Genomic DNA, 69612 nt, shown 5'->3' on the forward strand with positions numbered 1-69612 from the left:
CAGCGGGGGGGCTACAGATCAAAACGAAAAACGATGGTTCCATGCTATCCATATGGGGTTACATGCCCACCAAGTTTCGTCTACCCCGGTCTTTCAGTGTCCCGGGAATCATTGACGGAAATTTGGACATGCGAAAAAGAAAAAAAATCTGACTAAACCTATATGACCGCCGCTTCGCTGCGCGGCGGTCATAATAAATGATAATAAAGAGGTTGAAGATTTATCCGACGTCTGATTTTGTTTATTTGTCAGTATGTTATGTCAGTAATGTTAGGCTAGCGTGTAGGCTTACTTGTTTACTATTAGCCGCTATTGTAGCTAGTAGTTCTAATGGGTGACTTACCAGCCAGTTTTAAGGAAAGCAGTGCGCTCTTTATGTTTTTTCCCCCCTAGCCTTAATGTCTTTCCCAAGATACATATAAAACGTCATTCCCTGATAGTATGTCTGTAATTAGTGGGTAAACAAGTGGCATTCTATTCTAAAACAGGCTCTGATTTAGCCTAGTCTACTGTATGACTTCAACGAGGTGATCTTAAGTTTCGTTCTGCTTACAGTATCTCACTAGTATCTCACTGCCACTGCAACACCTTTGAATGCAATCCGCTGCCCTGTTTACAAATGCTACAGCGGTCTTAAACTGCCACCTTGTGGCGATAAGTTGTAATTCATTTCACGCAGCTGCATGAATCACGGAAAGCGCAAATGAAGTGGCCACTTCTAAATGGGACCCACTGTATGTGGTAACAGTCAATACATTTTTTCAAATGTGCTTCATAAACATACAATACTGCACTACAAAAACAGTTTTAAGTATGTCTGTGATTAGTGGGTAAACAAGTGGCATTCTATTCTAAATGCCGGTATGGATAGGCCTAGCCTACTACTGTCAAGCAGATTGCTGTCAAGATTGATACCAGGAACAATCGAATCTTATAAATCAGTGTTTCTCAACCTTTTTTGTGCCACGGCACACTTTTGACACTTAAAATGTCCCACGGCACACTAACATCCTGTGTGAAGAAAAAATAAACATAGCATAGCCTAATAAAAATAATACACAGATATGGCTTTATTATGGCTTCTATGCAAGACTGACCTGCTCAATAAAACAAGCGCCCTCTGTTTCATTTATAGGTGACTATATCTAATTTAATTGATGAACTGGATATGTGATGATTCTGTGAATACTGGATATGGGGCCCCCATTGTACAATGCCTGCATACCACAAATAGTGCAATCACACAATCAATGAGAGCATGTGGTTATAAATTCTTTGATGCAACAGTTGCTTTTCTGGACCATTTGGGTGTGACATTTGGGTAATTTTCTGCGGCACACCTGATGATCTCTCATGGCACACTAGTGTGCCCCGGCACAGTGGTTAAAAAAACACTGTTGTAAATGATATGATGGGTTATTTTAATGATGTCATCAGCGATTCACGATAACTTTAGGTAACTTGTACTGTCAAATTGTCAGTCTGAGGTAAGTTGGTAACCTAGAAGTGGAGACCGCAGTGACGACCCCAAATTGCCAAAGGTAAGTGGCATCTATTAAATGGAAATAATCTACAGATAGTGGTGGAATAGTTTACCGCTGTAATTGACATTGATTAAAGGTTCACACCAAGAACGATAACTATAAATAAATATTGTTCTCGTTAATATGAATGACGGCGTTCACATAAACTATAACGATAACGACATCAAGAACGATATCGTTGGGGATCACTTTCAGAGCGATTTTCACAACGATAAAAACACTGACAGCCAATCAGAATCCTATAGAATTTAAAGGACGTCATAGATACAAACGTCATGCTGTGTTTACTCTGCTCACGAGAGTTAAAGTTAGCATTTCAACATGGCAAATGCAGCAGATCTTGTGGAGAAATTAATCGAGGAGGTTAAGAAAAACGCACCATTATTCGACAAAACAAGTAGTCTTTATAAAGACGCATTAAAGAAGAGGGACATCTGGAACACCATTGGGAGCCGCCTCGGAATCTCTGGTAAGTGCTCCGAAATGGATTATAATTGATCTAGTCTATCGGAGATGAATGAAGAGACGGTCATGAATAATGTTAGCTAACTTTAACATTAATGCTAAATGGCAGTAGGTTAAATGGTTAGACAACAGGCCTACTTCTCAGTATGTCAGTATGAACGAGGCTACAGTACAACATAAAAACAGTCTTAATATAAGCAAGCCTACTAACGGTACCTCACGATGTGACTTCATTGACTGGATCTGTCAAGCTAGCCATGGTCATGTAGTAAGTTCGATGCTACATGCCTATCATTAAAAGGATCTGATTCTTATCTTACCTCAAGTAGTTCAATTTATGTTTTTTCAAAATCCCCCAAAAAACAGTGCTTTAGAAGTTTGCTATCCTTGACATTACATGTTTTCTGAATATTATTTTGTAACCTTAGGTGACAATGCCAGAAAAAAATGGATGAATGTGAGAGATGCCTATCAGCTCAGCAGGAAGAAAAACATCAGCAAGAGTGGTGACCCAGCAAAAAACATAAATCCATATAAGTATGCTGGGATACTGGAGTTTATGATCCCACACCTCCAGTACAGAGAGTGAGTTTATGATCAACATTTTGTAGTCTACAGATTAAACTTTTAGCCCAAGCTAAACCTAGCTACACTAATGACTAAAACTCAATTATGTTTATAGAACATCAGGTAACCTGCCAGAGGAAGGTGAGGAGGCAGATGAGGGAGTGTCAGAACAGATGCTACAGGGGAAAGAAAGGGCAGTGCCAGAAATGTCCACTCCTGCCCCATACTCCAGAAAAAGATCCAGCAGTGGACAATCTGCTGTTGATAAAGCTATAGTGGATTACTTGGAGGGTAGGAAAAAGGAGGATGACCTTGATTTGTTTTTTAAGTCAATGGCAACCAGCATGCGAAAGATGCCAGAGCACATCAGGTGTAAACTTAAATTCAGAATACATGAGATTGTACACAGAGCTGAAATGGAAACTATGTTCACCTCTTCTCAGGCAACTGTCTGGGACAGTAGCATGGAATACAACTGTCTCTAATGAGAATGCTTTGGTAACATGTTCTTTGTTAATTATGCCAATAAAGCTTACTTAATGTAACTACAAGTATTTATTACGATGAGTTCCTACAGTCCAAGTTTCATTATATTTCTAATCAACAAACAGTATGAACTACAAAACAAACATAAATACATACATAAAACATATGTTGTGACGTCACTCTACTGAGCTACTCCAAAGCAAGATGTACGTTGCCAGCTGACTGTTCCAGAAGTGGACACAAAATAGTCTTTGTAGGCCTCCCTGATTTCAAACGCTTCCCTTGATGGATGGTTTCCACACTGGGGTAGGTTCACCACTGCTGCATGTGGAACTGTTGCAGTATTGGTTGGACGATGCTGGGTTGCTGGGTTTGATGTCTTGATTATGTAATTGTGAAGGACACAAGTGGCCTTAATGACTTTATCAACATTCCGAGGTTGCAACCTGATCCGCCGTTGGTAAATTTCCCATTTAGTTGAAAGGATGCCGAATGTATTTTCTACCACTCTCCTAGCACTTGACAACCTGTAGTTGTACAGTCGCCTGGCTTCATCCAGCTCCCTACCTGGGAAGGGGCGCATTATGTTCTTTGACAGGGGAAAGGCTTCATCAGCTATAACAACACAGGGAACTGGCTGTGAGGTACCAGGAAGTGGTCTTGGTGGAGGGATAGCCAGTGTGCCATTTCTCATGGCTTTGCCTAAGGCACTTTGTGCAAAAATGCCTCCATCACTGCTGGAACCGTGACCACCGACATCAATGATGGTAAAACAGTATTTGGAATCCACCAGGGCCATCAAAACAATAGAAAAACTACCTTTGTAGTTAAAAAAAAGACTGCCTGGATGACCACATGCTTGCCATCCAAGGCACCTATGCAATTGGGGAACGGACCATTTTTCTCAAACCCAGCAATAATTTCCAGCCAATGACTCTCTGTCGGGCATGGCATGTACAGAGGTTGTAATTTATCCCATATGTCACCACACACCTCTGGTAGTATTGATGCAACAGTAGATTTTCCAACTCTGTAATTCATGTAAATTGTCTTGTATGAGTCCCCTGTGGCCAAATACCTGAACAACAGCAAAAAAAAGTAATGACAATCTATTAGTATAAGTTACTGTTATGCACTCAGATTTATTTTAGTTAATTAACCATCAATTTAATATTATTTGTAGTACTCGTATTCATTCTACAGTAGGCTACAGCATGCTCAGACACAAGTGCAACTGTAAGCCTACAAGAGTGATGCCTTAATGTTGCTTGCTATACTTCAATCCAAAAGAGGGCGCTAACTACAATTGAAATCATGCCAAATTAATTAAACCTTGCTCTTGTTTACTACCTCTGCCGAAGGGAAAAGTTTAGCGATAGCACAGCACTTGCAATGTAAACAATCGGCGAAATGTAAATGGATACGGCGAATAAGTAAGTGTTAACTTATTTCACACCTTATTGACTATGTTGGTTAATTCATAGACCTGAAGTTCGCCTACAAAAAAGCGGCCATCTTTGACGTCCGGTATCTGGCGATTTTTCCTATGGGAAAATAACATGGGGATTTTGAATAATCGCACCTGTTAAAGTCTCGTGGGGATGAAAAAGTCTGAAATGCAGACGTTTTCCTGAACACACTTTTGTCCTCTGCCTTCGAGTGGATACTGTGATCTCCGGTAAGTGAAGGCGGCACACTTAGATTTTTGCTACTCCAGAGCTAACTTGCAATGCAATTTGCCATAGGTAGTTAGCTTCAATTAACAACCGGATCTCCTTATATGGGCAAAGATGGCCGTTTTGGATCTTTTTTGTAGGCGAACTTCAGAGGTCTATTAAGCATAGCCTAGCTTGCACATAGACGTTATGGTGTGGTGGTGTCATTGGCTAAAGTTAGTTCCTTAAAACTGGCTGGTAAGTCACCCATTAGAACTACTAGCTACAATAGCGGCTAATAGTAAACAAGTAAGCCTACACGCTAGCCTAACATTACTGACATAACATACTGACAAATAAACAAAATCAGACGTCGGATAAATCTTCAACCTCTTTATTATCATTTATTATCTTCATTATGAACTTACATCTGTATAATTTGTACAAGAGATGTGAGTAGCTCCTCCAAGCTGGTAGTCCAAAAACCAATCTTTTACTGTCTATGCCAAAAACACATTTTAAAAGGCGCGGCCATCGACTACTTCCTGTTTTCTTCTTTTTTCTTTCGCGGTTGGCAAACAGCTTTTAGGTGCTTTACCGCCACCTACTTCCGGTTTTGTTAATGTCATTGTGGTTTGTGATTTGCCGTTGTGTTTTTTAATTTGCCGTTGTGGTTTTTAATTTGCCATTGTGGTTTTCGATTTGTGTTTGTGGTTTTCGATTTGCGGTTGTGGTTATCGATTTGTGTTTGTGGTTTTCGATTTGTGTTTGTGGTTTTCGATTTGCGGTTGTGGTTTGCACCTTAGGGCCACCGTAGAATTCTCCTTTAAGTGATTAAATCTCCCCACCAACATTAACCCAGCAGCTTTCCATCCACTATTGTAATTCCTCTGGCATTACATTTCTAGTTTTTATAGTGAATATTATTCTGCACGTGGATATTGTGGACTATTCTCACCTTAACTCATTGAGTGCGTTGAGTGCCAAAAACGTAATATTACGTTTTTAGCTTTTTTTTTTTATTACGAAACTAGACACTCTAACACACCTTATATGTGATTTTGGGAACTCTGTGATGAGTGGAAATGAAATGTATGACGATCGAAAAACTCATGAAAACGCACAATCTGGACATTTTATCATAACTTGGTTGCAGCTTTGGGTCAAATCAGTGACGCATGCACGTCATCTCAAAACCAGGCCATTTTTGTGGGTCTATCACTAGGTGGTAGTCTCGCCAGGTCTCGCTGATCACTTCCCGGAAAGTTTACAGGCAACACTTCATATTTCATGAAAGACGTTATATCTCCATTTCTAGAAAAAAACAGCGATTTTGATGAAAACTAGCCACTGTTTAGCTTGGGATTTCTCAGGAACAGAGGCATGAAGAAATACACGGTTTCGCTGATCACTTCCCGGAAAGTTTACAGGCAACACTTCATATTTCATGAAAGACGTTATATCTCCATTTCTAGAAAAAAAACAGCGATTTTGATGAAAACTAGCCACTGTTTAGCTTGGGATTTCTCAGGAACAGAGGCATGTAGAAATACACGGTTTGCACCCACTGAGAGCTTAAAGTCTCACCTTTTAAACGAGCCATTGTATGTGTTCATAGCTATAACACAGAATATGCTGTGGCTGTACAAAAATAATCAACAATGGTCTAGATTGCTGGCACTCTAGGACAAAGCTTCCGAAAACAGCTTGGCATTCAATGAGTTAACAGTGGCACTGTTTTGCACGGGCTAAAATAAAAAAACCTTTGCACTTAAGTGCTATTGTGGTTGAGCCATAATTTTTGGAACGTTTACTGGACCCGGAAGGAGCCTTTCCGACAGCATCCGACAAAAGTTCTGCTCTAAACGTTGCGCCACATTGCGCTGCACAGCACTGTTGTGTTGTATTCTGTTAGGACATTCTAATTGAAAACAAAGTAATCAAATTAATTTTGTTGCTAACATACGCTTGCGACACATGCAGTTAGGACACATTGTAAGCATAGAATATCATAGACAAGATAGCATACAGTAATTTCTTGTGTATTAGCTGCACGACAGTGTTTTATGCAAGTTAAATAAAAAAATAAAAAACATATTACACTTTTTCCCCCATTGCTTGAACACTATAGACACATGCTTAGACCAAAGTAACAAAACTTGAAGCTTGTGTTACTATATCGCGGTGTAACTTAAACAAAAGCCCTGCTTTGCACTTTTGTTGCAATTCTGCAACACACTTGCTCCTTTCTGCAACACACTTGCTCCTGCACACTACACACTATTTCATACACAAGACACTTTGTTCATAAATTAGAAATGTAATGCCAGAGGAATTACAATAGTGGATTTGATGGAAAGCTGCTGGCTTAATGTGGGGAGATTCCTGAAAAAAACATTGAATCACTTAATCTTTGAGTTCATACAAACCCTCTTGCCAAAAAACTTTGTGTGTCTGGCGTTCTTGAGATATCACACTCAAGGTGGGTTTGACCTTGACATTTGACTTCATCATTGAGTCCATACAAATGTTTACACCAAATTTGAAGCATGTACGTCAAGCTGTAACACAAGCACGAAAGCTGGCCTTTGGAAAATGTAGTTCAGAGAAAGCCTAATTGTATGCAATGCAATAGGCTGCAAAACGGGGCTTTCAGTTGGTGTTGATGACTGCTCATTTTGCACACAAATAACAATTAGTCATAGCCTGGGTTTTCCCATGCTGCCTTACGTGCGCGATTTTATTCACGCTGCTAGGCAGCCTGGAATCTATGGACTTCGTTTTCACCTCAACGAAGGAACCAATCACAGAACGGAGGGCAGCAAGACGATGACGACACACCGAAGCCGTTATGAGCTACCTACAGACGCATTTGATAGACATTCGTAGCGCCCAATCAGCGGCTCTGGGCATTCGTAAACCACGTTTCAAATATGAGAAAATGAATGTCTAGTTCCCAGACCCCATCTCAATGAGATGAGGTCTGACGTTAGCCAGGCTAAATTAGTCATTGAATCTATGTTAAATCAACATTGCTTTGTCAAGGTTTGTTTTTCGTGCTGGTTTGCTAAAGAGGCTATGTCGCTAACAATAACAATGACTAGCCTGCCCCTTGTGGCCCCGAGGTCTAGCTAACATAATATAACTTACCTACTGAATCATCGGTTATCGCTTAATCAAGTTATGAACTTACTCGACGTAATACCAATATGATCAAACTAGCTAGAGTTAAACTTAACATTCTCTCTATACGTAGCAGCTACGAGTTTGTTGCTAATCGATGACAGGCAACGCCAGCTTGCTTGCTTGCTTGTCTGGCCGAGTGGTTAAAAACAGACTTCACATACTCCATTCGAATAAAAAAACACAAATTAATTGTAACTTACATTGGGTGTGGTAGGAAAACGACCGTTTCGTCATAGTTTGACACCAAGAACGTAAACTTTCTTGAAGAGAATTGAGAAGTGTGTTTCAAAAGTGATTAATTACAGGATGTGTAAGACTAGTTTTGGGAGCATCAGGTGGACCGCTCTTTATTACTTTACGACCCTTCTAAATGAGCCCCCTTTGTGATGTCATAGAGATAAAAATATGTTTTTGTACATTTTTAATCCCCTATTTCTCAAAAAGTATAAACTTTTCAAAAAATCTAACTCATGTCCAATTCCAGACCTACACAATGGTTATTTCAACATGTCTGTACGTTAAGCAGTTAGAACCACATTCATTTTTGAAAAGGTAAAAAGAAGGTTATAATATGAACAAGAGAAATTAAGCCAGGATATTTCAATTAAATCTCATGGGTACCATTGGGAAAACACATCTATTCGAAATTCAAAACACATTGAGTGATTGAAAACACTTAGACACACACCTGAAAATACTCACAAAACTTAACAACAATCAACAAGACACAAAGGCCTCAGTTGAGCCATTTTCAGAACTGTGCAAGCACGGAGACAGGTAGAGGTAGAGAAAGAGGAAGACAAAGAGAGAGGAGTAGGACGTGGTCGAAGAGGCTATGTACGAACAATATTTTCGATGACATTAGAGCAACTTTGGTGGATCATGTAATAAATCATGGCCTGACAATGAGGGAAGCTGGGCAGAGAGTCCACCCACATCTAAGCCGGTTCACAGTTACATCCATCATAAGGACCTTCAGACTGGAAAACAAGTACTGTATGTCTTCAACTCTCTACTCCAGACTGTATCTACAGTATTTACAGTATACTATACCGTATCACATGTACTGTATTGCAAGTTGGCTAGTGCTCCTTTTGAAACAAAAATGGTAGTTTTGTGAAACATACAGTACAGTATATAGTACATAGTACTTTACCATTGAGATGTCACGGTACTGTGTACAGTATACAGTACTGCAAAAAAGAACTAAACCAATAATTTGTGGTTGCATTTTTCTACAGAATGACTAGAAGACCTTCTGGAGGTTGTCGGCAACGCCTGATCACCCAACAGCAGGGACTTGCCATTGTGGAAATAGTCAGAGCAAACAATGCAATCTGTGTCCACAGGCTACGGCAACAAATACTTGCAAATAGGCAAGTATTTATCAACATCAATCGAGTAAGCATTACCATCAGACGCGTCTTGGTAAATCATCAAATCACAATGAAGCAATTGTACAGGGTCCCGTTTGAGAGGAACAGTATCAGGGTCAAGCTGAAAGCCGCGGCTAATAGTTGGGAAATTATGCAGAGGTTTAGCCGTTAGCTAGACATGGTGATGTTGGTCAACTTGTCAGATAACTCATTCTGTAATCATTAGGGTAAATTTGTAGCCTAGAAATCTAGACGCACCCTAGTGGCAGCAAATGTAATTTGCAGTCAGGGTAGATTAGCAACTCTCTGTTGGCTTGCAAGCTGGAAAAACCAAACTTCAGTCAGGCCAATCACATCAAGTATAGAGTCGGTGGACGGGCTTAACATAATGATGGCAGAGTTGCTACGGTTCTGCGTGAATTCCCTGCTACTTGAAAACAAAGAAGATGGATGCTGCTGCTGGCGAACAGCAAACTGGAGTTAAGCTTTTTTTTAAGTAGGCAAAAGTTTGATCAACTAGCCAACTAGCTCCGCTGGTGGGAAAACGCATGGGAGTTGTAGCGCTATCCTATTACGTGCATAGGGAATTTGAGAGCCAACCATTTATCCCGCCCCTCGGATTGAGCACTGCCAATGGTGAGTTTCCAGACTCTACCCCTTGATGTGGGTCTGGCTCGTCAGGCCAGTAAATTAATGCTCTTGTGTCATTCCTGTCAGCTACATTGGTTGCAGGCCATCCAGGTTTCACTTCATGCCAGAGGAGTCCATCCAATGATGAAAAAATGTATGACAATGTTTTTGCCTATATTGCCTAGCCTTACTCCTCACAATCCCAGTTTTTAATCAATGATTACTGTTTTAGTGACTCGAGTTTTAATGAATAGCAAAGAACATCTGTAGGTGACTGTATGTTGTATGAAACATGTATGTTAGAGCCTATGTAACCATACGTGACAAATTATATACTACCTAACTTCCCCTGTTTGCCTGTGTTTCCACTTTCAATAGCAACAAAACATAATATGTGCAGTTTTACAAACAACATTAATTATCAATGCGCCCTCATGTATTGTAATCCCCTTTCCCCCCTTACCGAGAGGAGCAGCATGGCTCATTTGAAGGATGACAAATCGCATGGATCCGCCAGGGAGACCATAGCGAGGAGAGCACAGGAAGTGATGTATTATTCACAGCCCAGCACACCAGGTCACTGCCACTGTTTAAGAGGGGTTCCCTCCCCATCCGAGGCTCTGATCAACACACACACACACACACACACACACACTCATCGAGCACCCTGCATGCATATGTATATCTGTAAAGTTAGTAGTTTAAAAACAGGGCCAGGGATTATATAAATGATGTTCATTAATCATCGTTTGTAACCCCGGGGTTTTTGCGGGCCGCTTGGGTGACACGGCTGAAGTGGACGGGGCTCATCAGCATTCTGCTCACTCGTGCACCGGCGGTAGGCAAAGAGTGCTGTTTGATGAACCAATTACTCTCATGCGTAGCGGTCACTACACGTCCACCGCTAATCATGCCTGTGAGATCGGCGACAAGGAGCAGGAGATAGGAAAGGAAACCTCGTCTATAACTCTTTCCCATACAACTGATGACACACAGAAACACACACACACACATATACCAAATGAGAGCACTTGGTGCTGAGTGCTCATGTTCATATGGAGCGTGACATATCACAGTGTAATAAAGTAAATCTTGAAAACGATGTCTCATTGAGGTTGCACCGAGGGGTCAGAGGCATAATGAGTACAGAGGCGGCGAAGCAGCCTCATCAATTGAAATGGATTTACTTATCAGTTCTGTGACTGCTGAATATTGGCTGATTGAAGGGTGGTGGTGAGGGGGGGGGGGGGGGTATCGTTGGCATACAGTAGGATGTAACAGCAAAGCGGAGGAAGTAAAGCACATCGCTGATACACACCGGCCCTGTCCTAATCACCTCCAGAGACCAGTGAACAAAGTCACTTCCCCACTCAGCTTGAGTGTTACTGCCAGCTGGCCACCTTTAGAAAATTGAGTGTGTGTGTGTGTATATATATATATACAGTAAGTGTATATGTGATGTGTGTGTGTGTGTGTGTGTAAATCTAGGTCTATTAGTGTGTGTGTTGTGTGTAGGCCCTGTGTGTTAGTATGAGTGTTTGTGTGTGTATGTGTGTAAATATACTGTAGGTGTATTAGTGTGAGCATGTATATGTGTGTTTATGTGTAGGTGTGTTAGAGTGAGTGTTTGTGCACAAGTATCTGTGTGTGTATGCGTGTGTGTGTAAAGCCTTGAGCTCTATTTTTGGGCACACAACCTCGGCAGGAGAAAATGCCCTCCAGTTTAGCGCAGGCTCTCTGGCAGAGCTGAAAGGCCTGAGAAATGTGCTGGAGTAATAGCCCTCTGCCTCTGCTCGACTCCCTCTGGCCGGCTTAGTGGACTTTAGGCCGCATTACCTCCAGCCTCCCCTCTCATGGCCGCAGGAGGAGCCTGTAGGAACGAGTGGAGTGGGTGACTGAAGAGTCATCAGTGTTTCTGCACCGCGCTCACTTGTTCATTTTTGTGTACTTGGCATAGAGTGAGAGAGAGAGGAAGGGAAAAAAAGAAGAGAGAGTGTGTGGGTGTGAGAGAGAGGAAGAGGGAGGGAGCCGTGAAGGGCGGTGCGGGCAATTCTGTATTTCTTTTTTTCTTTTTTTTTTTTAATTCAAATTGATAAGTGTACTCCTGTGACAAACTTCCAAAGGGGGCTGTTTTTTTCTGGCGTTCCCTCTGTCCCTGTTCCCTCCTCTATCTCCTCTCTGTCTCATAGGGGGGTTACATAAGCCAGGGAATAGAGTCACTCTGCTCTCTCTCAGCAAGTAAATGTCAACCGGCAAAAAGGGCAGGGGATGATGGGGGGAAAGAGTGAGAGAGAGATAGAGATAAAAAAGAGAGAGGGACTCCGAGAGAGAGAAAGAGAGAGATTGACAGAAAGAACACAGGAAAGAGAGAGAGGGAGGACAGGTACAGGGATGTAAGAGAGTACATTTCCCCCTCCCTTTCGGATTTGTAGGACAATGACATCATTACCTTTAGCTGATACCAACCTGCTACACACCTGATCTTACAAGAGGACAAGGGCGTGCTGGGACTGTGGATGACTAAGCAGAAACAGGCCTGAGTGATTTCTGCAGTGCTGGGACGCAATGAGATGGCAGGAGACAAATAAATCAATCCAAATAATCAATTAGTCCATCTCTCAATTTCCTTCTCAGGAAATTCTATTAGCTTGGTGTTAAAGATAATCGCCTGCCAATGCAATTTATTTTTCTCCGGATATCAACGGGAGCTGAATTTGGAACTGAATGTCTCCTGATATGGACGGCCTCCTTCATCCAAACTCTTGTGGTATCAACAGACGTTGTGTTAAGGCAAGAGTTCAACAATGAGAAATGGAATCAAAACAATGTCTCCAATAAGCACAACAGTCGTCTGGAGTTCACTCCCCAGACGCTGAGAAGAAAGACAAGCTGAGCTCCCCGGCTGGTTGAGGCGGAGGCTCGGTGGGTTTAACTTCAAAAGGCGCAGCGCTAGTTCAATCTTCGCCGAGATGTTCCGCCACTCACTCCTTTTATTCCCACTGTCAGCCCACCGCCTCCTTAAAACAAATTTACTATGTCAATAAAGACAGTTTCTAATGATTTGCAAGGCAGTTCAATTTGCAGCTCCTGGGGTGCCACGGGAGAATAAACTTCTCCAACTACCTAAAAAAGATGTCTAGTCGAGGGAGCAAGGGGGCCAGCATGAAAGAGGAGGAGAGGGAGTGAGTGAAGGAGGGAAAGAGAGTGTGAGAGAGAGAGAGCATAAAACACACACACACAATGTGCTAAAGTGCTCAAACATTCCCCACCACTCTCTGCCTGGCTGTGTTTTTATAAAGTGCTTGTACAAATGCATTGTGAGGAGAGGCATTCCTTTTTGTTCTAACAGGATCTCAAGGCCTTAGCCACGGCGAGGCTTTAAAGCTGGCTCGATTTTTAATGGAAACCGTACTTTTAGACATGAGGCTGAGAGCCTCATGAGCGGCAAGGAGATTTCCTCCTGTGCTTCACATCTTTGAGGAGGCACTTCTTTTCTCCTTTTCCCCTCATATTTGCAATTTGCAGAGGAGGATCAGAAGCACCTTCTTTTCGATGAGATTGCGTCTAAGACGAACCCATGGCCTCCCATCAAATGACTAACGATTTAAAAAAAAAAAGAGCAGCACTCTAATTGGTTCAATTAAGGCAATACTCATTTGGATCAAGTAGTTAAATACTTGGCTGGATATAAAGTAGTCTGGAGAACTGTAGTCATTTACAATGGAGAAGAGGGTGGGTCCTGACAGTATAATGGAAGGGGAAAGGATAGCGAGAGGTGAAGAGCAGAGAGAGAGAGAGGAAGTGGAGAGGAAAGAAAGAAATGGACAGAGAGAAAGCGACAGGAAGCGGATTTGGGCAGTAGCACACACTCTTACTCTAACCGCAGTACGAAGCCCCAACCTCAGTCTGCTGCTCTTCTATGCCATTTCACACCCCAGGGCCTGAAAGAACCATATTGATTCCAAATGCAAAACAACTCTCTCCCTCTTCCATGCCTCTGTCTCTCTCCCTCCCACGAACCCTCCCGCTTTATCTCCCTGCACCCCGGCGAGTTAGTGCCGCAGACACAATGCCCTAATTAAACTGCCCACTTTTTGTGTCCTTTTTTGCTATCATTATTCTAACAGCCTGTCTTTTGAAAATGAGTTTCAACTAATTAACACTTAACACTATCCAACCCTGCACTCAGGCTGCAGTGGAAGTGCTTCAGTTGTTTTGGGGACTTTGTGATGCACACTGCGTGGACACACACAGGTAAACACATACACACACACACACACACACATGCACGCACACCTGCATACACACACACACACACATTCTTTGCTTATCGGACCAGCCATGACAATGACCATGTTGACTACGACTATATGTAAATACAAAAACAATGGCTTTGTTTTTTGCCGCAAGTGTAAACGCTAATTAATAAGCGCATAATGGATTCAGGTTTTTTTTTTCTTCCCTGCTTCAGTATTCATACAAGAGAGAGAGCCTAACTATAATTATTGAGAATTATATGTGGCACACAAGGGCAGCCTTCAAGGGAACAAGTTCAGCTGTCAGCATAGATGGACAACCATTGCCAAATAAAGAAAATAAATAAATAAATGAAGCAGGTACCATTTTAAATAAACCACTAATTAAACAAAACATAGACGAGGCATTAGTTTTGTTATAGCCTAGAGTTGGTGTCTGTATTGGGCTGTGTCTTGGAATTATTTGTTGTGTGAGTGATTGTGCAAGGGATAGGCATGCTTTTATGTGCAGTATGCCAGTTACAGGCCCACATGGAGTCCAGGATTGTTTACCTTAACTCCCCCCCCCCTCATTTACTGCAAGTCCCACTAGTGTTCTGTACCCTTGAAGTGACCTCCACTTCATCTCCTAAGCATTGCCTGCCTGTGGTGTCTATTCCACCCCATCATTTGGTTCTATGTGAACAACCCTGTTTCTGTAGCTGTAGCTATACGGATGCAAAGCGGAGAGATCTGGAATATGTGTGCCCCCCCCCACACACACACACACATATCTAATCGTGACACAAGTGTAACATCGTTTCTTGTGGATAATTACATGAAATAGCTCATCTTGGCAGTACTAACAAAGCACTGGATTTGTTTGCCACCATTTAGTACCTTTTTACCATTGAAAAACCCAGCCGTTATGACTGGACATCCATAGACTGTTTTTTTTTTTCTGACAATCTGCAAAACTGTTTTTTTATGCATATCCCTTAGTTTATTCACATGGTATCACACTGGCTTCTTTTCATCTCAAACCCAAGATATTTACTCAAAAAGATCCTCTGTGCAGAGACCCACAGCCCATTAGAATTACCGTGCACACACACACACGCACACACATACACACACACGTATGCAAACACATACACAGACACAGAGACACACACACACATACACACAGAGGTTTTCAAATACCCCCTGACAGTTATTTTATGCAATCCTATATTGATTTTCCCTCTCTCACTCCTCAGGGAGGCAGCCTCGCATTATCACGACTTGTGCTGTGGTATCTTCTGCACACCGTTCACGCCGACTAAGCAAAACAGAGATAGCGAATAAGAGTGAAAGAGAGACAGACAGTGTGTGTGTGAGAGAGGGAGAGAGAGTGAGAGAGAGAAGGAGAGATAGAGATGGGGAGAGAGAGAGTTATTCCATTCCCGCCTCCTGCCACGGTGCAGTCACAAATCTAGCAATTGAAGAGGGGAAGAGGCGCATGTTTGAACAGTCCTCTGGCAGCCAGAGACCCACTATCCAAGCATAACACAGCACACTCTCTTTCCCTGACTAGAACAATCTCATCTCGAGTCGTGCGCAACCACGTGCACACACACACACACACACACACACACAAATGTACACGGACACAAACGCATACTCACACACATTTTCACATACTCACGCGTGTACACTCGCCCATATGCAAAAACGTTGATACACAATTGCACACACACACATACACACACACACACGGCTGCAGATGGAGGGGAACAGAGGATTCTGGCAGAGCAGAGTCGTCCTGCTCATCAGGGGGAATTAGGTCCTGTCAAACCACAGCCATGCTCAAATTAAAGAGGATGAGCAACTCTCGCGCTCCCCCTTTCCCTTCTCTTCCTTCCTCTCCCTCGCTCTCTGTCTCTTTCTCTCTGCTGCACTACCACCCTCCTTTTTTATTTGTTTGTGTGTGTGTGTGTGTCTCGCTCTGTCTGTCTGTCTGTCTCTCTCTCTCTCTCACTCCCTATCTGTCTATTCTGTGTGTGTGTGTGTGTGTGTGTGTGTGCGCGTGTGCGCGTGTGCGCGCGCGTGTGTGAAGTAGCTAAAAGGCCCCGAGCATTATGTATGTGCACATTCTAGGCAGGAGAGAATGTCCTTAGTGTATTATTGCATTGCCCATGCAGCCCACAGCCCACTGTCTGGCTGTAACCTTACTGACCTGAACTAGTCCACTGCTATAGCCTCTCAAAAGCTTTTTTGGTGAGTGACCACAAGTAGAGACATACAGGTAGAAAGAAGGCTACACAATGAAGTTAGCACCACTTTGTGTGTGTGTGTGTGTGTGTGTGGGGAGGGGGGGTGAGGCAGACAATCATGGCTCTTGTGGCTCTTAAACATGTATGCCATCTTTTAAATTGCTAGCCAGTCAGGTTGAGTTTGTATTGTTTTTTTTATTTTTTATTCACTCTCTCTATTCCTCAAGTAATTATGTTTTTAAATTGTACCCCACGAGTTAGTTGATGATACTGTGACTAGTGTTCCACCCACTGGATGCATTCATTTTCTATTTGTCCTGTCACTCACTATAATGTTGCTAGCTATGTCTTGGCTAAATAGTCATGATAACATAAATATGCCAGCTAGTGTAAAGCAGTGGTAAGAGTTAATTTGGCAGTGTATTCTGGGAATTTCTTCTCTGAATAGCACTTAGTGTTCCCAGCAATTAGCAGTTGATTTATTTAATCTCTCTCCTCTCTCCCCCCACTTCCTTTTAATGGTGTGAGTAAAAGAGTCTGAATGTGTGTGTGTGTGTGTGTGTGTGTGTGTGTGTGACAGAGAGAGAGAAAGGGTGTTTTTTTTGTCCATGTGTTTGACATGAATGTGTGTGCATTAGGGAGAAAATGGATGCATATGTTTCTGTGTGCATGTTCATTCTGCAACACTGGAAATGTTATGCCTTATCTTATACGTTATCCACTTACCACAACCTAACTTGTCAGAACATCATTGAAACCACACAGTGTTAGGGGCAGCCGTGGCCTACTGGTTAGCACTTCGGACTTGTAACCGGAGGGTTGCCGGTTCGAACCCCGACCAGTAGGCACGGCTGAAGTGCCCTTGAGCAAGGCACCTAACCCCTCACTGCTCCACGAAACCACTGTTTCGCCGCTGTTGTTGCAGGCAGCTCACTGCGCCGGGATTAGTGTGTGCTTCACCTCACTGTGTGTTCACTGTGTGCTGAGTGTGTTTCACTAATTCACGGATTGGGATAAATGCAGAGACCAAATTTCCCTCACGGGATCAAAAGAGTATATATACAGTGGGCATGTGTTGTGTGTGCTTGACATCTATTCTCTGAATGCTAGGGCTTTTAATTAGTTGTATCCAAAATCACAAATATTAAAGGAAAATAATGTCTACAGTTATGTGTGTGTGTGTGTGTGTGTGTGTGTGTGTGTGTGTGCGTGCGTGTGTGTGTGTGAGAGAGAGAGAGATTGTGAAGGAGCGAGTGTGTGTAATTTGCGTAGAGCTTTCTAAGGTTCTTTCCCTGCTGCAGTGAGACTTGAGTAAATCAGCGCCTCTTGCGTCAGAGAGGGAACCCAGAGCACAGGGGGTGGAGAGAGGAGGAAGAAGAGAAGAGGAGAGGAGAGAAAAAAGGGATCACCCCAGAGGCAAAGAAAGGATGGAGAGAGAGAAAGAATGACGGAGTGTGATGATGCGTCATCAAAATCACCTGAGTGTGATCTCCACACTCATAAAGCTACTTATTGCTTCATTATTTCTCTATGCCTCCTGGGAGACTGTGTGCCTTTATTTCTGTGCAAACTCTCAATACATCGTTCTGATATAGAAATAAATACAAACAGCAGCTAGCAATTGCTCTTTCTAATACTGAACTTGTTGAAGTCTTTACTTTGCTGCATGCAGCTATAGACAGTGATGTATTTATAAGGGCACATATGTGTTTAAAAACTCACTTTAGAAGTCATAATTAAGCGCTGTTGTATTGAAAAGGATTTCTCTCTCTCTCTCTCTCACAAACACACACACACAATTATATGGTTTTGCTTGTCATACCATCTTAAGCTGGACATTTTAGCTTGTGTTGCTGGTCTTACATTGCTAAAACCAGCTACCAGCATAAGCTGGTTTCAAGCTGTTTTTTTTCAGCAGGGAGGACATCCTCAGCAGGCGTTTAACAGCTAGTAATCACCAATCAGTAATCAGTAGTCCTTCAGCTAGAGGTCTGCATGGGACAGATTTTTCAGTCCCACGCCTGCCCGCTCCCGCAACATTCCATCCTGCTCCTGCAATGTGTCAGTTTTAGTCCCACTCCCCCCGCACATCTGGAAAATTAGATCCCGCTCTTGCCCACAAAAGCCCGCAGGATATGCAGGAGGATATTCAGTTTTGCCTTCTGTCTCACAAACGGAGCACTTGACACACACAACTGAAAAAGACTGCCAGATGTCTGATTTTAAGTTTAAATGTAGGCTACTGTAACACAGCTATGCTAGCTGGTATCAGTTCTTTATAAAGGCTCTAGTAGGAGCCATGAAGGTGTTTGTTATTATCATATACAATCTTTGATTATTATGAAATGTTAATAAGTAATATAATTTAATGGTTTATATTTGGGTTACTTGGGTTTTTATATTTTGTTACTTTTTTGTTGTTTATTTTCATATCACAGTAGTTGGGGGCGGTAACATTTAGTTAATTTAATGACAGGTGCACAGGCACGGGCGGAAGTAACTAGAGAGAGAGTGAGTTACTGGGAGGCCGTATTTCTTGTTGACCGCGGTTTACGCTGTTTTCGCTGCATTGCTGTGATTTTCTTTTTACTTTGAGCATGTTATGATCAAGTTGGACTACTTTTTCAATAAGCCTGTCAAACGCATCCTTGGATCTCAGCGGATATTTTGTTTGGTACAGCGCGTCAGACAATCAGCTAACACCCATACCTTAGCCTCTCAGCGACTGCTTTGCTTTTGGATACAAGTCTCTACAGCACCTACATCTGAAGTAGCCTTGTCTCATTTTCCCCTGTTATGCTTTCGATTTTGAGTTTCGAGAACAGAGCAGCAGGAAAGAAGTGAACCCATGTAGGCCTAAACAACAATATTAGGCTGCGTAAACCCCGTTTTTTTAATGCTGACTAACACAATATCCAGCTCAACTATAATTCTATACACTACTTCATTTATATATGTTATTTTACACATATATTTAATTCGCTGGAGTGCAGTGAATCACCTGTTTCTCCTGGAGGCAGCAAATTGGCAGCATTTCTTTAAAAATGGTGTAAATTATTGGCCTTTTGTTTTGCTTTAGTTGTTTGTGTTTTTTTTTCTTGGGGGGGAGGAGGGGGGGCGCCAACATTGTTGTTGCATACCCTTCAACAAATGGGTAGCTGCACCCCTCCCCACCCCCATCTTACATTACATTACATTTGGCTGACACATTTTTAACCAAAGTGACTAACAACATGGTAACAGTTAGCCTCGTGAGACCATCCTGATCTCGCGAGCTTTCAAGGTTTCACTCGCAGATCAGTCTGGCAACTTTTCGTTAAAGAGAATTTGGAGCAGTTCACCAAACGAACGTCCAATCAGCGTTGGCTTTGAGGCGGGTTGAGGTGTGACGCAACGAACAACATGACGGCATCCACAGATGAGATGAGCATAGCTATTATATCGCGCAAGTTTTATTCAAATTAGAAAGTATTCCTGGGTAAGCTGTGAGGCTATGAGTCTCAGCCATGCAGCTGGGAGGAATGAACGACACAGACATCCTCCACGGCCGATTCCAGTTCATAATGGAGGAATATACTTTCTTCAGAAGTGTAGGGCCTACCGTGAAAACTTGATGGGAATTGTGGTTGATTAGGTTCATGTCACATACAAATGGTAAGTTAAAACATCTTAACGTTAGTTACGTTACCTAACTTAATTGTATGTTAAACGAAGGCATTAGAAGAACACTTTGTTCATCTAATTGGTTGATTTGGCCCGTCGATAACCACCAAAGGTGGTGATAGACAGATGGTTTATCCAATCAGTTAACCAGTATTTCCGCCCCTTCCCAAAAGTTCTTCAATGAAAAGTTCCCAGATGGATATGCGGAGCAAATCCATCTGGTGGAGTCAGGTTAGGTAACAGTTACGTTTTAAAGCAATTTTCTCAACAATTTTAGGACAATTGTTGTCTCTTTTAGTTTATCTCCACCTCCCCCCTCCAAAAAAATGCAACATTTGCCTTGACACAACATGTGCTGGGCTGCGTTAAATCCTGATCTCACCCCATGCATCAGAGTTAGACAGGGATAAAGTAACGGAAGGAAAAAAAATAAGTCATTTATTCTGAGTCAAAAAAGTCCTTTTGATCTCAGATAACGATCCTCATTTGAGCATGCCCTCATTAAAGATGCATGCGGCGATGTGTACAGCCCTCAGTAGAGAGACCCCTTTCACTGCAGATCAAGGAACCGACGGCGCCAATCAGCTCGGTCCCGACCAGAACTACAGGGCGATAATCGTTACTCGTCAATGCGAGCCTCCAGGTCCCTCAATAACCTTACTTTATGGAATCATTTGCGTCGTCTAAGCGAGCACTTGTAGGCGATCATGGCGACACGGGTCACTAATGGTGCACTGATTGTCTTGCCGCTGGTTTGAGGACAGGCGGGGAGGGGGCACGCTAAATGAGACAACCCCCAAACAGCACAAGGAACACAAAAGGCGCAGAGATGTAATGGATTTTTAAATAGGGAGGGGAGAGGAGGGGGGTCTCCAGTCAAATTACTGCTCTGTTTGTCTTTCCACAGCTGCGAAATAACTTAATCCACAGCCTTTATTGGAGATTAGCGAAGATTTGCTTCAATTAAAAACATCTCCTTCATCCACAAAAGCTCAATGCACAGTGCATCAACGGCGGAAGTGTTAGGTTTGTGTTGTACATCATCCTGCATTAAGGCCTGTGTAATATCGTTGGTGGGAAATAAACTTCACAGAGTGAACACTGAAGTGAGAGTATGTTCAGCTCACATTTCCAGCAGCTGCCTTCCTCACCTCATCACCAGCACCATCATCATCATCATGATCATCATTGTCGCTCCAATTATCAGCTTGTATATCACTCCCGTAATCTCATTTACTGTTACCATAATGTATTATTTTCATTACCGTTATCATGATCAGAGTCCTCATCATCAGCAGCAGCAGCAGCAGCATCCTCATCATCTTTTAATTCTGTCATGACCACGGCCGCCATTCTTATTTTCATGTCAGCTCAGCACTTATAAAATTCACAAATTTATTCTGTATGTTATCAGATGCTCCAGTAAAGCAGCCGAGTCTCCAGAGCTGTGATAAGTTTCCCGGGCACAGAGGGAAGCGACACGGTATGTCCGGTGTGGTTTTATGATGCAATGAATCACAGCTTTTACTGCATCAGCACAGCATAAAGAAGCAGAGAGCCAGCAGCCATGCCACAATCTGCAACCCCTCCATAAAGAATAGAAGCCCAGTGCCTCGGCACAATCTGCAATGGATCTGATTGCACCTCTGGGTCTTTCAAGTAAAGTTTAGTGAGGGGAAAGGATTCAACATAAATACAGAGCAACAAAGAACTCAAGATTAGAGTCAAACACACATCCACACACACACACACACACACACACACACACACACACACACACACACACACACACACACACACACACACACACACACACACACACACAAACACACACACATCCACTCACACACACACACACACACACACACAGGGAGAGAGTGAGGCTAGGGGTGTGTCCAGTTGTATGCTATGCATGCAATGAGGCTTGGGGCAGATATCCTGATATTTACTGTGCCCAGACATATGGACAAGTTAAGCAACTGCTCTTATGACCATATGGTGTGAAACTTTTGTTTTTTAGTTTAGCACTCTCCTGCTCTCCACGGTGCACTCAGCATATTTACAAAGATAGGCATAAAAGACAGACTGTTGTGTCTGGATTGCCACCGAATTGAACTCCTGACCCTGGGTTGCTAAATTTTCTCTGTTAGTTCATGCAGGAAAGCTCAGTCAAAATCAATGACATGACTGGAGGGGAGAAAATGGTTCATTCTAAGACATGAAAAAAGCAGGAGGGTGTTAAATATGTCAAGCAGAGTACGGTGATAAGTAAGACTGGTGACATAGAATATATCAGTGACAGAATATATATCAGTCTAATTAAATATATGTATGTACATGCAGATATCAGGATGCAAAATGCACATCTCCTAGGTCTTTCTTAGGACAACAATTGTAATGTGACAAATTGAATAGGCAGACTTAATATGTAGCTCCAAGCATGTTATATGTGTTATTATTAATGCACTAGGACAATGTGAAAACTAGATTATGTATTATTGAATTTGCAGTTAATATGTGCATGTGGTCCTTGTCCTACTGATTCAAAACGTTTTGGATGTCCAGGAGGCTGCATGATAGGGTTTTTTTGGGTATTCCACAGGGAGCTCCCGGAACACCTAGTCAACACACAAAGAGACTATAGTGACTGTTTCAGTCTTGTTAATTTCTGGGTCATATCATCCTTGGTTATAATGAACTGCAGTAGCTGTCAAAATCCATCATGGGACAATTGAAAAAAAAATGAAGAATTGGCCTTTGCATGCTCCTGTAACTCACCAGGACTAATCATGGGTAATTTTGTGAAACCAAGTGATTTATCTAGCCTTTGGGGAGATCACTGTAAAAAAAAAACAGCAGAATGATGGCTAAAGGGCCAGAGATCAATACCTACATCAAGTATTGAATTGACTCCCTAAGGTTTCCCCCATGTCGTAGGCCACTTAGGCCATAATGATTTACTTGTTGGTATGCTGGTCATGCTGTGTGGGCTGACATAACACTTCCATCTTCAGTGCTTTCAAGTAGGTGTGAGCAATGAAATGTTCTTTTTCTGTCTTTTTTTCCAATACACACGTCCAAGGAGAGGTGTGTGACCATAAACCAGTCCCAACACCGAGCAGGGAAAGGTGTAGAGAGTGCTCACCATGGCCATCTCCATCTCCGGGGTAAAGTTCAGCTGCACTCTTTTTATTGAGCACGTGCAGACTGAATTAACTGTTACAGGGTAGTTATTGAAATCAATAGCAATAACCACAATCTCTCATTTTCAAAACGTCTCTCAGGACGATCGATAGATATCAAATTACACTTTGTCTATAGTGCATAATTTCCATTTCAGAGATGAAGATTTCAGACAAACCAGAAATCAATATGAGGGCGTTGTGCTGTTTTATAAATTGTTTGAAACATGCATGGGAGAAAGGATGTTTGAAAGATATTGAGAAAATGATATGTTTTGGATAGATAAATTATTAACACAAAAGTTAACTTTGTGCCAACAGTACTGTGTTACACTGTTGTACTTTCCATATATTGATGCCACAACATAACAGTCTCACTCTCAACAGAGGAACCAAACAAAACAAGTGTACCTGAGAGAGAAAGCATGTTGGTGACAGTGAAAGAGGTAGATAAGGAGCAAAAGTGCAGAAGGTGACATCAAGACAGCTACCAAGAGACCAGTGGAGAGAGGAGGAGGAGGCTTATGGCAGGTGAAGGCTGTGTTGATTGCTGGCGACGTGGGAGTAATGGCTTTAATTCTAGGGAGAGGTCCAGTGAGCTCTCTGTGGCAGCCTCTCAATCCACCTGCGAAAGGAAACCCGTTGACATTTGAGGAAGATTAAAAGACTGAGAATGGACGAGCTGTACCCATAACAGCACACAACAAACAAAATGGCAAACCAAATCCCGCCAGGCTTCACATCTCTGAACCTCAGAGACTGGCACAACAACATCATTAAAAAATAAATAAATAAAATAAAATAATAAAATAATACATATATATATCAGCACCTCTGGTAGCATGACAGAGGAAGCATCCAAATAGCCCTGTGTACTGTTTCAATTCACTCTGAAATATATCTTTAACAAGACCACTTTCAGTGATATGTTGGGCTTTTGTACAGTAGTACTACAGCAAACTAGAAAAGACTGACTTCCATCTTTCACTTTTAATGCAGTCTTGTCAGCTAGACAGCACCTCTCCCTTTTCTCTGCCTGTAACCCCGGGTTGTGTATTAAATGTGACAATAAAACACTGGAACACGGTGAATAAACAGCCTAAGCCGTCTGCTGGCCTGGCACATGAGGGCTGTGGTGCTTGGAGTGAACGTGGTGAGCGACTCATGGGGCATCATTCATGCACCATGACCCCTCGCTTACTCATACCCCGAACAGGGTGCCAACTGGTGTCATTCAAACGGCCATTTCTGTCCTCCCAGATGGGCTGCACTCTCACCAGAAAGAAAGAGATGACAGGAGAGGAAGAGAGGGATAGAGAGGAAGAGAGCAGGAGAACGAATGAGAGAGAAAGATGAACAGTAGGCGGAAGACATTTGTCAGCATGCCTTTTTGTCACTTTCAAATGCTTGTCAGGATAAAGCATTGACTGTTGCTCTATTGCTTAGTGAAGGTGGGTTGGGTGATGGTCATCAGGACAGCACATCCATGTGGAAAGGACAGAGTTGGAGAAAAGGTGTGTGTGTGTGTGTTGTGGGGAATCAGGGGCAGCGAGAGAAAGACAGGATGCAGAACTCATAATTGGCCTGCTCTTCATGACCAGTAGCAACAAATCTAAAGGTCAACAGACTATAGTGTCATAAAAGTGGTGTGGCTCCTTTAAGACCCAATCCACTGGTGTGAGTTCTGGAGCCATCCAACTTTATCTAACTCTATACTATCCTACATCATCTGATTTTAATATTATAGGCTATATTTAACATTTAACATTTATTTTCTATTTGGCCTGTTATGAAATTATGCATTGACCAATATAAGCACACTTTTTTAAGACACTTAAATACATGCATGCTTAGCATTTCGTGAAAACAAATCATTATGGCTACATCGACAAACTCTTAGCCATGAGCTGTACAGTATATCCTCTGATTTTAATATTTACACATATGTAGGTATTTAAGCACAGGTCAGTTTTAAGACACTTAAAGCCCAAAATTGAAGACCATATAGAAATTTGCTACCATTTCAAAACCGGATTACCCTGGAAAGGCTTATTGTACAGGGGATTGCATTACACCTTTGTGTCCGGTAAGGTCTGCTGTTTATTCTGGTTTACGGTTTGTCATGTGTGGAACGAAAAGTTTGTGAAATATTCCTCCTATATGAATTGAAATGAGCGCAGCCTAATATGATTATTTCTTGAAAGTTAATTTTCTCGCGAACCGTTTATCGCAGCAAATAGCGGCTATACCTTATAAAAGATGAGAAAAGGTTATTTCATGTGATGTCTGTGAGGCTACTTCGCGAGTAGTTCCTAGAGAAGAATGGGCGGCCACACTTTATGTCGGTCTGCCTCATGTCTAAATAGCAGCGTGTTCCGTGAAGGTGTCGCGGACCGGATTAAACAGTCAGCGAATCAACAATCAGAGAAAACTGCGCTAAGAACGTTGTAGGCTGATATTAGATCTACCTGCTGTTTGTCTAGACATATGTATGCCTTAAACTCGTATCCTGTCATTTAGAAACAATGCTGTGGTCTAGTCTAGTCATCAACAAAAAATTAACGGATTGCAAAAAAAAAAGAATGGATTTGGCGTGACATTTCTTGAGTGTGCGTGAGAGCGTGAGATTGGTGCTGAAAGCGTGAGTGTCACGCCAGATGCGTGAGAGTTGGCAACCCTGGACAACGTGACTGCTGCTATAGAATGTTTCCCAGATAATTAGCATCAGTTGTTCATGACTGTAACTTAGCCAACAGTTTCACAGCCTGTTCATTGACAACACTTGCTCAGAAAAAGTAGCCTATATGCCTAGTCATACTTTCGTTCACACGATGACTGACATATTGTCACATTCTAAACATCTCACTCTCCAAATAGGCTTAATCATTTTATTAGCACTAAACAAATTAAAGTGTATTGCATAGCCTATTGTTATAGGTCACTTTTAAAATCATGTCATATTATATAATGATATCCTGGCCATGGATGCATTAATCATTGCATCTGTATTCAAAAATGTTAAAAAGTATCCTCTTATTCACCCTGAGAGAAAAGCCCCCTAAAAGGTCCAGGTTAGTGGATGCTCAGAGGTGGTGAAAAGGCCCATTATTGAATTGTCAGTGCCATGTGTCAAATTTTTTCTTTTGCAAATCTGAGCAATTATAAATTATACTTTTGCCCCATTTTGACTTGGCATTGCTCTTACATACTTTAGCCAATAATCAAATGCCTGCTCTCTTTTGGAAAGCTGAGACACTGTTGGAAAACAATTAGAATAACTGTGTGATGTACTGACACAAAGTTACAAAGGCTAGATTATTCTTTTCTTTTTCTACCGGATAACAAGCATCTTTGAACTGACCACATTTCAGCCCTCTAGGTCTTGACTTGATATGACTTGAGTCCTAGCATTAGGTCTTGTCATGCTGTGTGCAAAAGTCAACCCAGTCTCACGTCTGAACGTGTCACTGTCACGTTAATTAATCTATTGGGACGTGTTGTGTAACACGTTTCCTTGTTAAAAAACGTGTTGAGCAAAACGTAATTATCGTGTTACTATCACGTTGTATTTCGCTTTCAACGAGCCAACAGAACCACGTCATCTGTCAAAAAAGCCTGACCTCACAAAATGGGGAGAATGTTATTTGATGCTTTTGACGTGCAGTTTCACACTCTTAAGCCTGTTTTGAGTTGTGGATTAGAAGGAGCCACCTTCTGGCTAGCAGTTTGAGAAGCCTGAACCCCAGAATCCAGAAACAATAACCGAGCAGGGACGGAGAAAAAAGAAGAATCCAAATGGGAAATGAGGTGAGCCTTGCTACTGCCGCTAGCATGATTATTTTGCTAGCAATTGAGCAAAACATTTTAAAGTTGATTTAACATGAAATAGTAGCCTATGCATGGGCAATACTGTGAATTCAGAGTAGGCTTGCACAACTTATAATTTAGCTAACGTGCATGATGTAATGTTACATTAATCTGTAAAACAGCTGTTGTCTGTGTAAATTAGCGTAATATTGTTAGTGTGGGCTACAGCTAACAGCTGGGCCTATCAGCCAGGCATGTATAATCGATAATCATGATGAACGTGAATAGATTTCGTTGGGAAAACGCGCATTGTTATAGGCCACATATCAGGTATAAAACAATTGTATTCTGATACAGCAGTTCTCCAGATGTTAGATATTCACTTATATTATAATATAATATTGTATTTCTTTAACCTGATTAAGAGAGGGGTTTAATTCAATAGAGAATTGCAATGTGTGTAGTATTATATTAGATAATAATATAGATATTAGATTAGGCTAGATTTAGATTAGATTCAACTTTATTGTAATTTAAAAGAGTAGGCTACAGGTACAGAGCCAATGAAATGCAGTTGACATCCAACCAGAAGTGTAGTTAGATAAATAGGCAAGTTTTCCAGATGACATGTGTACAGAGACAGAAATAGCCTATACAGTGAATATGGAATGTGTGTCTAGCCTATAACAAAACAAATTGATAGTAATACATACAGTAATAATGATAATAGCAGTAATTACAGTAGGCCACTTGCACTGTTGTTGGTGACGTGTCTGTTTCCTATTGTTCCATGCCACTCTCCTACTGTCTCCTTTACTGTCCTGCGCCACTCGCCTACTATATTTTGCCTCTTGCCTACTGTCCAGCACCATTCGTCTACCGTCTCCTATGCTGACCCACGCCACTCACCTACTGTTTCCTAACTGTCCCATGCCACAAACTGTAACATTAAGCTGACACAATCTTGCTGCACGGTTACTTATCTGCATGCAATCACTATTGCCAGCTGTTATGAGTAAACATTATATTGGGACATCAATATATTTGTGATTCATGGGCAGTGTATTTGCTACTGAAGAAAAGGAGAACACATAGTAATTGTTCTTGGATGGGTATTTAGAGTAAGGTTTCTATTGATTTTTTTCAGATAAGGCCTCTTCATTTTCAACTGTGAAGGATCTACATGGACTTGGTCTGGATAGCCTTTCCTGTTTTGATGAGCCAGTCGGTATGTATTAGACATTCTTTAGGATAAAAGGATAAAAGGAGCCATATGTTATCAAAAATTCTACACCCATATGTAGAAAAGCTTTGTTGCTGTTTGTTATTGTTGTTGTTGAAAACTACGTTGAATGCAAAGAGATACATATGTCCCTTGAGAGGAGAGGGATGAGTGTGGATGGTTGAATTGTCCAACAGGCATAAAAATCTGATTGTGTATGATTGTGTTTGTGTCTGTATATGATTTTTTTGTACTTGTTGCATTTTAAGCATGCTTATATACTTTACGCCATGGTGGTCTAAATTGTCTTTATTGCCACTTGCAGGGTCTAGAGGAAAAACCCTATATGAGCCCCAGGGTGAGTAGTGTATAATTACTTTATCCCAAGCTTGATTTTCGTAGAAAGGTGTTCAAACCAAAGTCAAACCAAAATCTTCTAAAATAATAGATAGATAGATAGATAGATAGATTTATTATTTGTCCTTTCGGAAAATTGTTCTGCGCCATACAGTAGACAGTTAGACAAGACTGAATACAAGACGGAATATAGACCAGAATTTCCCTCACCCCAACCGCCCCCACCCTACCACACCCCCACACATACACAACATCTGGGGCCGTATTCACAAAGAATTTTAAGGCTAAAAGTAGCTCCTAAGTGGCGAATTTAGGAGCAACTCCTAAAAATAATGGGCGTGTCACTCCTAACTTTAGGACTCCTAATTTTTTTCACTAAAAGTAATTCACAAAGCATTTTAGACCTAAAAGTAGCACCTAAGTCTGGGACAGCTTAAAAGTAGTCGAGAGGACTCCTAACTCACTAAGACCTATTCACAAACAGCTTTTTGTGGCATTTCACGTTGCGATGTTTTGAAATGCGTCGCCTATGCGGCAACAGGAGCTTCCAATCGCGAGGGAACAATTTTGCATTCATAAAAGGGATGCAATAACGCCACCAACAACAACCAAAACTACTCATTGTTAACATGTAAATTAAATGTAACGTTTCATTGTGAATCAAATTAAAATGGTCTCTTCTTTGCAAACGTAGGCATATGTGACATTCAATAATGTTGCAAAAGATACTGCATCAGTCCGTATGTTTCATTAGGCTACTACTGTAGGCTATTTGTTTTGCCTTACTCTTTATTCATTTAGGCTAGGCCTTTTTATTCAATTATTCATCATCTTCCGTCCTTCGAGCTACTTGTGTAGCGCACGCATTCTCAGACCTGTCACCTGTCACTCATCATCGTAAGGGAGGTGTTTGGAATCATTCCCGCGTTACAATCATCAGCCAATCAAGGTGGTCACTTCAGTCAAGCTCGTTTATGAGTAATGACGTCATCCATAGCAACGAAGACTCACTCTTAGTTTAGGAGTTGCCATTTTTTCTTACTAAGAGTAGGTCTGAAAGGCTTTGTGAATAACTTTTAAGAGAAAACTCCTAGCTAAAATCTTTTAGTGCGATTTAGGAGTACTCCTAGTGGTAAGATAAAAGGCTTTGTGAATACGGCCCCAGGACAGAAGGCATAGACTCCACTACACATGTATAGAATGATAAAGTGCAGTTGTGCATACTGTGATAGTCCAGCTGGAAAAAAAGTGCATGGTCCTGCAGGTAACGTCTTGTTCAACAATGTAATGCTAGTTGGAATGAATTACCTACTGGCTCAATTTGTTTGGAAAGAAGGTAGCCTGAACTTCCCTGATGGCAACACCTCATATGCCTGGTGTATGGGATGTGACATATCTCTATTAATTGCATGACCTTTCTTCAACACCCTTCTTTCACAGGTCGTAGCAATACTGTCTAGTTTTTTCCCCTCAACATTGCTGGCCATGTTAACTATCTTGTTTTTTTTTGTCACTGACAAAGAGAAATACCAGGTAACACAACAAAAAAGTAGCATGCTCTCCACGTTATGGTTAAATTATCGGAATGAGTGCGATGGTGATGCAATCCTGCTTTTCAATTAGTTGAGATGGTGTTTGACATTAAATTATAAGCAGGTCAGTTTCACATAATAAGCTATTTGTTTCTTTGGGTCTGGGTAATTCATGTGACAAAAAATTCTGTTATAGGCTTCTACCGTTTTTCTGAAAAACAAAGCAGTACAACAACATTTCTATCTCCAAAATAATGCATTGTACGCATGTGTGTACTACGTAGTGCATGCAGCTTTTAATGTCCAAAGTAGCCTATACTGATTTTCCTGCATAAGAACTACAAATACTCCTCCAAAACTACAGTCTTGACACTTGAAGTTGTGGAGTTATATTTTAGTAGCCTATTCTATAATAGAATAAATACCCACATCAGTTTTACCCTTGTCTCACCTGTATACAACATATGTCTATGAATTGCAGTAGTGATCAAATGAAAAAGGAAAGAAAGGTGTCCTGATGTGTTGTTTAGGGATGGTCCTGCAATGTTTTCTCGACATATTTTTATGTCTTTTTTTTCTCCCCTCTACTTATGTTTTCACAGATCCTTGCTCCTATCCTGATGTATGGGTTGCACTTCATTATATGACTCTAACAGAACACTCACAGAAAGGAGAGTGGTGTCAAACTACAAGACAGCCAGCATGTAAGCAAGGCCTTGTTTGTCCTTGTTTGGCTACTCATTTGTCTACTTCCTGAAGAGGCTGAAGCATGATGGCCTTGACACCTCAGTCCTTGCTTCCATTAACAGCTGTGTTATGGAGTGCATCCTCACATCATGGTCTACTGCAGCGGTGGATACAGAGGACAATTGGCAGGTATTTTACGTCACTTTTACATTACTTTTACTGTGATTTTGCTAGATATGGTTGTCGCTGTGCTGAATATAGGCCCATATTGTAGATCGAGAAACCGACTGTACAACTGATACATCTTGGGCTATACTATTAAGGGACAGCTGAATTGACCACCTAAACCATATATTTTCTGAAAGCAAATAGCCTCTAGAAGTCAATTAATATACATTAAGACATGTCCCACCTTCCTACTGACTTTGGTGCATCATAAGGCGTACATAGGCCCATATTGTAGATCGAGAAACGCATTGTACAGCGGATACATCTTGGGCTATACCATTAAAGGACAGCTGAATTGACCACCTAAACCATATATTTTCTGAAAGCCTATAGCCTCTAGATGTCAATTAATATACATTAAGACATGCTCCACCTTCTTACTGACTTTGGTGCATCATAAGGCGTACATAGGCCTATATTGTAGATCGAGAAACCGACTGTACAACTGATACATCTTGGGCTATACTATTAAGGGACAGCTGAATTGACCACCTAAACCATATATTTTCTGAAAGCCTATAGCCTCTAGATGTCTATTAATATACATTAAGACATGTCCCACCTTCCTACTGACTTTGGTGCATCATAAGGTGTACATAGGCCCATATTGTAGATCGAGAAACTGACTGTACAACTGATACATCTTGGGCTATACTATTAAGGGACAGCTGAATTGACCACCTAAACCATATATTTTCTGAAAGCCTATAGCCTCTAGATGTCAATTAATATACATTAAGACATGTCCCACCTTCCTACTGACTTTGACATATCATAAGGTGTACATAGGCCCATATTGTAGATCGAGAAACGCATTGTACAGCGGATACATCTTGGGCTATACTATTAAGGGACAGCTGAATTGACCACCTAAACCATATATTTTCTGAAAGCCTATAGCCTCTAGATGTCAATTAATATACATTAAGACATGCCCCAACTTCCTACTGACTTTGGTGCATCATAAGGCATACATAGGCCCATATTGTAGATCGAGAAACGCATTGTACAGCTGATACATCTTGGGCTATACTGTTAAGGGACAGCTGAATTGACCACCTAAACCATATATTTTCTGAAAGCCTATAGCCTCTAGATGTCAATTAATATACATTAAGACATGCCCCAACTTCCTACTGACTTTGGTGCATCATAAGGCATACATAGGCCCATATTGTAGATCGAGAAACGCATTGTACAGCTGATACATCTTGGGCTATACTGTTAAGGAACAGCTGAATTGACCACCTAAACCATATATTTTCTGAAAGCAAATAGCCTCTAGATGTCAATTAATATACATTAAGACATGTCCCACCTTCCTACTGACTTTGGTGCATCATAAGGCGTACATAGGCCCATATTGTAGATCGAGAAACGCATTGTACAGCGGATACATCTTGGGCTATACTATTAAGGGACAGCTGAATTGACCACCTAAACCATATATTTTCTGAAAGCCTATAGCCTCTAGATGTCAATTAATATACATTAAGACATGCCCCAACTTCCTACTGACTTTGGTGCATCATAAGGCATACATAGGCCCATATTGTAGATCGAGAAACGCATTGTACAGCTGATACATCTTGGGCTATACTGTTAAGGGACAGCTGAATTGACCACCTAAACCATATATTTTCTGAAAGCCTATAGCCTCTAGATGTCAATTAATATACATTAAGACATGCCCCAACTTCCTACTGACTTTGGTGCATCATAAGGCATACATAGGCCCATATTGTAGATCGAGAAACGCATTGTACAGCTGATACATCTTGGGCTATACTGTTAAGGAACAGCTGAATTGACCACCTAAACCATATATTTTCTGAAAGCAAATAGCCTCTAGATGTCAATTAATATACATTAAGACATGTCCCACCTTCCTACTGACTTTGGTGCATCATAAGGCGTACATAGGCCTATATTGTAGATCAAGAAACCGATTGTACAACTGATACATCTTGGGCTATACTATTAAGCGACAGCTGAATTGACCACCTAAACCATATATTTTCTGAAAGCCTATAGCCTCTAGATGTCTATTAATATACATTAAGACATGTCCCACCTTCCTACTGACTTTGGTGCATCATAAGGTGTACATAGGCCCATAATGTAGATCGAGAAACGCATTGTACAGCGGATACATTTTGGGCTATACCATTAAGGGACAGCTGAATTGACCACCTAAACCATATATTTTCTGAAAGCAAATAGCCTCTAGGTGTCAATTAATATACATTAAGACATGTCCCACCTTCCTACTGACTTTGGTGCATCATAAGGCGTACATAGGCCCATATTGTAGATCGAGAAATGCATTGTACAGCTGATACATCTTGGGCTGTACTATTAAGGGACAGCTTAGTTGACCACCTAAAGCATATATTTTCTGAAAGCAAATAGCCTCTAGGTGTCAATTAATATACATTAAGACATGTCCCACCTTCCTACTGACTTTGGTGCATCATAAGGCGTACATAGGCCCATATTGTAGATCGAGAAATGCATTGTACAGCTGATACATCTTGGGCTGTACTATTAAGGGACAGCTTAGTTGACCACCTAAAGCATATATTTTCTGAAAGCCTATAGCCTCTAGATGTCAATTAATATATATTAAGACATGTCCCACCTTCCTACTGACTTTGACATATCATAAGGTGTACATAGGCCCATATTGTAGATCGAGAAACGCATTATACAGCGGATACATCTCGGGCTATACTATTAAGGGACAGCTGAATTGACCACCTTAATCATATATTTTCTGAAAGCCTATAGCCTCTAGATGTCAATTAATATACATTAAGACATGTCCCACCTTCCTACTGACTTTGGTGCATCATAAGGCGTTTGCAGGAAGGTGGACCATGTGCTAATGTATTATGTTAACTCACATGTATAAGTGACAAGCTTTAAGAAAATATATGGTTTGCATGGCTGAAACTGCTTTGCCTTTATGTTGGAGCTCAAAACCTATCATATGCCCCATTCATTTGCCAATATACAAAATAGTGCCATGTATTCATTTATGTCCTCCAACGTTTGCAGGAAGGTGGGCCATGTGCTAGTGTATTAAGGGACAGCTGAATTGACCACCTAAACCACATATTTTGTGAAAACCCATAGCCTCTAGATGTCAATTAATATTAATTAAGACATTTCCCACCTTCCTACTTACTCTGGCATATCATAAAGCATACATAGGCCCATATTGTAGATTGAGAAACAAATTGTTCAGTTAATACAATTTGGCGTACACTATTAAGGGACAGCTGATTCAACCACCTAAACCATACTAGGACTTGGTCCACCCTCTTTAAATACTTTTGCGCACTATATTAAAGGCATAGACCTGCATTTTATAAGTGGACTTTATAGTCATCAGTATGTTTGAACATGTCAAGAGAAACACTGAGATTGTAGTTTCTTTCTTTGTACACTTGTTTTATCTCTATTTCTAATTTCCAGGTTGTCAGCTGTTATCAGGCTCATCACCAAAGCAGAAAGACATGCCAGGAAGGAGCAAGGCACAGGCCAGGAAGGAGCAAGGCAAAGCCCGGGGATTTTTCTGCAGTTGTTGCTGCCCGTTATAGAAGGACTGCTCCTGAGAATAGATGGGTGTCTACATCGTTTTGCAAAATGGGTCTTCTACACATGATGTTTGTCAAGCACTGCTCATTGACTGGACAGGTGTCCTCTGTATTGTGACCATTGGTCATAGGCGCCACATGACTGTCTCAAAGTCCTCTACATCATTCCGGTGACGGGACTTCTGGCCTAGTCTGACAGGATGGGTCTTGTGTTACTGTAACCAGACGGCTCAACAATGCATCATTCTCGTCCATGCCCTCATCGCCTCAAGACTGGAGTACTGCAACAGCATTCTCTATGGTCTTGAAAAATATTATTGTCTTTATTATTATTATTATTATTATTATTATTTACAGGTCTCTCTGCACCCGAACCAGCAGGTTCAGAGGAAGCTTCTTTTCTGTGGCTGTCACCCGACTGGACTGTAGCTCTGTATCCCGGTGACAACCAATCAACTAAGCCCCCAAATACCCTATTCCACCCATAGTGTTATTTATTTACAAATGCACATACTGTAATTACAATTATACATAACCATATTCTACTTCTCTTCATGCTATCCATCCTGAACATACACTTCTTACTACTCTTATAATGTTACTGTTTCTGCACTACAATGGTACTGTTACCACACTGCACATATCTGTCTATATGGTTCATACTGAATATCCATATTTATTCTGTTTTTCTCATATGTTCTGTTAATACACTGCCCATATTTATATCTAATTTATATTACTCTAAACCACTTTCTGTAAACCAACTGCATATTACTGTCTACACGACACTATACAGTATTTCTTGTCCTGCCTATGCACCATCTGTCTATACTTTGTATATCACATTGCACTTTTGCTTTGTACAGGGTTCCCACGGGTCATAGAATTTCTGGAATATCATGGAATTTTAGAAAGTCTATTCCAGACATGGAAAGTCAGGGAATTTTTATCATTTTGGGGGCAAGGTCATGGAATATCAGGGAATTTTGTCGTAGTGGTTTATGATGTACTAGCCAAAATGCATATTTCCACACAGTATTGGTGTATATCTGGTTATTAGCTTTACAGCTTGCTTGAGTAGCCCAACTGCCAATGCCTATTTATTCAACTCTCGCTCTAAAAAAGTAAAAGACTCTTGATGCGGGTGCTCTGAAATCATTGGTCGGTATATTGTAAGTCATGGAAATTCAGGTGTTTTGTCAGGGAAAAGTCATAGAATTTTACATTTGACTTAGAGTGGGAACTCTGTACTTTTACTCTGCACAATGACAATAAAGGTGAATCTGATCAAATGTAAATTATTATTTAGTGCCTGTAGTGCTGCTTTGTATTAGCATACCTTTGCTGTTTGTTTTATGTGTATTGGACAACCCCCTGTTTAAAGCAATCACAAACTTACAGATTTTGATTGATCTTGATACACAGATGTGTGTTGTGCTGAAATAAACCCAATTTCACTTATCTTAGGTGCTGTGAGACTTTTGATGCACAAGAAATCTTAAGAAATGGCCGTTCAGAGAGCATTGTTTTGACAGATGTTGACCAACAAAGTTCTTAAATCATACACAAATCATTAAAACATCCATATTTTGATTGAATATGATGCACAGAAGTGTGTTGTGCTGAAATAAACCCAATTTCACTTATCTTAGGTGCGGTGGGAATTTTGATGCACAAGAAATCTTTAGAAATGGCCGTTCAGAGAGCATTTTTTGACAGATGTTGACCAACAAAAGTTATTAAATCATACACAAACCATTAAAACATCCATATTTTGATTGAATATGATGCACAGAAGTGTGTTGTGCTGAAATAAACCCAATTTCACTTATCTTAGGTGCGGTGGGAATTTTGATGCACAAGAAATCTTTAGAAATGGCCGTTCAGAGAGCATTTTTTGACAGATGTTGACCAACAAAAGTTATTAAATCATACACAAACCATTAAAACATCCATATTTTGATTGAATATGATACACAGAGGTGTGCTGTGCTGAAATAAACCCAATTTCACTTATCTTAGGTGCTGTGGGACTTTTGATGCACAATAAATCTTAAGAAATGGCTGTTCAGAGAGCATTGTTTTGACCAACAAAAGTTCTTAAATCATACACAAACCATTAAAACATCCATATTTTGATTGAATATGATACACAGAGGTGTGCTGTGCTGAAATAAACCCAATTTAACTTATCTTAGGTGCTGTGGGAATTTTGATGCACAAGAAATCTTCAGAAATGGCCGTTCAGAGAGCATTTTTTGACAGATGTTGACCAACAAAAGTTCTTAAATCATACACAAACCATTAAAACATCCATATTTTTATTGAATATGATACACAGAGGTGTGCTGTGCTGAAATAAACCCAATTTCACTTATCTTAGGTGTTGTGGGACTTTTGATGCACAAGAAATCTTCAGAAATAACTGTTTAGAGAGCATATTTGACAGATATTGACCAACAAAAGTTCTTAAATCATAAACAAACCATTAAAACATCCATATTTTGATTGAATATGATACACAGAGGTGTGCTGCGCTGAAATAACCCCAATTTCACTGATCTTACCTGCCATGGCAAGTTTGATGCACCGGGCATACTCAGAAACTACAATTGAGACACCCATATGGCCAGACAGGCCTAGGTAAGTGTCACACCCATTATTTCATGAAATGTCAACATGTGGCACATATTTTGATACAGGGAATGATAACAAACGTGTTTGTCAAATTTGAGACCTCTAGCTGCTTGTATGTTGTCAGGAGGCGGAGCCAAAGATTGGAAAATGTAGATTTCTAGGGGGCGCTATAGAGTCTATGAATGTGTGAGGTGTGATTTTACATATCTCGTATATTTTATGTCATAGATAGATGTCACATGCCAAATGTAGTCTGTTTATGAGGTATGCAAGTTAGAAATGCTAACCCTAGGTTTAAAAGGCCATAATTTTCATAGGTCAGACAGGCCTTGATAGGATTACACCAGTTAATTCAAGATAGTACCAACATGTGGCACATATTTTGATACAGGTAATGATAACAAACTTGTTTGTCAAATTTGAGACCTCCAGCTGCTTGTATGTTGTCAGGAGGCGGAGCCAAAGATTGGAAAATGTAGATTTCTAGGGGGCGCTATAGAGTCTATGAATGTGTGAGGTGTGATTTTACATATCTCGTATATTTTATGTCATAGATAGATGTCACATGCCAAATTTAGTCTGTTTATGAGGTATGCAAGTTAGAAATGCTAACCCTAGGTTTAGATGGCCATAATTTGCATAGGTCAGACAGGCCTAGATAGGATTACACCAGTTAATTCAAGATAGTACCAACATATGGCACATATTTTGATATACGGGATGATAACAAACTAGTTTGTCAAATTTAGGACATCTAATGACTTGTGTGTTGCCAGGAGGCGGAGCCAAATATAGGAAATATTGGATTTCTAGGGGGTGCTATAGAGTCTGTGAATATGTGAGATGCGATTTAACTACACACTCAAATATAGCTGCTTGTGTGTTGTCAGGAGGCGGAGCCAAAGATTGAAAAAAAAAAAGGATTTGTAGGGGGTGCTACAGAGTCTGAATATGTGAGGGTTGAGTCCATTTCACTATATTTTGTGTCATCCAAGGATGTTACATGTCAAATTTAATCAGTCATATTCTAGTTAGAAATGCGAAACCAATGTGTACATGTCCATAAATTGCAAAGGTCAGACAGGTCAGATAAACTTACACCAGTAATTTTCAACTAATAACATGTAGCACAAATTGATATAAAGGGCATAGAAATTGGCAACTGGTTTGCCGTATTTGAGACCAGTAGCTGAGTTTGTATTGCTGTAGCTTCCTGGATGTGTGAGGTCATTTCACTTTGAGGTTTCTGAATGTGTGAGGTAATTTCACTCCGATCCCATATTTACTAACCCTAGGTTAATAGGTCATAGGTTAGACAGGCCTTTGTAGGGTCACACCAATTACTTCACAACATTAGCACATATAATGCATGGGATGAAAACAGACTTATCTGAGGTTAATTTAAGCCTTGACCTTGCTGATGAAAACCAGAGTGCAGTCAATCAGTGGTCCAAACATATAGAACCAGTACAAGTGAAAGACAATTCAAGTAATTATTTACATGGAGAGTCCTTTACTATCAAAGATGCTTTAATGTACATTGATACATGAAGGGGATATTGAAGTACTCCCAAAGTCCCAAAGAAGGATGACAATACAATAGTATTATAGTCAATTAACATTATTCAATAAAGAATATGGTTACAATTTCAATCATGATTTAAGGAAATTGACTTTCAAAAACTATTGTAATCAGTTAGCGTTTTTAAAGTGATTATGGATTTTTATAGTCTAAGAGCAAAAATAGTAGTACTGCTTAAGCCTATATGATGCACCAAAGTAAATAGGAATGTTGGACATGTCTTAATTCATATTAATTGACATCTACAGACTATAGGCTTTAAGGAAATATATGGTTTAGATGGTCAATTCAGCTGTCCCTTAATAGTGTAGGCCAAAATGTATTAGCTGAACAAAATTCTTCTAAGTTACCCTAGCAACAACCTAGCAACCAACATAAGAACCATAGCAACAACCTAGCAACCATATTAATTACCCTACCAACAACCTCACAACTACCACCACAATGTCAACCGAGCAACCACCATTGCAACCAACATGATTAACCTTGCAACCAGCATAGCAACCACTTTATTTGGAATAGCAACCACCATATCTACTCTAGCAACATCCTAGCAACCACCTGTACAATGCCAACCTAGCAACCACTTTGATAGTCAACCAACATGACTAACCTCGCAACCATCTCAATTACCCTAGCAACCAGCCTAGCAATCACTTAATTTAGTATAGGCACCACCATATCTACTCTAGCAACACCCTAGCAACCTTCTCAGTTACTCTATCACCAACCTAGCAACCAACATGATTGCCCTATAAACCTGCATAGCAACCACCATATATCCCGTAGCAACACCATAGCAACCTTCTCAGTTACCCTAGCAATAGCTTAGCAACCACTACCATAGCAACCCCTATGTTTCACAAAATACCTTTAGAAAGCATCCAGGGTTTCCCGCAGAAAATTGGTTAGTCAAAGTGATATGGTGGGGTGGGGTGTTCTTGTTTGTGCGATACAATAAAGACTCCACCATACAAACTATACCACACTATACACATTTTTACAAATACGAACAGTGAATTAATGTGTGCAACTTTAACAAACATTATACAAACTATACAACAATGAAGTGGAAAATAATGCAAAAGAAAGAAAAACAACATTTTCAAAATGTGCAAACATAATCACAGTCACTGCTTATGGCAGAGCTGACAGCATCGCTACAGCCATACTCCTTGGTTTAAAAAAACACAATTCAAGGGCCCTTTGATAATTGCACTTTTTAACAAGTGCGGACCATTTATGCTTTCATGCAGGCTATCAGACTGTTGCCCTGCAGCCTGTTCTGCAAGTCTATCTTGATCTATACATGGAGAGTGAATGAAGTTTAGATTATTTTAGACTTTTGTGTAAGATGTGTAAGATTTACACAAACAATGATAAATAAAGCGATGACACCACCCGCTGCAGACCATAGGATGTGAGAATGCGCTCCACAACACAGCTGTAAATGGAAGCAAGGACTGAGGTGTCAAGGCCAGCATGCTTCAGCCCCTTCAGGAAGTGGACAAACAAGGCCTTGTTTACATGCTCGCTGTCTTGTTGTTTGAAGAAAGACACTGCTTTAACAGCTCCTTTGTGTAGGTGTCCTGTTGGAGTCATATAATGAAATGGAATGCATACATCAGGATATCAGGAGCCAGGATCTGTGAAAACATAAGTAGAAGAGAGAAATTTAAGATATGTTTAGAACATTTTGAGCTCCAACACAAAGGCAAAGCAGTTTCAGCCATGCAAACCATATATTTTCTTAAAGCCTGTCACTTGTACATGTGAGTTAACAGACTAGTACATGGCCCACCTTCCTGCAAACTTTGGAGGACATAAATGTATACATGACACTATTTTGTATTGTCAAAGTCAGTAGAAAGGTGGGACATGTCTTAATGTATATTAATTGACATCTAGAGGCTATAGGCTTTCAGAAAATACAGTATATGGTTTAGGTGGTCAATTCAGCTGTCCCTTAATATTATAGCCCTAGATGTTTCAACTGTAAAATGCGTTTCTCGATCTACATTATGGGCCTATGTACGCCTTATGATGCACCAAAGTCAGTAAGAAGGTGGGGCATGTCTTAATGTATATTAATTGACATCTAGAGGCTATAGGCTTTCAGAAAATATATGGTTTAGGTGGTAATTTCAGCTGTCCCTTAATAGTATAGCCCAAGATGTATCAGCTGTACAATGCGTTTCTCGATCTACAATATGGGCCTATGTACGCCTTATGATGCACCAAAGTCAGTAGGAAGGTGGGACATGTCTTAATGTATATTAATTGACATCTAGAGGCTATTTGCTTTCAGAAAATATATGGTTTAGGTGGTCAATTCAGCTGTTCCTTAACAGTATAGCCCAAGATGTATCAGCTGTACAATGCGTTTCTCGATCTACAATATGGGCCTATGTATGCCTTATGATGCACCAAAGTCAGTAGGAAGTTGGGGCATGTCTTAATGTATATTAATTGACATCTAGAGGCTATAGGCTTTCAGAAAATATATGATTTAGGTGGTCAATTCAGCTGTCCCTTAATAGTATAGCCCAAGATGTATCCGCTGTACAATGCGTTTCTCGATCTACAATATGGGCCTATGTACGCCTTATGATGCACCAAAGTCAGTAGGAAGGTGGGACATGTCTTAATGTATATTAATTGACATCTAGAGGCTATTTGCTTTCAGAAAATATATGGTTTAGGTGGTCAATTCAGCTGTCCCTTAATAGTATAGCCTAAGATGGATCAGCTGTACAATGCGTTTCTCGATCTACAATATGGGCCTATGTACACCTTATGATGCACCAAAGTCAGTAGGAAGGTGGGGCATGTCTTAATGTATATTAATTGACATCTAGAGGCTATAGGCTTTCAGAAAATATATGGTTTAGGTGGTCAATTCAGCTGTCCCTTAATAGTATAGCCCAAGATGTATCAGCTGTACAATGCGTTTCTCGATCTACAATATGGGCCTATGTACGCCTTATGATGCACCAAAGTCAGTAGGAAGGTGGGACATGTCTTAATGTATATTAATTGACATCTAGAGGCTATTTGCTTTCAGAAAATATATGGTTTAGGTGGTCAATTCAGCTGTTCCTTAACAGTATAGCCCAAGATGTATCAGCTGTTAATGGAATTAAATTATGTGAGGATGCACTCCATAACACAGCTGTTAATGGAAGCAAGGACTGAGGTGTCAAGGCCAGCATGCTTCAGCCTCTTCAGGAAGTAGACAAATGAGTAGCCAAACAAGGACAATCAAGGCCTTGCTTACATGCTGGCTGTCTTGTAGTTTGACACCACTCTCCTTTCTGTGAGTGTTCTGTTGGAGTCATATAATGAAGTGCAATCCATACATCAGGATATCAGGAGCAAGGATCTGTGAAAACATAAGTAGAGGGGAGAAAAAAAGACATAAAGATATGTCGAGAAAACATTGCAGGACCATCCCTAAACAACACATCAGGACACCTTTCTTTCCTTTTTCATTTGATCACTACTGCAATTCATAGACATATGTTGTATACAGGTGAGACAAGGGTAATACCGATGTGGGTATTTATGCAATTATAGAATAGGCTACTAAAATATAACTCCACAACTTCAAGTGTCAAGACTGTAGTTTTGGAGGAGTATTTGTAGTTCTTATGCAGGAAAATCAGTATAGGCTACTTTGGACATTAAAAGCTGCATGCACTACGTAGTACACACATGCGTACAATGCATTATTTTGGAGATAGAAATGTTGTACTGCTTTGTTTTTCTGAAAAACGGTAGTAGCCTATAACAGAATTTTTTGTCACATGAATTACCCAGACCCAAAGAAACAAATAGCTTATTACGTGAAACTGACCTGCTTATAATTTAATGTCAAAGACCATCTCAACTAATTGAAAAGCAGGATTGTATCACCATCACACTCATTCTGATAATTTAACCATAACGTGTCGTGAACAATGATTTATTTGGCTAATTATCACGTATTTGTCCACGTCTTTTACCATTATAAGACATTGAATTGTACTAAGAAATTGCTCATTTCAATTACCCAGACCCAAAGAAACAAATAGCTTATTACATGAAACTGACCTCATTATAATTTAATGTCAAACACCATGTCAACTAATTGAAAAGCAGGATTGTATCACCATCGCATTCATTTCGATAAGACATTGACTAAGAAATTGCACTAATTTCGCGTGATTCTAGTTGTTTTACAGCATAAAGGAGTTTTAGTCAGGATAACTATCTCTATATTTTGTTCGAAACAACAAAAAACAACAACATTATTATTATTATTTACTAAATTTACGTAGTTTAACTTACCTTACCCCACACGGCCAGCTCTACGATGCGTTTCCACTTTCTTGTGGTGGCGTGTGTCACATGACAGCAACCAGCCTATCACACTGGGGCTCTTATACGGGGCTCTTCGGCGTTTTTCGAGCATTTTCATACCTCATAAAATCTGCAGATGACACAGCAATAGTGGGGTTAATACAGAATAGCGAGGAGACCAACTACAGGGCCTGGGTGGATCAATTCGCGAAATGGTGTAGGTCCAGCTGTCTTCTTCTAAATATACAGAAAACAAAGCAAATAATAATAGACTACAGTACAGAACTGGGAGCCAGCCCCCCCAGTGTATGGTTAAAAATGGTGAGGATGTTGTGATTGTAGTCGAGTACAAGTACTTAGGCACAATAATAGATAATAAGTTGCAATGGGACAGTAATACCAACACCATCTATAAAAAGGGGCTGCAGAGGCTGCATTTTATGTGCAAACTAAGACAATTTAGAGTGGATAGAGATATGTTACTTTTCTATCATTCATTTGTGGAGAGCATGCTATTTTTTTGTTGTGTTACCTGGTATTTCTCTTTGTCAGTGACCAAAAAGAAAACAAACTGAGCATGGCCAGCAAGGTTGAGGGGCAAAAACTAGACAGTATTGCTACGACCTGTGAAAGAAGGGTGTTGATGAAAGGTCATGCAATTAATAGAGATATGTCACATCCCATACACCAGGTTCAGGCTACCTTCTTTCCAAACAAATTGAGCCAGTTGGTAATTCATTCCAACTAGCATTATATTGATGAACAAGACGTTACCTGCAGGACCATGCACTTTCTTTCCAGCTGGACTATCACAGTATGCACAACTGCACTTTATCATTCTATACATGTGTAGTGGGGTCTGTGCCTTCTGCCCTGATGTTGAGTGTGGGGGTGTGGTAGGGTGGGGGCGGTTGCGGTGAGGGAAATTCTGGTCTATATTCCGTCTTGTATTCAGTCTTGTCTAACTGTCTACTGTATGGCGCAGAACAATTTTCTGAAAGGACAAATAATAAATCTATCTATCTATTATTTTAGAAGATTTTGGTTTGATTTTGGTTTGAACACCTTTCTACGAAAATCAAGCTTGGGATAAAATAATTATACACTACTCACCCTGGGGCTCATATAGGGTTTTTCCTCTAGACCCTGCAAGTGGCAATAAAGACAATTTAGACCACCATGGCGTAAAGTATATAAGCATACTTAAAATGGAACAAGTACAAAAAATCATATACAGACATAAACACAATCATACACAATCATAAATTTTTCGCCTGTTGGACAATTCAACCATCCACACTCATCCCTCTCCTCCCAAGGGACATATGTATCTCTTTGCATTCAACGTAGTTTTCAACAACAACAATAACAAACAGCAACAAAGCTTTTCTACATATGGGTGTAGAATTTTTGATAACATATGGCTCCTTTTATCCTAAAGAATGTCTAATACATACCGACTGGCTCATCAAAACAGGAAAGGCTATCCAGACCAAGTCCATGTAGATCCTTCACAGTTGAAAATGAAGAGGCCTTATCTGAAAAAGATCAATAGAAACCTTACTCTAAATACCCATCCAAGAACAATTACTATGTGTTCTCCTTTTCTTCAGTAGCAAATACACTGCCCATGAATCAGAAATATATTGGTGTCCCAATATAATGTTTACTCATAACAGCTGGCAATAGTGATTGCATGCAGATAAGTAACCGTGCAGCAAGATTGTGTCAGCTTAATGTTACAGTTTGTGGCATGGGACAGTTAGGAAACAGTAGGTGAATGGCGTGGGTCAGCATAGGAGACGGTAGACGAATGGTGCTGGACAGTAGGCAAGAGGCAAAATATAGTAGGCGAGTGGCGCAGGACAGTAAAGGAGACAGTAGGAGAGTGGCATGGAACAATAGGAAACAGACACGTCACCAACAACAGTGCGAGTGGCCTACTGTAATTACTGCTATTATCATTATTATGTATTATTATCAATTTGTTTTGTTATAGGCTAGACACACATTCCATATTCACTGTATAGGCTATTTCTGTCACTGTACACGTCATCTGGAAAACTTGCCTATGTATTTAACTGTTGTACATAATTAATCTTGATCGTCTACATAACTGCTTCTTTGCACTTCTGGTTGGATGTCAACTGCATTTCATTGGCTCTGTACTTGTAGCCTACTCTTTTAAATTACAATAAAGTTGAATCTAATCTAAATCTAGCTTAATCTAATCTCTAATATTATGGGCCACACACATTGCAATTCTATATTGAATTAAACCCCTCTCTTAATCAGGTTAAAGAAATACAATATTATATTATAAGTGAATATCTAACATCCGGAGAACTGCTGTATCAAAATACAATTGTTTTATACCTGATATGTGGCCTAAAACAATGCCCGTTTCGCAACGAAATCTATTCACGTTCATCATGATTATCGATTATACATGCCTGGCTGATAGGCTACCTCCCAGCTGTTAGCTGTAGCCCACACTAACAATATTACGCTAATTTACACAGACAACAGCTGTTTTACAGATTAATGTAACATTACATCATGCACGTTAGCTAAATTATAAGTTGTGCAAGCCTACTCTGAATTCACAGTATTGCCCATGCATAGGCTACTATTTCATGTTAAATCAACTTTAAAATGTTTTGCTCAATTGCTAGCAAAATAATCATGCTAGCGGCAGTAGCAAGGCTCACCTCATTTCCCATTTGGATTCTTCTTTTTTCTCCGTCCCTGCTCGGTTATTGTTTCTGGATTCTGGGGTTCAGGCTTCTCAAACTGCTAGCCAGAAGGTGGCTCCTTCTAATCCACAACTCAAAACAGGCTTAAGAGTGTGAAACTGCACGTCAAAAGCATCAAATAACATTCTCCCCATTTTGTGAGGTCAGGCTTTTTTGACAGATGACGTGGTTCTGTTGGCTCGTTGAAAGCGAAATACAACGTGATAGTAACACGATAATTACGTTTTGCTCAACACGTTTTTTAACAAGGAAACGTGTTACACAACACGTCCCAATAGATTAATTAACGTGACAGTGACACGTTCAGACGTGAGACTGGGTTGGCAAAAGTAGATCAATATAGAATGACAATATGAGTAATATGATCATTATTTGCCAAGGTATGCTCATGCATTTTGTAAAATGCCCTATGAAAACTCCCCATAGGACTTTGGGTCATCCAAAATGCATACTGGCAATCAAATGCTTACTGCATATGAATCCCTTATAAGCATAATCTTGGCCTCAAATGAAAGGTAATACTCTGAAGTTTCATGCTTGCATGCAGGTTCTGATATGACTACACTGAATATGGAATAATTACAAAAAATACAAATCTTTACAATTTCTATTTCAATTCAATTGGTGTGTATACGATGGGCTATATTTCTGCACAACTAATATTGGATCAACTGGTAACGGACCTGGGGCTGGTGTATGCTAGCTGGTGATGCTAGTTGCGCGTGTAAATCCTCACACCCCTAACCTTAAGAACGGCTCTAACCGCTGAGGACGAAACGACCTCCTTTTACACTGGAACATCTGAAGGCATATTAATAACAGCAACAAAAAGTTGTAGTATTATTAATGAAACACCCCCATTCTTGCAACCCGTCTGACCAGCCACCCCTTTAACCCCCGGACAGGGGGGGGGGGGGGGGTTGTCAACGGGGAATGTCACTCTTGCCTGTCCTCAAAACTTGAGAGCCCTGAGGATGATTGAAGGAAAAAAGAAAGTCACTATGAAATGGAGTGGCGAGAGAGAGGGACTTTGGGGAGAGAGAAATGGAACTGTGTGATAGGCTTTTGTGATGTATAGGCTATTCACTCATCCAATCCAGGTCTTGTAGTAAGCCCATTCCTGCTAGTGTGCCTCTATAAGATACCAAGAAGAAGCTCTGAGAAGGTTTTGGTCATTTGTGTCTGAAAAGATCTGCATGGAACACACGTTCGCCCTTCATACACATATATTTTGGTTCACCTTCTTTCCCCCTCCCTGAGCTCACTGACATAACGTTGTGTGAAAATTCAGTGCAACTCTGGAACAGGTGTTAAGAAAACTGAAAAGAAAAGTTGACGGTTGGCAAAAAAAAAAAAAAATCCTGATCAGCGTTTCTCAGCAAGAGAACGAGTGTGTGTGAGAGAAAGAGAGAGAGGTAGAAGGAGGTCTAAAAATAGACAGCGAGGTTTATGATAGATGCAGGAACCTGCAATACGTCTCGGAGGAGGGAGCCTGCCGACTGAGGGATTGACATGTGGCGCAGAGGAGGTTTAAAGAAGCACAGGAAATCTCATCTCCCTGACGGTGTACACAGAGGATGGCTCACTCACCCCCTCCCTCCCATCCCCACCCCCCTTCAGCATGCACCAACCCAGCCACCCACCCACTCACCCTACCCCTCCCTTAATAACCTTTCTTTGCGTCACCTCAGCGAGGAGCACACTCTCATTTCCTTATGCATGGGAGAAGACGTGTTACGTTGTGCTGTCCTTGAGCACATTGTGTCTCTCCATAGAGGAATTATGTTTTTTAGCGATGGAAAACGTTCACTCATTGCCATTCCTGAGTATCGTCCACACAAAAGCTCTCTATCTCTGTGCTTTTGCACCTTTCTCCCTTTGTTGAAGACTCTATCTCTCTGTCTGTCTCTTCCTTTCTCTCTCTCTCTCTCTCTCTCTATCTATCACACACACACACTCACACACATACTGTACACACACACAGAGAGAGAGGCATAGGCAAATACATACACACCATATTGACACACAAATTCATACAAACACACACACACACACACACACACTGTGGATATCCCTTAGCACTGTATTCTGTGCTTGTGATGGAGTGGCGCTATTGAATTATGCATATGCAATAGAGTCACAAATCGCAGCAGTGACTGCCTCTGACAGATAGGAGCCCTGCCGAACAGACCAGAGGCCATTTCCTACTGACATCTACCCCCCCACCGCCCCCCTCACGTCTGCGCCCACCCACTCACCCACCACCACCACTGACGCCACCACACACACACACACACACACACACACACACACACACACACACTTCCCATCCACACTGCCCTCTTTGCCACTCCATCCACTGCCCCACACCCCCAACCCTCTCCAAATCCAGATAAGCAGCGCCTTTGGTCACCGGCCCACCCGCTGTTGAGGCCCTTATCGCCACAGCGCTTCATAGACGGCACAGGCACACACACACACACACACACACACAGACACATACACACACACACACACAGACACATACACACACACTTTCCATCCGCTGCAGCAGGCCTTACAACAGAGCCTCAGCTGCGGGGGTCATCAAAAGGCATCCACGGCTAATGCTGACAAGTGGGGAGGGGAGGGGTTTTTGACATTAAAATGAATGTGTGTATGTGTGTGTGTGTGTGTGTGTGTGTGTGCATCTGTGTGTGTGTCTGTGTGTGTGAAGGAATAATACTTTTGAAGTCTTGAAGTCCCTTCTCCTTTCATTCATTCCTATTCACTTTTTCCTTCTCTCTACATTTCTATATTTGTTTACCATCCATCCATAAGCACATATATACATACATACATATATACACACAAATTGTACACACTCACTACATAAATCCACACAGGACTTGATAACTGCACAGGGTCTAACGCTATTACTCAGCTCAGAGAGACACCAATTAAGCTTAATAGGATGTTGTTATTAAGGATGGTGTTATTAAATTGGCTTTTAACACACACCGTCGAAAAATCCACCTGAACCTGATAATGCTTCTTTCATTCACTCACGGCTGTGCACATACAAACAGGAAGACACGTGCGTGCGCGCACACAATCACACACACACATACACACAAACACACACACACACACACACACACATACACACACACACACACATTTGCATGCACAAACAAAAGCCCCCCTGATGAATGAACATACATAATTTGATGAAATGGCATTTAGCACCAACAGAATGCCAGCGTCCGCCTACCAAAGCACAAGCGCTTCATCCCTGGTTTGTGTGATATCTGTCTGCCATTCATTACCTTCTCAATCATCTCCAGCCTGTCAGCTAGCCACACAGTTGCACACACAGTGCATGCAATCCTCACCACAGGCATTAGCATTTATTTAGTGTGCTTTGCATATTACTGAAGGGGGGCAAAAAGACACAGACTGGGTACTGATATCAGGTAATTAGGGGTAGATTGTCAGCCGAGTTGACAGTCACCCAGTGGTGTTGTTTTGGGTGAGGCCTCTCTCAGTAGGACAGCCAAACCCTTCCAAGTTCATCTCTATAAATCCCCGTCTGTATAGGCCTGTGTTTGGTGCACTGAGGTGCCTGTCGTGTTACAGTAAAGCAGAAAAGGGCCTCTCCCCAAATCGTTGTCATAACAGTCGGAAGCACAGAATCCTCACCGGAACAAACGAGGGCATCGGCCCGGGCCCATGAAAAATAGTGCCAGGCCATTATTCCTCGTCTGCCAAGCTCAGCACTCAGCAATCCCCTTCTGTTGGGTCGGGTGGCAATGCTGGAGAGCACTCGCGCCGCTGAGCTGTTGTTTTTTTTTTTTTGCCTTTTTTTTCTGCCAACATTTTTACTCCACCATAACTGCACTCAGGTGACCAGGGCAACTGCAGAGGGGCATAAACATGACAAATCGACCAGTAGCATTTGACTGCGGTGGAATGATGAAAGACGCCAGGCCACTCTCTCTCTCTCTCTTTCTCTTTACTCTCTCTCTGCTCTATGGCCCATACGGTTGTCAGTGTTTGTCCATGGAGATTGCATGCCTGTGTGCACACAGTTGCACAGATCGGCTCCACGCAAAGCCAAATACATTTATTAGATGACCATGACTCCAGGTCATTCACAGAACTGCTTTTGGAGGCCTTGAAAGGATGAATGACTCACATCCATATTAAAACCATGGAGACATGGACTGGGGGTAATAAGGTTGCTGGAATCAGCACTTATATTAGTAGAAACTGTTTTTTTTTTATGTATAGCCTCTCCATGTTTTTCAGGTTTTCTGATGGAACTCTTTCTATTTGGACTTCCTGAGAGAATTCCCAGAGGATGCTGGGAGCCAGGAGAGGAGGAGGGGCGAATTGGGGAATAGAGGGGGAGGGCCATTCAGTGGTCTAGTGAGGAAGTGTGACTCAACGACTCACAATGGGCTATTGGGCAATGTGCAAATGGCAGGGTGCTGTTTCCATAGTGACAAGCCATGGAGGCCCTACGTAAAACAGGGGACTATGTCTATATTATAGAAATGATTTATTTCTGTTTGACTGAGCAGAGGGGGGAAGAGAGAAAGAGAGAGAGAGATTAATTTTGGATTAATCCAACCTCTAATTGAGATTAAGTTGGAGAATGTATGAAATACTACCTACATATATCACAAATGTATGTTTGCATCCATTTTGCATGTGTGTGAGTGTGTGTGCATGTGTGAACACTTGTCGATACGAGTGTGCGCAGTGAACACACGTCGCCTGAAGCGCCAGCTACGGCTACCTTCACACAGGTTCCGAAATCCTTCGCAGACCTGCCCCATGACGTCCTCTGATCCGAGCCAAAAAGGAGAGAAGTGATCTAGAGGTGGCTTAACCTCTTATCTCTGGCCCATTGGGATTATCGCTGGGATAAAAGACTCTGATCTTTGGCCCTGCGCTTTTGTTCCCCTTCACCAGACCCCACGCCTCCTCCATCGCTACCTGCACTGACACAGGCGTGCGCCACACCACTCGATGACTTCCTGCTCATTTTTCTCTGACAACGTGAATCGAGCGCTGAGCCCTTCCCATTAATCAGCAGAGATTAGGCCTAATGAAACTCTGGGATGCTTTTATTAAGTAGTAATTGTATTAAGGAGTTGCCTTGGGAACGTGGGTGCTGATGGCCCAGGGTAAGGGGCTGACGGGGACGGTGCCCTGTCAGGGACAATCTTCAGGCCGCTAAATAGTGCTCAGACAGGCTTGGGTGTGTGGAAACAACCTACATTTATCATCCTCACATGTCTGGACCGGTGGGCTTGTCACATGTTCACACACACACTCTTTCCTTTTATTTTTCTCACTCTCTCTCTCAAACACAGACCACACACACACACACACACACACACACACACACACACACACAAAAGGCACACATATACAAAAATACACCCATGGCTTTTGTACCCTTGCAAATGTGCTGCCATTGGATGCTTAAAGGGTGAATGAGAGTTAAACACATACACATCTGCTCACACGCGCATAAACACAAATAGCCCCCAGGCCCTCATTCTCCTCGACTCGAGTCACCAGAGCAGGGAAGGAGTGGGCCTGACGCCAGCCTTGGACTGAGCTAAGCAACACATGGCACCTCGCGCTTTCCAATGCCACCGTCTGCTGCCCTGGGAGAGAGAGGGAGAGAGAGAGGGAGAGAGAGAGAGAGAGAGAGAGAAAGAGAGAGAGAGAGAGAGAAAGAGGGAGGACAAAAGTGATAAAAAGAAATCACCCAGATCAATGGCATCTAGGATGTGTAGTGATTTGAGCAAGAAATTGATTGGATGCATTAATTGACCCATTGTTGATGTGTGTTTTTTTCTTTCATCACAAGCTTAGGTCGAATGCATGAGTATTCATGCTCGATATGCATCTATGTGCCTGCCTGCATTTACTACAACAAACAACAGGCTTTAACTGTGAGAGGTGACAAAAGGGGCAGGAGATAAGAAGGAGCTGACAACGCTGGTCTTTCAGCTCTGATCACAGCAACTACACTAAATGGTCTTTCATAAAAACCCTGTCCCACTGGTCCCCTCCCCCTAATCACAGTTCATCATCAAGTATCTTTAAGACCCAGCAGAGTGATTCAATGAGTCATTCACATTTGTTGAATTGTGTAATTCTGCTAGGGTGAAACAGTCTCTTTGAGACGCTTCCCACTTTCAAGCTTTTAATCATTTTTGTCACGGCCATGTATTTGTCATGTTTAGTGGAGGATGCGATTTCGAGAGTTCAAGTGTGCACCACGATAGCGCTGTAAAACATATCCTGGGGTCCCAGGTGAGATTGTCAGGTCGGCAAAAATGCACACTCCCCCTAGAGCCTCTTGCTACGAGGAGAGTGTTTGCCTACTGCAAGCAGCAATGCACTCCCGTATAATAGACTGTTTCTCGCTATTGATCTTAATTCCCTGGCCAATCCCAATCACAGCACCTCTGCACAATTAGCCTGTGGTGCCCGAGCACATAGCCTGCACATTCACCCTGTTGCTCATGTGGATTAGCGCTAGCATCTGTTCCGCTAGATTTCTTGCGCTAAGCTGTGGTGTGGTTAAAGCTAGCAGAGGGCTTAAAACACACAAGTGCACACGAGCTACTCAGGGTTGGCTGTAGGCTACATGATGAGTAATGGCGGTTCCCTTTGGAGAATTCCAGCTTTCGAGCTCCATTCCATCAGTAAGGCATGAGAGACGTGTAGAGACTAGTGTAATGGTTGTGCGACTGTAGAGTGGGTCTCGTTAGCACAGCACTCAGGAGCTGTTAGTCGCCAGAGTTATTAGTCAAACTCAGTACCAGGCTGCTGCCATGTGTTGCCATCACAGTGGAATTCCGTCCTAAAAGCTCCGGTTCACTTCTGCAGTTTTCATATTATGACATGGCCCTGGGCCCTCAAACAACGGAATTATACTGTAGATGAATTAACATATTCTGACATGTTGTAATTATTTATGAAGTACCTTAATAGACCACATCTGAATTTATTATATTTGATACATGTGAGCCTTATGTCCACAGTAGGGCTAGGTGCAGTTTAGCAGTGAGGGTTCCCTAGAAATCCATATCCTTGTGTTTAAAGGTTTACAACAAACACACACAAGGCAAGAGAACCTGGACAGTTTCAAAAAAGTTCTTACAGTGAAATACTATTATTTTTTAATCTCTTTTTTGAATGTATAGTTCCTCTTGAAAACCGTTCAAAAATATTTTAACACTAGCCTACATCCTTAATATAGCTATTATAATCTTTGCAGTCTGTTTTTGAGTCAGTCTGATACATGCTGAATAAGACAACTTCAGCAGCATCCAAATACTAGCATCATAGTTTAGTTTTAGTTTTTTATGTACTTAGATATGTATCATAAGGATTCTGTGTATTTGTGCTGGTGATATGAGAACAATAAATATCCATTACATGATACCAAATGCAAAGCCTTTCATCATCTAATGATCAAATGAGCAGGATTTTATTCAGAGGCTATGCAGTCATTGTTGATGAGAATTTTACTGCAGAAATAGCCTCGATGAGACTTGTCTACCTATGATAAACAGTTCATATATCACGCTTGCTATTTTTAGATTCCTTATTTGCCTGTGAATTTTTCACAGATGCGGTCGGCAGCCACTGCCGCAAATTGGTGAGGGTATCTGTTATCCCGGTGACTGTGAATCAAGAAGTGCATAGGTGAAACTCTCTCTCTCTCTCTCTCACACACACACACACACACACACTCTGTATACCCGATTATGATACTGTTACCTTGGTATTTATTTCGGAGATTTCAAGGGAGATTAAAACGGGCGCTGCAGTGACCGGGTGCTTCAGATACATTAATTTTCTCTCTCTCTGCAGGTTGGCCTTTCTCACGGTGGGCCTACTGCCAGCCATCCCCACAGACCAAGGTATCTGCATAGAGTACAGCTGTAAGCACAGCACCCCTCCCCCATCGTAATCTGTTAATCCAAACAGAAATACATTTATATGCGTACAAATACACACCTTTGTGGGTATGGCTTGTATCAAATCTGTATTGTTTGGAACCAAAAATAAATTCAGTTAGCCTCCTCTGTGCTCATATTTGTGTTTCCTGGCTTGCAGCTCTGCCAATAGATCAATTCTTCCTGGTTGTCTGTGTTCGAAGAACTCAATCGTCCGGTGTTCTGACTGCCTTTGGTGCACGAGTGAGGGTAATAAATGGCCTGGGCGGTATTGACTTCAGTTTAGAGAATGCTGCTGGGTGCTTTTCTTCTGTGGAACTCCCCCCAGCACCTAGGGGAAATGCAGAATTGCGTTGCCGTAGGAAAACATATCACCAAAGGTCAGAGTCTTCGCTTTAGCGGATTTATGGCTGAGCTCTCAATCATATTTCTGGCTCTCTAAGGTGTCTGGACAGTCTCCTGAGTGCAGTAGGCTCTGCTCATATTTTTTACCTGGCCAGTTCTTGTGATGTATGGATCTAGACCTGCTAATATATGACATTTGCCTTACAATATTTACTCATGTGCTCTTCATGTTACATGGATAACACATATATGATGTGCAAGATGGGAGTAGTTGTTTTATGACTAAAGTGCAAATGCATTTTGATGTGGGGGAGGTTATGAGACATTTGCATTGATTTGGTATAGTTGGTTTTGGTCATATTGACTGCAGAGGTCAGGAAGGCTTTCACTTATCCCAGCAGTATATGGGCGTCTTTAAAGGAACTGCTTTTAACCCCTCGTCTTGCTTTATGTGCCAATCAGGCTTCAAAGTTCTCAAGATATTGCTGAATATTTCAAGAGAATTTATTTTTTTAAGACAAGTACCTATCACTCTCAGTTATACTTGTCAGATTCACTGCAGTCATGGGTGAGTGTCACGCATACCAAATCAAAACCTGAAAGAATTCTTTTTTTATACCCTGCGACAGTCTCCGCAATGCATATATGCATGCATAAGATCATGGTAGTTATATGACTCTACATACCATTTGACGTTTCTCTGACACTTTTTTTTTAATCGTAGATGCATCTTGTCTTTTGTTGCTGACAGGAACATGGATAACTCTCTGGTAGAGGTCACATTTAAATGTAGTCTTCAAAATATTGTCTTGCAGTGAGAGTAAAATTATCAATCTTTTCTCCAGCTGTCATGGCCATTTTACACATTAGAATTGCACCTTTGGTATGGTGATTCAACTCAATCCACCACATCTCATTAGTTGGGATTTAAATCATATTTCACTCTCTTTTTTCTCTCTCAGTCATTCACACATACATGCATAAAGAACAAGAACATGTGCAGTATGTTTATGTAAAACAATGCAGAAAAATAGCAATGTGAGCTCATAGTGATTTGCAGGGAACAGAAAAAAAACAGAGGGAGTGCTCTCCACCACTGATACACTAAGCGCCTGGATGGCTGAGTGAGATTTAGGGCACCGTTTCACCTTTGGTGGGACTTTGGCGTAAAAAAGACGTGTAATGTTTATGATGGCCACTGTGGACCCAATAAAACACCACAGTATCCATCGGAGCCGCGGTCGTACATCAGCTCGGGCTGTGGCCTCTTTCTGTCAATGCTTAATTAATTTACTTGACAACTCATTAATGGCTTCCATCTGAGGACGGGCTAAAAATGCTGATTATGCCCTGTGCCTTTCAGGAATCTCCCCTGTCCTGTCTCTGTCCTGTGGAAAGGAAAAAAAAAAAAAACGCACACACACACACTGGGAAGTCTTGTGAGAAATCATCCACAATCACTGTTTGTGCTTGGGCTGCGGAAAGTCACTGGGAGTCGTGGAGTCTCGTGCAGCCCTGAATTAACATCTCTTTACCAAACATCAAACATTGACAAAGTCCCTTTTTAGTGGTGTCTGTTGGCACGGCAACACTGGGATAATGAATTCAAACGTTTCTCGAATGTTAATTACGCCCCAGTCCAACCACAGTCCCGCATGTAAATCTGTGATTTGCATTCGGTGGGAGGCAAGGAAAAAGAGAGGGGTGGTGAGAAAAATTCACCTTAGAAAATTATAAAACATGACAATTGCCTACAGAACACTGATCTCACACTCGCTCACATACACAAGGGGGTGAAAAATTATATTTAAAGAAAAAAAATTGGAGTTGAGGAGGCCGGCGGACTGACAAGTTCAGGCGAAGCGCGCCAGCGGAATTAAAATGAGCTGCGAGTCAACAACTCCCCGCTTTCCAATTTGGACAGTGCTGACAGAGTGTCGGCAGCTGCTCGGGCCTGATTGGCAGCAAAGGCCGAGATTCCTCGTGCTGCGGCCCCTTCTCTCTCTCTCTCTCCCTCCCTCCCTCTCTCTCTCTCTCTCCTCCCCTCTCTCTTCATTGGATTATGAATGCTCCCCGCACAGGATTACAGAGACGCCATTAATATCACCTCCCAGTGTGCGTGCCACCCTGCACCAAACGCAACACACACATGCGCCCGCTCGCTCCCTCACTTGCTCAGACCAAATATAGCTGGTGTGGATGGGCTAATGAGCGGAGCAATCATGTTGTAAATTAAGGAACATCAGCGACCACGCCACGTCCATGCATCAGCGCAGCAACCCCTTGCCCCCTCTCCCTCTCTCCCCCTCCCCCTCTGCCCCCCCCATCTCCCAATAGACGGTTATTGTACATCTTTTTTCCCCCCTTGTCAGTGATGGCGGACGGGCTAATTGCCAGGAGGGCGACGATGCGGCGGTCTAAATCAAAACGCCGCTCCCCGCCGCTGTCGGTCTGAGCCGGGCAACAACAACTGATCATCTGTATCAGACGGCATAATGCCAAGCAAACTCCTAAAATAATTAAGGTCATTAGTCTATAAACAACAAGCGACACACAGGCGTAAGCACGCACGCGTGCACACACACACACACACACATATACACACACACATACACACACACACAAATCCCTTGCTCAAACAGAGAATAAATCAGAGAGGGGAGAGGAAGTGAGGATTTGTTCGGACACACAAAATCAATCACGGAGAAAATGAGAATTGCAAATATCATCTGCCATGCTGAAATGTCTGGAACCGAACGGAAGGCAAGGTAAGCCCTGTTTCCAAGGTAAAAGAGGACTCCAGTGGCCAATAATATGGAGTCTTAATACAGTGCTGCAGAGCTAGTGTCATTGCTTTCATACCACTCAACCTGCCTTCATTTTGCACACATATCATCACACAGCATAGAAACAGTGAAAATCAGTAAGATAACGATTCATGAAATTGGTTTCATGACAGAATATATTGTATTCCAAACCAGAAAGCAACTGCATATGGTGTGTGTGCACTATATGAAAGTATGTTTGCTCTGTGTGTGTATACACTGTCTTTAATGAAGAGTGCCAAAGTGAATATACAAGTCTAAGCAGCCTCTGCAGGGCAGTTTGTGTAATGTCTGTATTGTGTGATTTAATCTTTCATAATGAGCCCAGTGGTGGCTTATTGAGTGGCATCAGGGGCATCTGGTTTGGGTGTGATTTCCCCCCCCGTGAAACAGGAAGTGCCAGGGGCCGAGAGGGCAAACCAAGGGGCTCAGCAGCCGGTGACCCTCAGCCATAGAGTTGCTGAGTCCAGATCTCTTCGCACCTCCATGATGGAGGGTCAGCGAAGGTGAGGCGGAGATCAGACAGCTCATAAATCAAATCTAACCCATCCCTCCGTAGACAAGATGAGAGGAGAGGAGAGGAGGAAAAAATCCCTCACATGATAATCATGGGGGAATGGCAAGCGGGGGAGTAGGGGTTAATTAATGCAATGCCGATCGATCCTGCACAACCAAAAGGGCCCGAGTGCAATTACAGAGCACCACTAACGCGCCGCGCCAAGCACGCAAAGTCCGCGGTTGCTCTCTCTTGTGCTTACGGATCAATTGGATAGAACGCAGAGGTAACCACAGAAATTGGTGATTTTTGTTTGTCTGATGAATAGTGATGAACTAGTGTTTATTTCTGCTTGAGGTTTCTAAGTGACATGGCTGAAAACTCAAATATCTATCTAACCTGTGCTGTGAATGTGAAAGACTGTGTGTGTGTCTGTCTGTCTCTGTGTGTGTGTGTGTGTGGGTGTGTGTTTTTTGTGTCAGGGCTTTTGGTGGATCCCATGGCAGCTGTGTGTCATATAGCACCCTTTGCTTTGATCAACAAACACAGCAGTGCAAAGTGGGTCACAGGGTGCCACAAATTCAATTTCTGCTCCCATATGACCCACCAATACGGGACACAGTGACTCGGTGAATATTGACGTATAGCCATTTCCACCCCTCTCGCTCTCCTGCTAGCTCTCTCTCACCCCTCCATCCCTCCCATTGTCCTTGTCCCTCTCTCTCTCCTTCACTCTCTCCTCCATTTCACGTGTCCCCTCGTTCACCCCGAGGGCCACTTCGACACCAGCCAATCTCAAGCAGGTCACCAAACCAGAGCAGTTGGCCAGTGTCTCGTCCAACACACACGGAACAAATAATACCCACAACACCGCTCTGTAACGAGGCATCTGTTTCACACACACACACACACACACACACACACACACACACACACACACACACACAAACACCCCTCCCACTGTGTATCTGACACTGCACTACTGGCATTTTATAGACAACACTGTAAACACCCACATTATAAGGAGCTGCCACAAAAAGAACTGCAACACAAACAGCTTAGGTGGGAACATATTTCGGCCACCAGCCATTTTATAGAAAACGGCTGGAGAACAAGATGGGGGGAAGTGGGGGATCAAAGAGCTCATTTTCTCTCAAATGTCTCGTCTTCCTTTTGAGAAGCGGTGTGTTTGTCCTGTTAAATGCTAATGTAACGGATGCATAAGTGTTGAGAGGGTGCTGCCAGACTCCTGGAGAACGGTGGGAGGAACGCGACATCTCCTAACAAGTCACGGCTTGACTCTCTCTGCAGCACTATGTGCTGGGCTCCTCTCTGCCTCTCGTCTGTACTTGAGAGGCATGGCGGCATGCTCATTTGGCAGTGGCCCTGGCCGACTGCTAGCGCCGGCACTTTAGACATGCAGCTTTAGTGCCTAGCCCCTGTGTCGTGCTGCCTATTAGCCAGTCGGCTAACTGTGAAGCGCGGCGAATTCGGGAGAAGGTGAGTGTCACATCCTCTGCGTGCTTGTTGACCTCTTCGTGTGAGAGACCCCGGTTAATACATTAACACCAGAGCCACAGCCATGACCATCAATCCCATCCTGTCCCTCCTACCTCCACCTCCTAGGTTGTTTACTAGGGTAAAAAAGTGACAGACAGCCACCACAGCCAGCCACATTTTAATCCTCCATCATCTCCAACATGCACATGCATGGCTTTAGCCAGGCTCACAGCAGTGCCATGTATTTCCCTTGAAGACCAGACTATTCTTTTTTCCCCCTGTAGAGCCTAAGAGGGCCATTTCATCCAGTGGCCTGGTGGAAATATAAGGCAACACTTAAGGAATACCATTCTGCTCCAGGGTAATGCATCAGCTGCCTTCAGTGGTAATTACAGGCAGCGAGGAGTGCTCACCACCTCTCAGCCTGGTCACTGCTCTCACAGTCCAATGCCCTCAATTTACAAAAAGACCCTTGGACTTAATGTGGTAACAGGCCCAGGAAAAATGGGGGGCGGGGGGAACAATGCAAAACCCAAAAAAGGAAAGGTTGTGCTCTGCTCTACTGTAAGTGCAAGGACATTAGTCGATTTTTAACACGGTTATAATGTTTCCTCTGAATGGGCTTCCTTTTTTTCCTCGCAGTGTCCAATTTCCAAGTAAGCCTATTTAGTTGTTTTGGGAGCAGCATCCTCCCCTAGGGAATGTAGACCAGAGAGACAGTTTCCTCTAGAGGTAAATGTCACCCTGGACTATTATTCATTTGACTGCAGGGAGGCAGCTAAACAGACACACACTCAGGGAAAGGAGGCCGCATTAACCCAAGAGACATAGACATAATATAAATATTTATTTATGTATAAACACTAATAACGCTAGCATACATATACCTGTGATAAAGGTTGATATAGCATATAAACATGTTAACTATGCAATTATACTAAGTTAATGAGAGATTATTTAGGCCTATGCCCCTTAAATGGATCCTTAACAAGCACAGGTTTGATAGCGCAGCAAACAGGCCATTTGAGTGCCTGTCTTCGAGTGACCTTATAGAATTGTTGTTGAATGGACAACCTCAACAGCCTATGATAGCTACTCATTATTTGTGCTAAGAACATAATGTCTATAGATGTTAAACAATGCAGTCGTTCACCAGTATCAAACTGGCGTCACCTGGCAATGGTCATTTTGATTGTTTACTGAGATGGCTGCCAAACTGGTTTCTGTTCCTCAACTGGCCGAGGGTGTTTGAACAAGGCAAAGAAGGGAAAAATGCCACTGGATGCATTGACTGGATGTTTGCACTGATGTTTGATGTAATATGGCTAGTTTATGGCTAGTTTAGTTTAATTTAATGTTAAAATACCACTAACACAACAGAGGTGAAGTGTGTGTCACAGTGTGTTTACATTTTGCATTGATTACATTTAGTTAAGATCATGGCTTAAAGTACATATATGTGTGTGAATGAAGGTTCATCTAATACTATAAGGCTTAATCATACTGCTGAGTTTGCTGTATAAGGATAAAATCTAGCCAACCTGGCTATTTGGGCCCACACATGTTTTTTTCAGATAGTGTGTATGGATGTCTGACTGTGTGTGTGTGTGTGTGTGTGTGTGTGTGTGTGTGTGTGTGTGTGTGTGTGTGTGTGTGTGTGTGTGTGTGTGTGTGTGTGTGTGTGTGTGTGTGTGTCTGTGTGGGTTTTGTGGGGTTCCATTTTTAACAAGAGCATGAGAGAAGAAAGGCAACCAGCCAAACGTGAAGACAGGAGAGGAAAAGGCAGAGATGGAGGTTCTATATTCAAATAATATTTAATCCTATTAAATCCAAATCCAAACCATGGGTTTGACTTCTCTGACTTCTCCCCCCCTCTCTCCCATTCTCCCATTTCCTCTCCTACTCCCACCTTTCTTGAGACATGGTTGAGTCTGTCTTTTTCATCAGTCATCTCCCTAAAGACTGCCCAACTGAGAGGAAGAAGCAACGTCAGCATTCAGCCACACAGACACAGACACACACACACAGACACACACACACGCACGAGCAAAATTCAGCTTCGTTCTGTCCCCAGCTGATTAGCCATGTGGATGGTGTGTGTGTGAGTGTGTGTTTGTGTGTGTGTGTGTGTCTGTATGTCTGCATAAGCCTATGTATTAACACACACTAGAGTAAGAGAGGAAACGCACACAGAGTTGCTCATCCAGCCCCTCTGTATCTTTCAAGATGCAGGAAAAGGACTGTAAGGCTGCACATATGTTCTATGCTGCATTATTGGTGCATAGTTAGAGTTCAAATTGATGGCTTGACTGCAGTGATCTGGTGTGTGCCAGCGCACATTGCCCTCATAAAAAACAACAGAGCAGCCCAAAGGGCTTGAGTTTACAGACTCTCACTGCCAGTGGACATGCCTCCCTCAAAATTATGGGGGGGGGGACTTAGAGAAACAGAGGGATAGAGACTGGAAGAGAGATATTATAAGTGGATGTAAGGAGAAAATAGTGAATGACAGGAGAGAGAGTGACAATATCAAGGGAATAAAAGAGTTAGAGGAGCACAGCAGTGGACCGCAAGCAAAAGAGAGAGAGAGCAGGGGATGAGAGAGAGAGAGAGAGGCAGAGGGAAGGAGAGAGAGGAGGGGGTGGATGTGTTAATACACAAGAACACTGCATCAAACCAATGCACAGCGCGGAAGGGGGTGCGTCAGCAGTACATTCACGTTTCAACTGAAGGACAAAAGGAGGAGATAGAGCGGCTCGTCTTGGCTGCCTGCAACACCAACACATAAAGAGAAATAGTGAGAGAGAGAGGGACCCGCTCGCTCACCCGCCCGCTCGCACGCGCACACACACACACACACACACACACACACACACACAAAAAAAAAAAAAAAAAAACGCGGAAAGGAAAGGGGAGGGGAGGAGGAGGAGGAAGGTGGTGGTGGTGGTGGTGGTGATGGTGGCGGTGGGGGTGGGGGGGGCAGTCAGAAAATGTTGCCGTCGCTGCTGTCGCTGCTCCCGCCTGGGCTGTGGACGGACTTATCCTCCCGTTCTAGCGTTGCTGCCGCTGCTTCTGCTGCTGCTACTGCTGCCGCCACTGCTGCTGCTGCTGCCCCTGGCTACAGTGCTTGACTAAGCTGGCTGGCGCACTCACTGTGTGTGTGTGTGTGTGTCTCTCTCTCTCTCTCTCTCTCTGCTGCAGCACAACCGGTCAGCCCCGCTTCTGATGGCAAGAGAAGGCTAACTGCCACAACTTACCACCTCAGGACTTTTGGCGAGTAGGAGAAAGGGGGGGGGGGGCAGGGTAAGGAACACCAAAAAAAAAAAAAGAAACAAAAAACAGAAGAAGGGATTTGGGGGGAGAGCTGTCGCACAAGGAAAGGAGGAGGACGAAAGAGAAGGAGAAGAGGAGGAAGAAGGAGAGGAGGAGGAGGAGAAAAAAGCAGAGGAGGGTGAGCGAAGGAATCCTCCGCAAGGCTGCACTCCGAAATCAACGGCACGTCACAGACACAATCAATCCTTCTCTCTCCCTCTCCCTCTCTGCCTCTCTCTCTTGCGCGCGCGCTCTCTCCCTCTCTCCCTCTCTCTCTCTCACACACACAAACACACACTCTCTCTTTTCTCTTCTCTGTCACAGAGTGGAGCAGAGCTGCGTTCTTAAGCAGAAGCCTCACCGCTGCTGCTGTCCTCTCTCTATCTCTCTCTCTCTCTCTCCCCCTCCTTCTTTTCCTCTCTCTTCCTCTCTCTCTCTCTCTCTCACTCACTCACTTGCTCGCTCGCTCGCTCTCTATCCCGCACCAACACCACCCCCGAACCCCCCCTCTGGAGAAATTGACGGATTATTGCTAACTGTGCACGCGGCAGCCTGCAGCTGCTACACCGATGGACCAGGGGAGCGCAGCTAGTTAAAAAATGCAAGACGGAACAACCGCAACGTGCGTCTATTAGCCCTTTTCTGGATTTGTCTGTGAACGGCTAATCAACCGGACAAGTGTCGGAGGGTGGTGGAGAGAGAGAAGGGAGAAAAAAAAACCAAAAAGTAAGGAGGCGGGGGGAAGACTCCAACACAAGGGAAAGAAAATCTGGACTTGGGATTTTTTTTCTCTTCCTTCGCTCTGTGTTCGTTCTGTGTTATGTTAATTGCTTTTGATTCATTTTGGCTGTTTTTCCCTACTGTCTGCCTTGGTTGAACCTGCCTGCACACAGTACTGCGATGGAGCCGCACAAAAATATTCAGTGGTTTTCAGCATCGGCTTCCAAGGACAATCAGTGGGGGAGATAAGGGGATGTCTCTTCTAGGCACGATGGATCCACGCACCTGCTTAGCTCTCTGGGCCCCTCGTCCCCCAACTGGTTCATCTTAATGCGGCTTTTGTCTGGATTTAATAGGAGCCATTTTGTTGAATTGCTTCTCTGTCCACTTTACACTTTTCTGGAGGAATTTAAAAAAAAAAATGCCCAACTGCTCCTGATGAGGAGGATGAATGAATGTGTTCCTGTTTGTGCTTGCTGATCTAAAGGGGGAGACCAGATCTCTCAATAAGCAAAAAACCCATGAGGTAAGTGCTGATTTTTTTAACCCTTTAGTGCTTCTTGTGTCTCTGTTGACTCCGGTTTTACTTGGTTTATTTACCCCTCCCCCCTTGCCCCCTTTCCCCCTATCCGTCTCTCCACACAGCATCCTTCTGCACTGTCGATGGAAAAAAGAACGAGAGCCTTGCTCAAACCAGGGTAGGGCCAGCTCTCCGCCCCTGAGCCGAATCCCCACACAATGTTGAATTATGAACGTGCCACATCATGAGTCTCTCGGGGCAGGTAACTGTGCACCGTGCCTGGAACTCAGCCCTGCTCTGTGCAGTCTACCTCATGGTGCGAGCGTGGAGTGCGTGTGCGGCCCCCTCGGGCCCCCTCAACTGCCCGGCCGTCTGCTCGTGCAGCGGTCAGTTCAGTAAGGTGGTGTGCACCCGCCGCGGGCTCGTCCGCGTGCCCCCGGGGATCCCGTCCAACGCCCGCTTCCTCAACCTGATGGAGAACAGCATCGAGGTCATCCAGGCGGACACTTTTCGGCACCTCCACCACCTCGAGGTCCTGCAGCTGGGCCGCAACTCCATACGGCAAATCGAGGTGGGCGCCTTCAACGGCCTGACCAGCCTCAACACGCTGGAGCTGTTTGACAATCGGCTCACGGTCATCCCCAGCGGTGCCTTCGAGTACCTGTCCAAGCTGCGGGAGCTTTGGCTCAGGAGCAACCCCATCGAGAGCATCCCGTCGTACGCGTTCAACCGCGTGCCCTCGCTCATGCGTTTGGATTTGGGTGAGCTGCGGAAGCTGGAGTATATTTCGGATGGCGCTTTCGAAGGATTATACAACTTGAAGTACCTTAACCTTGGAATGTGTAACCTGCGCGAGATGCCCAACCTCTCGCCGCTGGTGGGACTCGAGGAGCTGGAGATCTCGGAGAACTTCTTCCCTGAGATCAAGCCGGGTTCCTTCCGGGGCCTCAAGGCCCTGAAGAAGCTCTGGATTATGAACTCCAAGATCACGCTGATCGAGCGGAACGCCTTCGATGATGTCACGGGCCTGGTTGAGCTCAACCTGGCCCACAACAACCTCAGTTCCCTCCCGCATGACCTTTTCGCGCCCCTCAGCTACCTAGTGGAGCTGCACCTCCACCACAACCCGTGGCGGTGCGACTGCGACGTGGTGTGGCTCTCGTGGTGGCTGCGCGAGTACATCCCCACCAACTCCACCTGCTGCGGCCGCTGCCACACGCCGGCCCACATGCGAGGACGCTACCTGGTAGAGGTGGACCAGACCACCTTCCAGTGCTCGGCGCCGTACATCCTGGACGCGCCGCGCGACCTGAACATCTCGGCGGAGCGCGTGGCCGAGCTCAAGTGCCGCACGGCGCCCATGTCCTCGGTGCGCTGGCTGCTGCCCAACGGCACGGTGCTGACGCACGGCTCCAACCACCCGCGGATCGTGGTGCTCAACGACGGCTCGCTCAACTTCTCGAACGTGCTGCCCAACGACACGGGCATCTACGTGTGCATGGTGACCAACGTGGCGGGCAACTCAAACGCCTCGGCCTACCTGAACGTGAGCGCCGCCGAGCTCAACACGTCCGACTCGGTTTACTGCCCCCCCACCGATGTGACGGTGGAGGTGGACCAGCCCGTGTCCGAGGACGCGCTGCTCAAGCCCAAGATGACCACCGCCACGGCCTCGCCGTCCGTCTTTCAGCCCGTCTTCATCTCCACGCCCACCGTGCTGCTCCAGACGCCGCGACAGGTGTCGGTGCCCACCTCGCCGCAGGGCACGCCGCGCCCGCCCTCGCCCAGCCTCGACGACATGATGAAGACCACCAAGATCATCATCGGCTGCTTCGTGGCGGTCACCATGCTGGCGGCCGCCATGCTCGTCGTCTTCTACAAACTGCGCAAGCAGCACCAGCACCGCAGCAGTGTGGCCGCTGCCAGGACTATAGAGATCATCCACATGCAGGAGCAGGAGCAGGATCTGCCGCCGCCGGCCTCCTCGGGGAGCTGCCTGCCCGGCGAGGGCCTGCGTGGTGACCACCACCACCACAACAGCATCTACAAGCCCTACAGCAGCAGTGGCGGCGGCGGCACCTACAAAGCAGCAGCACATGGGGCAATGTGGACAGAGAACAACATCGGCAACTCTCTGCACCGCTCGCGGCCCACCGCCACCACCACCACCACCACCATCAGCACCATCCACGAGCCCTACCTTAAAAAATCCCACAAAGAGAAGGTACAGGAGACTCAGATCTAGCATCTCTCTTTCTCTCCCATCCAGCCCCCAACCCCCCAAATGACCCAAAACTCCCACCTCACCATTGCCTTTACTCTGTGTTTTTGACTTCTTTTTTCACCCTTCATCTACACATGCAATAGAATGCACAAAGAAAAAAAAAGACAGCAAACCACTTTTTTGTACAAAGTGCAAAACTGAGACTGTTTTTCTTGTACATGCTTATACATAAATATGTGAAAAAAGTATATATATAAATATATGAAATCAGTCCACTATGGGATGGTGAGAACAAACAGATTATATTAAAAAGAAGAGGAAATTTAAACTTTTCTAACCTGTAACTTCTATTTAAAAGGTTTGAGATGTGAAGATGTCAGATGTCATTGAGAGATGATAGTAGAACTGTTTGAAAAAGGGCATTCTGTGATTTTTAGATCATGCTAGATAGGATGCAGAAAAAACTCCATTTATACCCAGAAGACTTTCATTAAAAAAAGGGAAAAAAGGAACAAAAAAAGAATATGTCCCCCGAATGAATCTTTACAGGTTTATCTTGTAAAAGCACCAAGAATTTGTACCGTGCCAAATGTTCAACTGCACCTGCAATAAAAGGATTTTGTTTGAGGGGGGAGAAAGGACAACGAAATACTACAAATACGATACAAAATGTAGTTAGAGAGACCTCCGTCTAAGGATAGCATTTTAAAACTGAAGGATAGAGTCTGCTGTTTAGTAGCTATCGGCCAAATGCTCCTAGACTGCACCACAGTTCCGCAGCTTGTGTTTAACTCTGCGTTTGCTGAGGATTCAGTTGGAGTTGTCCCCCCATATTCAGTTCTTTCTTTCCCTCTCTCTCTCGGTAATTACCAGGCCTGCTGTTCCAGATTGCTCACATTATTCCAGTTCCCTTTGCTCTAGGGGAATCCAGAGGTTGTAATTTATCACCCCCCCCCCCCGTCCAACCCCCGCCCCCCCCTTTCCCTACCCCTCCGAACAGTTTGATACAAACACATTTCTCTGATCTTGGTTGCTTTCTATATTTCTTTAAGGTCCTGGTCGCCTTCATTACGGCTTGTGTAGCTTTTAGGGCTAATTTAGTCAATGCATTACAACAGTTGCCTCAGAATTAGTTTTTTGCAAGGGCTCAAATGGGATGGTTTTTTCCTCCTCCAGAAGAGCAGAGACTGGGTGCAGTTGTTTGGTCGTTTTTGCCGCAAGTATAGAAAAAAGAATATAAAAAAGAAAAAAAAAATTGAAATAAAAAAATGCTTACACTTAATCTTTTGGTGCAAGGGAAATGAATATGAGTGTTTGGGGTTGTGGGCTGTCCTCTCCTGGAGTCATTGAAACAGTGTTTTTTTTTTTTGGTCTTTTTTATTTTTTTCCTTATTTCAAGCAACACTATTTTTATGAGGAGTCTACAGAGGTTACAAAAAAAGAGTAATAAAAAAAACAACAGCACTTGGTTTGTATTTCTCTCATCAAAGTTCTTTCTGTTTTCCTCTTGACTCCCTAACCCCCATACCACCACCCACTCACACACACACAAACACACACACACACACACACACGCACACACACACACGTTGATTCATTCTGCGCTGCGGTATTCCTGGGTGCTGGGTGGCAGGCTGTGAGGGCGATGAGGTGGCGAGAATGGCGCTGTCAGTTCAGGAGGCATTTCCTCCACTCCGTGGCGTTTCTCGGCGGTGTTGGTGGTTGAGGCAGCGTTCGCTTCAACGCTGGGGCCTGAATGAGATGCTGTGAAGGATGTCTGGCTGGCCAGATTTCAATCTGTGATAAGGCCGGCTCAGAGCGTATCGAACAGGAGCACGTGGCATACTGAGCGACTGCAGAGGGGGCTGAGAGACGCTGCCGCCAAGCGGCGGTGGGGACTATATAGCCCCAGCCCTACCCCACTCCTACCCCCTGCTACAGAAAAGATGATAATGGAGACCAGACGTTGTGTGTTCACACTCATCCCACACACACACATACATACATACACACACACACACACACACACAGACATGCGTAAGAGAAGAGTGGGAGTGTATGGCAGGAAAGGGAATGAGATAGTGATGACCGAATGCAATTTTGCTGGCAAAAAGGGACGAGGTGGAGGACTGTCAGGGAGCTCTGCAGGGGCCGCACCACCCCCTCACTCTGCACTGGTGTGTCTCGTCTCCGTGGCAATGAAGTTGCTAATGGTCCTCACGTGGCCCGCGGATAAGGTCGTGCTTGCAGGATGATGATGGGGCACCGCGTCAAACCCATCCACATCCCTGATCTACTTATTCTGGCGCCACAGCTTATGATTTGGGGTGATGTGCCTATGCCAGTGCACACGTTGGAGCATATTATGTGTGTGTGTGTGCTTGTGCGAGTGTATGTGTCTGCGTGTGTGTGTGTGTGTGTGTGTGTGTGTGTGTGTGTGTGAGAGAGTGTTAAATCACGTAAACAGTGTCTGCATGCTTTAGGAATATACTACATGTGTCTCGCACAATAAGTATACTTTGGCGCAGACCAGATAGATACGGTAACAATATGCAAGGTCTCTCTCTCCATGTGGCTCTCTCTCTGCCGCTCTCCAGCAACAGATGCAGTAGTTATGGATAATTAAGGCTCTGTAACAGCGGCTCCAACCAGTATGGAGTTGCATAAAGCCTAATGCATTCAACCTGCTTATTATCCTCTCTGCTTTACCTTGTTTCATTCATCGTGCAGTGGGCAAATGCAATGTTTTGCACTGGTGCAATTATGACTGTGTGTTTGTGTTTCTCTGTGTATAGGTGTATTCCCTTAAACATATTGACATTTTCATTGCCTCTTTGGAGGGATATTTAATAATGACATATTGTTCTCTTACAATGGATAGGCCAGTATCCTGAGTGCTGTTTTGTTTTTACTGGAAATAGAGATGGGGACAGCCAGTTTGTGATGAATATGTGGAAATTATCTTCTCTTTTTTTCTTTTAGGCTGTTTCTCAGTCTTATTGTGTGTGTGTGTGTGTGTGTGTGTGTGTGTGTGTGTGTGTGTGTGTGTGTGTGTGTGTGTGTGTGTGTGTGTGTGTGTGTGTGTGTGTGTGTGTGTGTGTGTGTGTGTGCGTGTTTATGTGTGTGTGTTGTGTGTCTGAGAGATGCAAAATCCTCAATAATCTCATCATCTACTTACACCTGCATACAGACACTCAAACGACAGAGTGCAAACACAAGTGTGACTCTCTCTTTGAGCCTCCCCCAAACACACACACACACTCACACACACACACACACCTGATTTCTATCAATTAATGAAGTTTCCCTGCTCTCTTGAGTTTGTGCCTCTGTCTCTGGTCCCTGATGGCCAGCTTTGTGCTCTGACAGCCATTCTGGTCAATGATCCATGGCCCCATGGCTCGGCCTCAGCCCGTCATTTGTCCCCCGACCCCCCCCCCCCACACACACACACACACACCTCACACACACACACACACACACACATACACACACACACATTCCCATTCCTGTAGGCAGGGGGGAGGCAGAGAGAGAGGAGATGGACGTGTGGAAATGAAATAAGAGGCATTTTCTCGCTGTTTGTTCCAGAAGCAGGAAACCTGTCATCGAGGTCACTTAAAATAGAGCTGGCACATTTTTTATACCCACTTCAAGGCAGCGGACGCTGCCGGCTCCACCATGGCTGCTGCTGCTGCTCCG

At 42.9% G+C, this 69612-nt stretch overlaps 1 protein-coding gene and 2 long non-coding RNA genes across 5 annotated transcripts; 2 read left to right on the forward strand and 1 right to left on the reverse strand.

Moving 5' to 3' along the window:
• The first annotated feature begins 26678 nt into the window (after window positions 1–26678).
• On the forward strand, window positions 26679–36140 carry LOC143100238 (uncharacterized). The gene is made up of 5 exons (XR_012981880.1): window positions 26679–27051; window positions 28199–28279; window positions 28599–28631; window positions 30765–31038; window positions 34558–36140. It is a non-coding gene; the product is annotated as an uncharacterized LOC143100238 (long non-coding RNA).
• A 5911-nt stretch (window positions 36141–42051) lies between these two features.
• On the reverse strand, window positions 42052–46313 carry LOC143139549 (uncharacterized). Of its 3 annotated transcripts, none has more exons than XR_012990437.1 (4): window positions 45951–46313; window positions 44697–44777; window positions 44353–44385; window positions 42052–42280 (listed from the first exon to the last, which is right to left on the reverse strand). It is a non-coding gene; the product is annotated as an uncharacterized LOC143139549 (long non-coding RNA). The 3 variants fall into 3 exon arrangements; XR_012990436.1 differs by lacking the exon at window positions 42052–42280 and adding an exon at window positions 43234–43369; XR_012990438.1 differs by lacking the exon at window positions 42052–42280 and adding an exon at window positions 43376–43863.
• A 17614-nt stretch (window positions 46314–63927) lies between these two features.
• lrrc4.2 (leucine rich repeat containing 4.2) lies at window positions 63928–65931 on the forward strand. Its single transcript, XM_076300143.1, has one exon. The coding sequence runs from the start codon at window positions 63931–63933 to the stop codon at window positions 65929–65931; it is 2001 nt and encodes a 666-aa protein (XP_076156258.1). The 5' UTR covers window positions 63928–63930.
• The last annotated feature ends 3681 nt before the right edge of the window (window positions 65932–69612 follow it).

Source organism: Alosa pseudoharengus, unplaced genomic scaffold (assembly GCF_046254945.1).
Source record: "Alosa pseudoharengus isolate Yale_2024_CS ecotype anadromous, Long Island Sound unplaced genomic scaffold, YU_APseudo_1.1 YU_APseudo_1.1_scf_10, whole genome shotgun sequence".
Classification (NCBI taxonomy): domain Eukaryota; kingdom Metazoa; phylum Chordata; class Actinopteri; order Clupeiformes; family Clupeidae; genus Alosa; species Alosa pseudoharengus.

What these genes read in the sequence shown, in the direction of transcription:
- lrrc4.2 (XM_076300143.1), top strand. Translation starts at nt 63,931, where the DNA reads ATGAGTCTCTCGGGGCAGGTAACTGTGCACCGTGCCTGGAACTCAGCC.